The 69,301-nt window shown below is 40.7% G+C and overlaps 8 protein-coding genes, 1 long non-coding RNA gene, 5 other non-coding genes and 1 pseudogene across 17 annotated transcripts in view; 1 reads left to right on the top strand and 14 right to left on the bottom strand.

The window, feature by feature from the left end:
- The window catches only part of LOC104424144 (senescence-induced receptor-like serine/threonine-protein kinase), an 8,816-nt gene extending 1,586 nt beyond the window's left edge, over positions 1–7,230 (bottom strand). Inside the window, exons 1-6 of the mRNA XM_039303041.1 lie at positions 6,800–7,230; positions 3,862–3,966; positions 3,486–3,769; positions 1,476–1,572; positions 1,319–1,399; positions 992–1,152 (exon numbers count right to left, since the gene is read on the bottom strand). Of these exons, the coding sequence (XP_039158975.1) occupies positions 992–1,152; positions 1,319–1,399; positions 1,476–1,572; positions 3,486–3,769; positions 3,862–3,966; positions 6,800–7,230 (1,159 nt within the window). The remainder of the gene's footprint in view (positions 1–991; positions 1,153–1,318; positions 1,400–1,475; positions 1,573–3,485; positions 3,770–3,861; positions 3,967–6,799) is intronic.
- Positions 7,231–15,631: 8,401 nt separating this feature from the next.
- Positions 15,632–17,462, bottom strand: LOC108955706. The gene is made up of 2 exons (XR_001981806.2): positions 16,781–17,462; positions 15,632–16,696 (listed from the first exon to the last, which is right to left on the bottom strand). It is a non-coding gene; the product is annotated as an uncharacterized LOC108955706 (long non-coding RNA).
- A 22-nt stretch (positions 17,463–17,484) lies between these two features.
- LOC104423044 lies at positions 17,485–21,105 on the bottom strand (annotated as a pseudogene).
- A 1,196-nt stretch (positions 21,106–22,301) lies between these two features.
- On the top strand, positions 22,302–25,539 carry LOC104423043 (glycosyltransferase BC10). The gene is made up of 2 exons (XM_010035501.3): positions 22,302–23,624; positions 24,744–25,539. The coding sequence occupies exons 1-2, from the start codon at positions 23,109–23,111 to the stop codon at positions 25,380–25,382; spliced, it is 1,155 nt and encodes a 384-aa protein (XP_010033803.2). The 5' UTR covers positions 22,302–23,108; the 3' UTR covers positions 25,383–25,539.
- A 568-nt stretch (positions 25,540–26,107) lies between these two features.
- On the bottom strand, positions 26,108–28,391 carry LOC104423041 (ESCRT-related protein CHMP1B). Its single transcript, XM_010035500.2, has 2 exons — positions 27,916–28,391; positions 26,108–26,611 (listed from the first exon to the last, which is right to left on the bottom strand). Exons 1-2 carry the CDS (start codon positions 28,238–28,240, stop codon positions 26,325–26,327), a joined length of 612 nt encoding a protein of 203 aa, XP_010033802.1. The 5' UTR covers positions 28,241–28,391; the 3' UTR covers positions 26,108–26,324.
- A 9,006-nt stretch (positions 28,392–37,397) lies between these two features.
- Positions 37,398–38,227, bottom strand: LOC108955632 (hypothetical protein). Its single transcript, XM_018863711.2, has one exon. It carries the CDS (start codon positions 38,100–38,102, stop codon positions 37,764–37,766), a length of 339 nt encoding a protein of 112 aa, XP_018719256.1. The 5' UTR covers positions 38,103–38,227; the 3' UTR covers positions 37,398–37,763.
- Positions 38,228–39,634: 1,407 nt separating this feature from the next.
- LOC104423040 (60S ribosomal protein L28-2) lies at positions 39,635–42,246 on the bottom strand. Of its 2 annotated transcripts, none has more exons than XM_010035498.3 (4): positions 42,145–42,246; positions 41,880–42,050; positions 41,252–41,415; positions 39,635–39,947 (listed from the first exon to the last, which is right to left on the bottom strand). In XM_010035498.3, exons 2-4 carry the CDS (start codon positions 42,025–42,027, stop codon positions 39,807–39,809), a joined length of 453 nt encoding a protein of 150 aa, XP_010033800.1. In that variant the 5' UTR covers positions 42,028–42,050; positions 42,145–42,246; the 3' UTR covers positions 39,635–39,806. The 2 variants fall into 2 exon arrangements, with proteins under 2 accessions (XP_010033800.1, XP_010033801.1); XM_010035499.3 differs by having other exon boundaries at positions 41,880–42,044; positions 42,145–42,226.
- Positions 40,184–40,271, bottom strand: LOC120289304. Its single transcript, XR_005547228.1, has one exon. It is a non-coding gene; the product is annotated as a small nucleolar RNA R24 (small nucleolar RNA).
- Positions 40,340–40,426, bottom strand: LOC120289250. The gene has a single exon (XR_005547174.1). It is a non-coding gene; the product is annotated as a small nucleolar RNA R24 (small nucleolar RNA).
- On the bottom strand, positions 40,495–40,581 carry LOC120289303. Its single transcript, XR_005547227.1, has one exon. It is a non-coding gene; the product is annotated as a small nucleolar RNA R24 (small nucleolar RNA).
- LOC120289305 lies at positions 40,650–40,736 on the bottom strand. Its single transcript, XR_005547229.1, has one exon. It is a non-coding gene; the product is annotated as a small nucleolar RNA R24 (small nucleolar RNA).
- Positions 40,978–41,069, bottom strand: LOC120289302. Its single transcript, XR_005547226.1, has one exon. It is a non-coding gene; the product is annotated as a small nucleolar RNA R24 (small nucleolar RNA).
- Positions 42,247–43,323: 1,077 nt separating the features above from the next.
- On the bottom strand, positions 43,324–51,451 carry LOC104423039 (NADP-specific glutamate dehydrogenase). Of its 3 annotated transcripts, none has more exons than XM_010035496.3 (16): positions 51,107–51,451; positions 49,682–50,299; positions 48,507–48,636; positions 48,197–48,398; positions 47,770–47,856; positions 47,622–47,681; positions 47,468–47,554; positions 47,254–47,325; positions 46,985–47,040; positions 46,459–46,544; positions 46,246–46,336; positions 46,002–46,159; positions 45,825–45,916; positions 44,770–44,850; positions 44,021–44,094; positions 43,324–43,887 (listed from the first exon to the last, which is right to left on the bottom strand). In XM_010035496.3, the coding sequence occupies exons 2-16, from the start codon at positions 50,241–50,243 to the stop codon at positions 43,812–43,814; spliced, it is 1,914 nt and encodes a 637-aa protein (XP_010033798.1). In that variant the 5' UTR covers positions 50,244–50,299; positions 51,107–51,451; the 3' UTR covers positions 43,324–43,811. The 3 variants fall into 3 exon arrangements, with proteins under 3 accessions (XP_010033798.1, XP_039159479.1, XP_039159481.1); XM_039303545.1 differs by having other exon boundaries at positions 49,682–50,300; positions 51,112–51,451; XM_039303547.1 differs by having other exon boundaries at positions 49,682–50,295; positions 51,112–51,451.
- A 2,418-nt stretch (positions 51,452–53,869) lies between these two features.
- Positions 53,870–62,350, bottom strand: LOC104424143 (dentin sialophosphoprotein). The gene is made up of 12 exons (XM_010036519.3): positions 62,065–62,350; positions 60,820–61,046; positions 59,772–59,839; positions 59,241–59,315; positions 58,725–59,086; positions 58,442–58,510; positions 58,276–58,364; positions 55,745–57,874; positions 55,530–55,607; positions 55,324–55,435; positions 54,678–54,728; positions 53,870–54,550 (listed from the first exon to the last, which is right to left on the bottom strand). Exons 1-12 carry the CDS (start codon positions 62,173–62,175, stop codon positions 54,500–54,502), a joined length of 3,423 nt encoding a protein of 1,140 aa, XP_010034821.2. The 5' UTR covers positions 62,176–62,350; the 3' UTR covers positions 53,870–54,499.
- Positions 62,351–66,596: 4,246 nt separating this feature from the next.
- LOC104423038 (dof zinc finger protein DOF3.1) lies at positions 66,597–68,852 on the bottom strand. The gene has a single exon (XM_010035495.3). The coding sequence runs from the start codon at positions 67,985–67,987 to the stop codon at positions 67,250–67,252; it is 738 nt and encodes a 245-aa protein (XP_010033797.2). The 5' UTR covers positions 67,988–68,852; the 3' UTR covers positions 66,597–67,249.
- Positions 68,853–69,301: the final 449 nt, after the last annotated feature.

The raw sequence follows: 69,301 nt of genomic DNA, 5'->3' as shown, positions 1-69,301 counted from the left end.
CTTTAAGGGAGACTTGGAATATTAAGGACGAGGTTGTACTCTCGAGTCGTTATAAGTCCTTCCGTGCATAGCACTGTTACTTTTGAAAAGACAAATCATAAAATTTATTAAGTTAAGCCGAATTGTGCACAATTTCTTTGTGATGCAGATGCGACCGTACTGTGGTGATCCCTGTCCCTCTTTGCTCTCTATTTTCTTTTGACCACTGTGTAACTCATATTACTAGCATTGGGAAATTTGGGTTAATGCTAACTTTCCTTTATTCCCGAGGCAGATGAGATTGTAAAATGATACTCAGCAACCCTCACTGGACATTGTGAACCCTTGCCCGGCTGTGTGCGAGGGCCGCGACCCTTGCCAACTGCCGGTGAGGGTTTCACAACCCTTTTCCGCAACTGGCAAGCACTTGCAAGCCCTCACCCAGTGGCAGTGAGGGTCACTCGAGAAATCTGTGAGCTGCCAACAATATGCTAACAAATAGATTCTTTGCTCAATACATATAGATAAGTTTGAGATGGTACAACCAAACTTTCTTTTAGGGAGCATTGAAATGTTGAGGACAAAGTTGTACCCTTAAGTTGTTACAAGTCCCTCCCGTGCATTGCATGGCTAGTTTTGAATTAAAAAAAATCAGAAATTTATTGTCAATAAGTTAAGTTGAATAATGCATGTTCTCTTTTTTATGCAAATTCGACCATGCTGTGGTAATTATTGTCTCTCTCCATTCCATTTTCTTGTGATCACAAAGTAACTCAGATTACTAGCATTTGGAAATTTTGACTGAAGCTACCTTTATTCCTGATTGCGATGTCAATGAGATTGTAAACTAATACTCTTAGGGTGGGTGAGAAAATATAGCAAGCAGAGTTGTATATACTCAATTAAATTATCCTATAAAAGACGTTGCAAATAGAACCGTGGCAAAGGAAAAGCAAAGATTGCTGTCAAATGCAATGCAGATCAAGTGAACAGGACAAGTAAGAAAACTTACCAGGTATTCTTTTTCGTTTAATTAACCAAACGATAGCCAAAGCACCAAAGAGAACTACAAAGAAGCTTGAAACTGATGTAACAACTGGAACAAGGATGTTTTTTTGTTTCTTCTTCCGGGGGCAATGATCAGCTTGGCAAAGATTCACGTTTCCTATCAAACTGCATCAAATAATGAAGGAGCTGAACTTGAATTCCTGTGAACATTGCCATGTGGTGATGACAAGTTGGCCTTCTTATTTGTTTTAAATCACATTGAAAAAAAAAAAAAAATTGTTGATAGTCTTTCCACCCTATAGAAGTTGCATACGAGAAAGAGAGAGAGAACCTCATGTTTAAAGTATTGTCCATAACCTTTTTCTTGAGAGCTTCAGGAACCGACCCACTCAGGTTGTTTCCACTTAGATTTCTGCAAATATAGCCATATTATTAGAGGTTTGTCCACTTCAAATCTTTTGCTGCTTCACTTTGCCACACTAACTTACAGATATCTAAGATCTTGTAATTCGGCCAGAGTTTCTGGTATTGCTCCTGTAAGCTGATTGTTGGACAAATCTCTGGAAAAGACCATGTTTAGAACACCTAATATCAAGTAAACCAACTCCATAGCCAAAAGCAGGATGTTTCCACACATTAGGGCAATATTTCAACAGGCTGTGTCTCCCAAAACACAACCTTAGTCATTCAACCATGAGTTGACTACCTGGGGTTACTTAATCAAGGGAGATGTGCAGACACAACTAAATCAACCATGGTAATACTTACAAATATTCCATTGTCGATAGACGTGAAAGTGATGAGACTATTTCGCCCGTCAAATTGCCAGAGCTCAATATCCTGACCATCATAGATCAAAAGAGAGAACCTGTCATTGCCATCTTCATAAAGACAGCCTGTTTTGGTACAATAAAGGAAAGTTTGTGCAATCAATTCTTCAGAATGAAAGTACTTTAAGTCCTCCTAATGTCAATGTTTTAGGTACAAGAGACCATTCATAATCGTCAATTTCATTCCTTGCATGAATCTCACTAATTCCTTGTTCCACAATTTATGGTTATTATTGGACCTAGAGTACATAAAAATTATCTTTGGAAGACCTAATACTTGCTCATACACAATGCAATTCGGAAAACTTGCGTCAAAACTAGGCTATTAGTAACAAAAAGTTGCACGAGCAAGATAACTATACATTGGAGAAGAAGAAAGCATCTTTTGTCATTCAGAGAGTATATAACTTGCATGACCCACCCAGTCTATATGGAACAATCCCCCAAAGAAATACTTAAGATGGTAACTATCTGGGGTGGTGTCAACTTAGGAGTCAGTTTGAGCTCTCTCCAATAGCATGTGAGGCTCAGGGTGCCAAAAACTCCCCCTTCTAAAACACCGAAGTTCCATCATGCCCCCATAGCCTAGCAGCACTCTCGCCCCTTTCAGTGTGTGAATTGATCCATTCCTGGCCCCTTCTCATTCTTAGAAGCCCCACAAATGCCTTAGCAATCAATCTCCGCCATCGTCAAATCAAGGTGCAGTAGATCCTATTTTGTACCAAAATTGGCACACAAGATGAGTACTCTATCACCAGTTTGTAATATTCTAAAATGGTAATAACGTCTCGTAACATCCTGGCCAAATACATCTGGACGAAACCCAAAATGGCTACTCAAGATTGTGACTTTAGTGGGTAGGTGTCAAATTTTGAGTTACTTCATGTGCTCTGTCCCACCCTGTGTGGGAATTTGGGGTAACATAACTGCAATCAAACAGACTCTTAAGAACTTTACGAAGGCATAACAATATTCTCAGTCCATATGAGAATTCACGTCGAAATGTTGCATTCACCCTAAATGTTCTTTCTCCTTGCTAAATAGAACTTCCAGTTTTCATGACAAATGAGGAAGGTTTCACTTAGAAAACCAGTATTACGTAAAAAAACAATGTTAGGGGACTCACAGCGATGTAATCCTTGGAGGGTTTCCGTAGCTACAATTTAAACCATCCCATGTGTCGTTCATTGGTACACATGGATCACCTTGCCAGCTTTCTCTCTTAATTTGATATGTATCTTTGATGCCGTTGATAGCTTTCACTGTGATTTAAATCACAAAAACGATCTATTATTTAAAGCGAAGGACAGAGATGCAAAATGTGGTTGCATTCACATGGGAGTTATACAGACTTTCAGATTTCAAAAGACTCGTAACATTTCAGTGCTTCAGCTTGAAGAGACATTTCAGCAATTACCAAATAAAAAGTAGCCATTGCAATGAACTAAGCAGATAGCAGAGTAATAGTTAGCCACACCCATTGATCCCAACAAAATCGGAGTTCACGAATGGCATAAAGACCCACAGTGGAGACCAGTATACTTAGGATTCCTTAAATCTTACTTATTGACAATTGAACATCTATCTAATTATTACGGATGTCAATTGTAGCACAACTGTACAGAGTGTATGTAGACAATAAAAACATGTAGAACACTAAAAGCTTACCATCATCTTGTGCTGTGGGTACATTTGGAAGATCACTGACGGCATAGATCTCCACAGCATTGAGAAATGGTGGATATCTAGACTTATCCGTCGATTCAATTGAGATGGTGAGGAGCGACCCATTCATTGGAGTGGAAACTACAACCACTGGCTTTAAGTACTCGAGGGTCACCGTCTTCACGAATTGACTATCATTCATGGAAATCCTCAACTCCCTCTGCAAGCCATTAGTCAATCTCTCGATCTCCACAAAATGAAAGTACACGACCCATTTCGTTGCGGAGCTTGAAGTGTCCCACCATAAATGCATGGAAAAGCTGGCATTCTCTGCTGTTTGAGCGGTCTGAAGAACTTCCCGGGAATCTTAAACTTATACGCATCGTTGTTGTCGAATAAATCAATGGCAGATGTGGTGTTTAGTGTGAGAAAGGCATCATCGTTTAGAGGTTCCCAGATCCGATCGTAAACATCATCAGGGTGCCTGTGAGAAGCATTTCCACAAACAATTTAAGAGCAAACAATCAAGCAATTGACTGAGTGACTAGCAAATGCCAATTCATATGGATATGCTACTGAAACATTGAAGCTACTAAATATTCAACACATTACTAGTGAAAAACCGATGCGTTGGTTGGGTATCCAAAATCAAAACATCTCACTTGTGGTTCAATGCAAAACTTAAAATTTACAATATGATTCGCAGTCAATAATATTCGTTGAGAGAAGTTAAATTGCCACGGACTTGCAACACGTTGTCTGTAGATACAATACATCAGTTTCATATGGTTCCACTTACGTAATTGAACAAAAATTTTCATTGTTTTTTAAGCATTTCCTAGAATGATTGTTTTAAGACCAAAAAGGCTTTGGATTGGGTTAGGACTAATCTAATTCGCTACTGGAATATTTCCAAGATCTAGATGGACTGTAAGAACTTCGTAATAACAATAAATATTAATCATGTATTTCATGTCAAATGAGGATTACCAACTAATCTCATATCAATATATGTTGTTAACAGGTGTCCTAGAGGCATTAGTTAAAACCAATAAAATTACTAAAAACACTTACTGATATGTTTTGAAAATGAAAAATTAACATATTTCAAGAAGGTAAGATACTTTAAATTGAGATGTTCATATTTTCAAACTATAGTTAACAACCATTAACAAGTGTCCTGGGAGCACTCTTTAATATATGTGTGTAGGTATGCGCGTGAGCTCATGTGTGAAGTTCCCTCATCATGAGCAGACATCGAGTTCTATTATATATATGACATAATTTGCACTTTGCAGGGATTTTTATACATATTTATAATAAAACCATATATACACATTTAAGCAAAAAGGAATTATCACATTAACATATTAATTATATGAGATTCTAATGTTGACATAACGATAATCATTTCGAGCAACTTATTATATGAATTAGTCAACGCGATATTTTGACCTATTGTAATTCGTTTGTTCAAACTATGTCTCAAGTACACGTAACTTATGTAACTTTATCTAATAAACGTACTTGTATACTAATAAAATTGTGTCAACATTAGGTAGAAAACTTCTTTCATGCAAAAGAGGCATAATTAGAATAAAGAAATAACGAAGAGAGTGGAAGGGAGAGAGACAAGAGTAATAAATAAGCAGAAAAATGAGTGAAAAGTGCATATATATATGACTTTCTTTGATACAATTGAGATCTACTCCAAATGGTTTAGTAGTATCTCCTACTAAAATAGCACTCTTACAGACCCAAAATAGATTCCTAAGTCATTATATCAATTTAGATACCCTAATTTCCATAGAAAGATCAATCTCTTTTACTGATTAATTCCCGAATGAGATTAAAAACAAAACTCAGTTACAAAGATTCTTACGTATTCTCAATTATATTCTAGATTTCTTTCGTAATATAAAGATTCTCTGCAAACCTTTACACCAAAGGTTACAAAAAAAATCCTTCGCCATGGACATCAGTCCATACAAACATTATCAAACAAATAAAGACCCATATTAAGGAAATACCATACTTACACCTAGTTGATCCATCTACTTTCAAAATAGTTGAAACAGATGTTTCAAAAATAGGATATGGTGGTATTCTTAAACAGGTATCCCTTCATGATCAATCCCTTACAAATTAGAATCTTATATGTCAACCGTAAGGGCAATGTTATCTTATATTTAGTAGGAAAAGTGCACACGCATTACATGTATTTAAAGCAATTAAACGCATAAAAATGGAACGAAAGAAGTATTCCAGCATTTGAATTTTTTATAAGGTTGTTCATAAAATAGAAAGGATTTAAATTTTAAATTCAAAGTACGAAGAGATAACATAATTTTTTTATTTATAGTATATTTCCAAAATCATGGAGAAGAAAATAAGGATTGTGATTTCTTAATGTGGGGAGTCTTCTTCTATATATCTATATATATATATATTAATTTATTTATTTATTTATTTATTTATTAGATGTTTGCTGATTGAAGGACGCTAAAAAAAATACAAAAATTAGTAGCTGCTAAACCCCATGCTATGCAAATACTACACAGGAAAAAATTATTTTGACTTTAGTAGATAATACATGTACAACCATTACACTAAATTGAATATGTACCATTATGAAAATATCACTTTATTAGATTAGTATGTGACTAAGAAAAAATTAAAATCATGCATGCCTGGTAGTACGAAGGTAGGGAATATAATTACATTTGTTGACATGACAATCTACCAATAATAAGTGAATTTCCTCATATTGCAAAATTTTCAATTTTATTATTGCTGTAAATTTTGAATTAAAATTTATCTATCAATGCTGCCTGAATAATTGTTCCTCAACCACATCATATGACGGCAAGTTTTATTGAAAAACAATATTCAACTCTAAGCTTGATTTGGATTATAATTGGAAGATTTCAAATGATTTTAATTTATTTTATGCTTGGAACAAATGGCTTTTCTATTTCTCTTCTCGAATTTTGTAAACATTTAATGACTTTTTTTTTGTAATCTTTGACATCTAATATCATTGTTTTCAATTATCTTTATTGATTATCTTGAATTTTGTTCTGTTTTGTAATTTGTCGATTTTTCATGGCCTTTTCTTTTGTTTGCTCAATTTTGTCTTCTTGTGTACATGTTATATATCTCCTAACCTGATGGCCTTTTTGGTCTTTCCCCTTTTGACTTTGACGTGAACTCGATCCGTGTGCAATATTGCAAAATTCGATTGAAAAACCAAAAAGAAATGGAATCCTCTCTTTGCTGTGATTAATACATTTGTATCTCAAAAATTAATTGATCACCTGATGGAAGAGTTCGAGCTTCGTCCGATGTCTTGCCGCCGTAGGAGTCGCAATAATCCAGATCCCACTCCATAGAAGTCATCGTCCAAAGTTCTTAGTTCCAATGCCGAAATGAAGGGCACTCCATTGCCGGTATTCACGAGGCACACTTGTATATAATCTGCCTTGGACAAGTACAAGATTTCTTCATGAAAATAATCCGAAGAGCTCACCGTGGCCCAATAATTAACGTCGATGTATAGGTCGAATGAAGGCATTTGATTCTCCCTATCATAGTTCCCATACCAAAAAGTTGCTCTAATCAGATAGGTGATGTTCTTGCCTCGGTCTGGTCTCAAAGTGTAACAGTTCCTCTTTCCGTCCGGAAAACTCCTTAAATTCCTCGCATACTGGAACTTATAGTCATATATTCTCTTCGTGGATACCTGCATGCTCTTTCCGGAGTCTATGAACCCTTCATCCGTTGAATATATTGCTTGACATTATCGTCAGGGTATTCATTAGGTGCTCCACAATCGATGCTGATAAAACCTTGTAAGTTTGATGAAAAGAAAGAAAAACTTGATGAAATGGACCAATGATGTTTTTTGTCGGATTATTGGAAAATTTAAATCTCGATCGTTCACTTGACGCCAGATCAAATGAGGATGAACATAAATGATAGACCATTTTGTTTCGTTAAAAGGTCATATCTGATGGATGGCCATAGATAGTAAAATGGCTGACATTTCTTGACGGCACAGGAATTGTCCAAAAGTCCTAAACCTTGCACTTTTACCAATTTAGTCATAAATCTTTCAATTTTGCTAATTAAGTCCTAAATATTTTCACTTTTTGCCAATGAAGTCAATCCCACTAATTTTGACCGAAAATCGCTGATGTGGAAGCCAACGGTACCACGTAGAACTGTCGGTGTTAACGTGAATAATTTTTAATAATATTTTAATATTTTTTGATTTTTTTTCTTTTCTTTTTTTTTATTTCTTTTCTTTTGCTTCTTCTTCCTTTTTCCGGTGACGGCCACCGAAGCCCGGCTACTAGCCATGTCGAGCCAACTAGCCTCACGTGCTATAGGCGAGGTGTGGCCGGATGAGGGCGAGCCCTAGCGAGGCTCACCCTTGCCTAGGTGAGACCTAGCAAGGTCGGCCTCGCCCAAGCCAGATCTAGCAAGGATGGCCCTCACTCAAGCCAAGGCGGCCTCGCCAGGTGTCGACTGGGCGAAGGCAACGCCAAGCAAGGCTACCCTATCCAAGGCAAGGACCATCCTCGCCCGATTTGGCCTAGGCAAGGCCGAACCCTCGCCGGGCCTCACCTGGGGAGGGCAAGTCCTGACGAGGGCTCCATCGCCCAGGCCAAATCCAGCGAGGCCGCCCCTCTTAATGAGGCCATGCTAGCCTAGGCGAGGCTAACCCTTACCAGCCTCACCTAGGCGAGGACTCCCCTTGCCAAGGGTTGCCGGCCAAGCCTCATCTATGGTAGGCGAGGCTAGTCGGCCCAAAATGAGGCTTTGTCGGCCCGGTATGGTTGGTGGCCAGCCACCAGCGAAAGGAAGAAGAAGAAGCAAAAACGAAAGAGAGAAAAAAAAATCAAAAATATTAAAATATTATTAAAAATTATTTACATCAACACCAGAAAGTCCTATGTGGCACCGCCGGCTTCCACGTTAGCGATTTCCAGTTAAAATTGGCCAAATGTACTCAATTGGTAAGAAATGAAAAGATTTATGACTAAATTAGCAAAATTGAAAGTTTTAGGACTAAATTAGCAAAAGTGCAATAGGTTTAGAACTTTTTGGACAATTTTTCCGATGCCATGGATGGGGACAACAACATTGTACGAAATTTAAATCACAAGACAAAAAATTATCATGCTGTGTTGGGGAGAAAGGGGAGAAGAAGTTTGCGGGAGAGTGAGAGAGAGAGAGGTACCTGGAATTTGTTGGGCTTGAACCGAAAGAACTAGTGCTGAAGCTAAAGAAGCAAGCAACGCAAACGAGAAAGCTGGAATCGATCTTGCCATTGTCATCGAGCTGTGGAGATTTTGGAAGAGAGAAGTGTGAGGAAGATATGCATGAACGCCTTATATTTATAGCGTGAGCTCTCCATACAACGATTTTACTTCATCTTAATAGCTATAGTACATTTAGTTGGAAAAAGTTATCTTGTATCCTGATATTCCTTTTGTGCATTTTCTATTGTCATAAGATTGTGTAAGAATATTTAAATATTAGATTCACATTCATGTAATGATTTAAATTTTTAGAGTAATTTACCGTAATTCCACAAAATTTTAGATAATATTAGAATAAGAGATCCTAAATTCAAATTTTTCGATGTCTCTTAGTTACCTCTCGAATCATATATTTTTGTGTTTAACAAATGATAATTGTAGAAAATTAGTTTCTTCTTTTATTGAAAACTCTAAGAGGAAAAATAACACGCGATCCCATGTGTTGCTTGGTCGTCCGCACATTAGTCTCATCTTGAATTTCCTTCGGCTTACAATTGTAGACTGAGTCTACGGCACAAGAAGACCAAGACTTGCTGCTGGGTCTTCGTCCGCATATGTATCCAGGTCTGAAGTCAATAGACAGCTTTTGATTGATGGACCATAGGTCAATTCGAAAGGACATATCATGTCACGCTATTTTCTTTTACACATATCATTATCACAATACACCATGAAATTCTATTTTATTTTTCAGCATATGGCATGGCCAGAAATAATTGATTACGACGATGTTTCCAGGGTTACCGAGAATTTCTAGCTCCGAAATTATTACCCGTCATCATCTCCAACAACCACAGAATGAGCCGTTGATAATAATGAGCATTATATTGGTTGGTCCACCTTTGCTTGCCATTAGTCATCACCGTGTTACATGTGCTAGTCAATATCATTCCCCCCCACAAAAAAATAAAAGCTTAAGAAAATTGGATAATCGGCAAAACGTAAGTCGTACGGTGCTTTCAATAAAAATAAAAGGGAAAATCATCAAAAAAAAGTCATAAATCTATTACAATCATACCGATTCAGTTATAAATTTATTTTTTTGGTCAATTGAGTCATAAATCTTTTGTAATTACGCCAATTCAATCCCTTTGATCAAATTTGGTTAGCAAGCTCTGATGTGGATGCCGGCCGATGCTAGTGGACAATTTTTTCATATTATTTTTCCAATTTTTTAATATTTTCTTTTTCTTTTTCTTTTTATCTCTCTCTTTTATTTTCCTCTCCTCCCTCCTTCTTCAAGTGACCGGATAGAGGGGAGGGCCAGTCACCAAACTGAGGGCTCTCCCTGTCATCTAGTGAAGGCTGCTGAGCCACCGATAAGGCAAGCCCTCTCCGAATCTAGCAAGGACAAGCCCCCTTGCTGAATCCACTGATGAGGGATTGGCGAGCTCGCCCTCACCCAAATCTAATGAGGGTTCGCCTCACCATCGCTAGGCGAGGTTGAGCTCACCCACACCCAATGACGGCAAGGCCCTCACCTAGCGACAGTGAGGCGAACCCTCGTCAAATCTGGGCAAGGGCAAGCTTGTCTCGCCAGTGGCTAGGCGAGCTCGCCCTCACCCAAATTCAGTGAGGGCCCTCCCAATAATGGTGAGGGCTCGCCTCAATAGTGGCTAGGCGAGCTCGCCCTCACCCAGATTTGGCAAGGGCCCGCCCAGCGATGGCAAGGGCTCGCCTCGCTAGTGGCTAGGTGGCAGGGCGAACGACCTAGCCAACCACCACAATCCGATGACCAACTCTCCCCTATGGCCGATAGTTGGAAGAGAGAGAGAGTATTAAAAATTCAAAAATAAATTAATGTTAAAAAATTGTCCGTTGGCGTTGGCTGGAGTCCATATCAATGCCGACCAACTAAATTTATTTGGATGGATTGAATTAACACAATTGTAAAAGGTTTAGGACTCAATTGGCCAAAAAAATAAGTTTATGACTGAATCGATATAATTGCAATAGGTTTAGGACTTTTTGTTAAGTTTCTCAAAAATAAAATTTCAAAAGAAACCCATAAGAAATATGAGATAAGTCTATTGGAAATCTTAAAATTTGTTATGAAAATATAATTGAGTCCTTAAACTTAAGAAAAGTGTAATGAAATCCTAAAACTTATCAAATTGGTGCAATCGATTTCTTTCATTAATTTCGTTCAATTTGGTTAACAGAAAATGCTGATAATGGTTTTTGTTATTATTTTTTCTCTTTTACGTGGCAATGACAGGGCTAAAATATGAAGCATAAGGCTAGAACGAACATTAGGTGCAAATCTAATTTTCAATCCAAATTTTGTATAAATTAATTTAAATGATTAGCTAAATTTTATAAATAAATAAATAAGTTATTAACAAGCCCTCGCTACCTCACCATTGCCAGCCCTTCTCGGCGATGGTAGGGCGGCGAAAACCGTCACCTAATTTTTTCCCTTTCTTTTAAGTTAACTTATTTTTAAATATAATCTAAATAAAAATTCTATTAAAAGATCAAATTAGAGTCGATGTCGTCGTTTTAGACACATCGTCGTCACAGAAGATAGAGAAAGAATAAATAAATAAATAAAAACCACATCACCATTTTTCATTAGTCAAATTGGACGTAGTTAACGGAAAGACTTAATTGCATTAATTTGACAAATGTTAGGACTTGATATTAATTTTTGTGAGTTGAGAGACTCAATTACACATTTCATAACAAAATTATTATCAAAAAAAGAAAAAAGGACCTTCTATAAGTGACGTGTGGGCAAATTCACTCCACCTTAATAATTGAAAGTGAAAAAGCCTGCCTATCCTTGATAGCCATTCCCCCGCGGCTTGATTTTTCCCACGTAATTGCCGTAAATGAAACGCTGCCCCGACGAGGTATCTCTTGGTCTTGGTCGGCAGAGGTCTTGAGGAAGTAACACTTCTTCTACCTTCGGGGAAGTTTCTCAGTCGTGGCGACGTTTCAAGTACGAAAACTACGATAGAGAAAATTCCAGCCGCGGGAATGACAATCAACGAGAGCGAGGTCTTTTTTCTTTTTTTTTTGTCAAAACGTAGATTTTATTTATTTCATAAGCGGAGAACTGCAAAAGCCCACTACCGGGGCATCAACACATAAGAGAGCCCAAAGGCCTGAGGGAGGGGAAGCCCGCCAATTCGGAGGAATGGTCTTCGTACGCTGGTGACGTGCGGCCCAATCTGCCACTGAGTTGGCTGAACGTGGGCAGTGAACCAAGCCCACTCGCGGCAACTGCTGTAGAAGTAAACGACACTCCATCAACACCCCACGTGCGTTCTACTCTGTCTGTTGTTCGTGCTTCAAGCTGGCAACCAAGACTTTGTTGTCAATCTCCACAACTGCTTCCCCAAGTTCTTTCTCCTTCAGAAACTTTAGGGCTTCGAGAACCCCTAGGGTTTCAACCTGTAAAATTGATTCTGCCCATACTATCTTCGTGAATCCATCTAAGAGGGTGCCGGAGGAGTCCTGGACGATGTAGGCCACTGCTCCCTCCGTCGACCCTTCCCCCAACGACCCATCGACTTTCAGCTTGAGGCAGCCGATTTTCGAAGCTCACCAAGTAGGTGGGTTCTACGGTTCTTCAACTTTTTCGGCTGGTGCATATCCGCATCCCCATTTTTGGTAGCTGTTTTGCTGAAATCTTGCTAGATCTATTACTTTGCAGACCTCTGGTTTTGTTCCTCAAAAGATAAAATTGTTGCGCTCCTTCCATACTGCCATAGAAGATTACCGATTGTTTCTAGAGAGGGGAGGTGCGACTTTTTGCTTGTAAATTTTACCAACCATTCATCTATTCATTTAACTTCATGTGCATCTACTTGCAGGTTGATTCCGGGTGAATCCATACCCCAGCAGCCCATGGACAGAGGAGAAGGGTGTGTTCGGCCGTTTCCACCTTGGCTTTACAGAGATCACACATTGGGTCAAGTGAGATCTTTCTTTTCCATAGTTTCTCCTTGGTTGGTATAGCGTTTTGACAAGCATGTCATACAAATAACTTCACTTTTGGGCTGGTTTTCATATGCCAAATTGCATTCCATAATGCTGTTGGAGTTTGATATGAGGAAGAAGGGTGTTCAATTGCTCTGTTTTCTGTGGTGGTGTCTCTTAGCAAGTTATAGCCGTTCTTGACTGTAAAAGACCCATTTTTTGTGCCCATCCATATTAATTCATCACTGAAAAAAGGACCATTTATTGGTATTGCAAGGCTTTCCTGAGTAGTCTGATCATCAAAAAGATTTCTTAGCAGTAGTTCATTCCACTATTGTGTCTCCGATAGTATTAGCTCCAAAACTTTCTAGGGATCATTTCTATTTGCCGGCCCTCCTATTAATCCTCTTTTCAGCCATTTGTCTGTTCTAATATAAACAGTTTCTCCACTTCCTATCGACCATCTGACTAAATCCGCAATAGCCTCTCTTCCAATAAGCAAACTTTTCCATCCCCGTGAAGGATTACAACCTGTATCAACATGCTAGAGATCTGAACGACAAAAATACAGCCCTTTCAATAATTTACTCCATAACGCATTCGGATTTTTTACCATCCTCCAAGCTTGTTTCCCCAATAAGGCTTTATTAACAGTGAGTAAATCTCTGAAACCCATTCCTCCTCTATCTTTCCTCATCTTCATGATTTCCCATCGTTTCCAATGCAAACCAGCCTTTGAATCACTGTTTTTCCACCAGAAATTAGCTATTTTTTTCTCTATAGCCTTACAAATTGATACTGGAATTTTAAAAACTAACATGGCATATTGTGGTACTGCCTACACCACTAATTTCAGGAGAATTTCTTTACCAGCTTTTGATATGAGTTGTTCCTTCCAGCCCTCCAACTTCATATTGATTCAATTCATAATCCACCCAAACATTTGCCTCTTCGATGCTCCCCAATCAGATGGGATTCCCAAATACTTTCATGTTCGTTCTAGCTCTGGTACCCTTAGTTCTCTCTTCATATTGTCCTTTAATAAAGGTGGACAGTCTTTACTAAAGAAAATTCTAGATTTATTTAAGTTGACAGCTTGTCCTGAAGCATAACAATATTGATTAATGACAGTTGCAACATTTTGGCATTCCTAGAGAGAACCATCTAAGAAAAAAACCGAATCATCTGCAAATAACAAATGAGTTAAAGTAGGGCAGAATCTATTCAACTTAATTCCCTTGATATTTCCTTCTTATAGCGCCTTTCCCATCAAAGTTGATAAACTATTTGCTACCAAAATAAATAGATAGGGTGAGAGAGGATCTCCTTGTCGAATGCTTATGGTGGGAGCGAAAGCAGGAAGAGGTTCCCTGTTAGGCTTAATATTAAATGTAACCGTGGTGACACACTGCATTATCCAATGAACCCATTGAGCACAGAACCCCATTTTCAGCAAGCAACTTTCTAAAAAATCCCATTCAATCCTCTCATAAGCCTTCTTCATGTCAAGTTTCATCACCGCTTGGAAGTGCTTTTTCTTTTTCCTCTTTCTCAATTGATGCAACACCTCTTGTACAATATAAATATTGTCTTGAATCTGTCTTCTACTAACAAAAGCACTTTGCTCTCCTGAAATCAGCATAGGCAGCCATCTTTTCAGTCTATTTGCCAAGATTTTGGCTATAATCTTATAGGCCAAATCGCATAGGCTGATAGGGCGATATTGATCAAGTCTCTCCGGGTGGGGAACCTTTGGGATTAAAGTAATATGCATTCTGTTAAGGGCTGGATCCAAAACCCCCGAGAGAAAAAAACCTTGAACTTCCTTTAAGACGTTGGGACTGATTATATCCCAGTGATGCTGATAAAAAAGTCCATTTAAACCATCTGGAATAGGGGCTTTCTGAGCTCCTATTTGGAAAATAGCAGCATGAATTTCTTTCATAGTTACTTCCGCCACTAAACAATCATTTATATCATTTCCGATTAGCGTAGGACATTGATCCAGTATAGGGTTGTAGTTGCGAGGCCCTACCGAGGTATATAGCTCAGTATTATGAGAAAAAAAAGCCGTAACATCCCACAAAATTGATTACCTGATTGATACTTGGCTTGAACAAGAGCTGCAAAAAGACAAAAGCACACTATGCAACCCATAAAGGAAAATGCTTGGTCTTCGCCCAGACGTTTGGCCTACGGAGTTGACGGGTGAAGGTCCATTACTTGCATTTTACCCCCAAAACATTAGCGCCTACCGGCTCTCTTCATTTGTTGGTATGAATGATATATTTTCTGCACTCTATTTCCCATCTTTTATCATCTTATTGTTTTTAGTGATCTCTCATTCTCATTCTAGTATCAAATTGGAAATATAAGAATGGCATGCGCGATCCGCACAATGGAAAGGCTGCCATATGGCTTTCTGTTCATTCCATTCAATGAAAGATGAAGATGAGAAGTGTATAGAGGAAGCATATGCCTTTGAATGTAATTTGTTAAGCCTTTGGTGTTTCCTCAGGAGACGCGACCGTACATCTCTCTGATTATATTGACCAAATCCGGATGGTGATCCATATGTTTAGGGAAAGTTTCGGATTTTGCGTTGCAAAAAATGCTACATACTCTGAGAACTCTCACTATACTTTTTTTTACAGGGTGAATTGACTAGCCTTGCTCAGGTCTTTATCTAAATCCACAACCTTAAATATAGATGTCATGTCGGGATGGTTCCAGGCTGAAACTGGCATTTAGCAGTGAAAGAAGATACTCCATTAGCCCCTTTTTTATGACCGCATCATTTTGTTTCGGGTATTCATGTCGACTCGATCTAGCTGGGAGTACATTAACATATGCTGTAAAAGAGATGAGTTAAGGCATGAACTTCCAAGACTCTCGTGGAAACTCACAACTTGACTGTCAAATTGTTGCTATCTCATCAACTGAAATCCGAAGCTGACAATGTATCTGAAATACAAGCCAATGTGATCATCCTTCCAAAAAACGATAATGAACACTAACTTCTGGACACCATTTCGAAACTGTCTGCACAGATTGTACGCATCAGGGAGATCTATTCTATGGCTTAGCTGCCATTTACTACTTCAAACACTGAGCTGAAAACCAGGATCACCGTAAGAGAAATTGACTCCATATTGAGAAATCTTACCCATGATCTGCAAATCATAGCATTCAGGGTTCATCACCATCCATACAGCATTATCGGCTTCTCTGTTCACCAAATTGGCATCAGCATAATGAAGGTTGTGGAAACAAAACGATTTCCCGAATCCTTCATAACGAAAGTGGTCGCTCCCCATTTGCGTTGCCATATGATGACCATCAGTTTCCATGTTGACTATCTCTCCGCCCCAAGTAACCCCATTAGCACTTTTGCTTAGAGAAGTAAAGATTTCTTTGCGCCAATATCCTATGTCAACATTCACCAATCGACACCACCAAATGTCCAGTGACTGAATCTTGGGACATTTTGTAAGAAGACAAATAAACTCATTACATACAAGTTTGCATCACCCATAGTTAAATGATGCCTTTTAATTCTTATAACTGACAGCATCATACAATCTATTATGACAAGAAAACTAGATTGAGAACACAAAAGAGGCAATCACTAGGGGTTGCCCAAGTGGCCACTCTTTCCATTTGGGAAGGGTTCTCGGGAGGCTAGGGTGGGAACGCATGAGTGAGAAAATAAGATTTCGCAACATGCGTACAGCACATAACACACACAGTGGCTTGTAAAATAGATATAGGATAAGCTATCATTTCCATAAATGGACAATTTCCGTTACCAGGGTTATAGACATAGTATTGATTCCTGTTGCAGCTGGACACAGGTTGCACCGGAAATCCAAAAGTAATTTTGCGGTCCACTTGTACCAATCCTAGGCAGCCAAGATTAAAGCAACCGGTCTTTTAGCAATTATCACCCTGAAAATAATCCTGAATAAGCATGTCAATTGTCAGTCATTTGATCCTGACTCTCATGAGAATCTCAGACATAATAGAAGACACAGGAGAACTCACGGTCCAGAATATGAATGACTTAGTCTGCTTGCCGAAATTATCCGAGTTCCTGACTTGAAACCAAAAAGAGAGAACCTTTATTTTTCTCTGGGCACTTCTAGAACGCAAATAATGCAGATACAGCTTTTATTATGTACTCAGCATCTATCCAACCTCCATAGTATTCAGATTCTCGTTGTGCTCCGCCACAACCCACATTTGAGAGAAACTACCTTCGTTGTCCAATCCTCTGGGATTCCACACGTTGCCATACGCATGTGCGCCAAGGTAGGGCTCTTGGGCGAACTGTTCCATATAATTTTACATCATATACATTAGGTAGTCTGCTTTAATATAATCAGAGCATCTCTGTGGTAAAAATGAACTCAAAGGTGATGGTCTTAAGAACATCTCTTTTCTCCAGATTGAACATACTTCATGACCAGCAGCTTGGATCGGGTCAAGTTGGCTTTGACTTCTTCATTGGTTGATCAAACAGATTGGCTCGTTTTCTTTATCGCTCTTTTGCTGGCTTTAATGGGGACCACTCCCTTCGGGGCACTCTTCATATTTCCACCAACCCTGACAGTTCGGATAATTCTGCCTCATTTCACTTCTGGCTTGAGTTGGGTTCCACCGTAAATTTCAGCTTTCGTTAGATCATCAGAGAAAAGAATACTGGAAAGTACTTACATGTCTAACCCTGAAACAATGGACAAATATCTGTACCTTCTGGCAAGTGTCAGACCAATGGTGCCTGTTCACAGAATAGGTCTAGCACAATTTCTGAGCCATCTCCTCTAAGACCCGCACACTCCTCAATAAGTTTATGGAGAAACTCAGCCTGAAGTGCACCAGGTCTTAGAAATTTTCAAAGAGAATAAAAAAAAAAACACTAGGATTTTTTACAAGATAATGGAAGCTATGAGGAGTTAGCAATCCACTGATCTGATCATGTGTTGATACCTGCCAAGTATTTGTCTGAAAAAAGGAATTGGCGGAAATTTGAAAAGTAAGCCCTCTCAATGTCTCTGTGATGGTAGATTTCCCATGCAAAGTGTATTCCTCCTCTCCAGCAGATGTATTACCCACCGAAGTATTCACATTATTAACAACACTTACCTGCCATTTACAAGTATAAACTAACTCGTATAAATTATCTTAAATAAATTATAAAAAAATTGCAATCACAAAAACTTGGCGCCAGAGGAAGGGCCACTGAGTGCTGTTCTAGCCTAATATTTATAATGAAAAAGAAAGAATGCAGAAGATAGTTGACTCTTGCTTGCAATAGACTATTATGCCACTAACTCAGTTGAGCATCTACTTAAGTATTTTAAAAAACGTGAATTATTTGATCTCTTTGAACTTCTTACATAAGTGAAAATGAAAATCCAAACCATTCAAAGAAAAGAAATCCCGATGACAGAAATATGCAGAACCATTATCACTGGATATATATTTTTTATTCGATCAAGACTGACCACCTGATACTCTTTAATGGAGACATTTATCCAGTGTGTTGGCCATGGTTTTTAGCAAACTGGATACTCTAAACATAATTCACCTGTGTTGGAAAGTTCCTCTACTCAACCTAATAAAAAAACGAAATGCTCATTAAATTAGCATAGAAGAGTTGGCCAACAAACCACTTCAGGGAAAGATGCAAATTTCTCTACTAAGGGTTTCAGCAACTCGGGCTTGTAAGATGATGTCACGAAATTAACCATGACCTCCGGCTGACCAGTCTCAATGTCCTTGAACATATATGAACACTAATAAAGATAGGGAAGCCAAAACAAATTACCATACAGATGTAAGGATTTTAACACAGCAAAACTGTTGAAAATTTTTTTGATACATATAATTCAGACAAATTCACTGAATTCCAGTTGCATTTCTGTGGAAACTAGAACCAACTTTTGCGCTTAAGGGGATTTCCATGGCATGCAGCTATCTAAATAACTAGATAATGGAAGAAAAACTATTGTCCATACCCACTTATAGACAGAAAAGAGAAACTTAATAAGAATTCATTGCATTAATTGATTGTGTCGATTAATATAAGAAGAAAAATTGGGAAAAGGAATGTAAAATTAGGGTTGCAAGCAAACTGATTGCACCGCTCCTCTATCTTCCCAAAGGAAAAACATCTCTAAGATCTGTTCCTTGGATGCGAAAGAGAGCACTTGATCTCTCACTATTGAAAAAGCATACCATGCCTGAATCTAACTGTGGTTGCAAGTGAAGCCTGGACAGTGTGTGATCTACCGATTCCTTTATTGGCAATCTCATTATTCATTGTCAATCAACCGTAAAACATTTATCTTTAAAAACTAACTATGTCATGCTTAGATCCTGGTCACAAACTATTACAAGTGGAAAAGCTTTTACACTACAGCCCCTACCTCCCAGTTCTAAGCATTAGATGCTTAAGAAATCCAGCATGAGAGTGGACATCATAAGGAGACAAACCTAGTTGGGGATCTCTCCAGCAGTCTTGTATAGCTGCAAGAACCTACAAGCAGAAATGCAAAAAGGAAAGAAGTCTTTGAGCATTATATAAGGAGTCCTTAATTTTGTCTGTTTAATCAGCAAAACAAATCTCAACAGTTCAAAGCAAATAACCACATGAAGAGCAATTATTTTAGGAGGAGCTCAATCACAAAAGGGATGCAGCAACTGTAAACTTATATCTGGCAGTTACTTGAAAAAGAAAACATGCCCCCAGACAAGCATAGAAGGAAGATAAATTGCAAGGTCCACATGGATGTAAATGTCTCATTACGTGTAGAGCTGACGACTCCCTTCTGGCTAGAGTCATAAGTGGATTTAATTTGCCCCTTCTATGTTAGGCTGTGGCTTCTTTTTACTTTATATTTGATTCAACAGTAACGATTAATCATATAAAAAGAATCCATTTCAAAGTTCAACCATCTTCGTAGCATACCTTGTTAGCAGGGTCACTTTGTAGTAAGCACTTGTTGACATTCAGGACCTTATCAAAGAAGCCTGGTGCATGCAGTCCCAAAGCATGGTTCTCAGTATCATCGCGATCTTCTTCAAACAACTCACGTGGCAACCATCTTTGAGAGCCAAATGAAAATTCCATCTGTGAAAGCACAAAGTAATAGCGCCGTCAGAAGATCGTGCCAAGAACAAAGATTCACTCAGAGATGGAAAAAGGTTTGTCACAGTCCTATGTGATCAAGATAATGATATTGCGCACATGGCGCAGTAACCTCATGCCAAAACTTGGACCCTATAAACTTCATAATTAGAAAAGAATAACCGTATCGTCCAATGACATTGTTTTGGTTTGAAAATTACACACACATCAACAGAGCATGGCATGGTGATCCTCGAAGTCGAATTAAAGGTTGCATCCGCAGAACACAGCTCCCAATAGATGGGAAAATTAGGACAAGTCACAAGCAAGGAATCCCGATTTCATGAAAGTTACAGCTCAAGAAACAATATCTGATCATTTAGCTGACCCTGCTTAGTGGGAAGGGCTTACACAATTTCTGATTAGTTAAACACTGATTAGAATTCAGATGCCAACGAGACAAAAAAAACCAGGTCAGCATAACAACAAGGGACAAGAAGGTGCAACATCCGCCGCCAACCTTGTTCCGATAGTGGAACTGGATATCGCAGGGAACGATGGGCTTCATCATCGCGGGAAACTCCGGATCATCATCGGGAAATTTCCCGACGTGAATGATGAGCTCGTGGACCTGCTGCTCCTTGGCCCTGACCTGAGCCTCGTACAGCAAGTTCTGCGTCTTACAGCCTCCGCAGTACGATGCATACTCGCAGGGGGCATCCACGACGTCCCGGTGCGGAGATATCGTCCTCAACTTAGTCAGCTGCGCATTTCATGACACGCCTTGCGGAGTTAAAACTTCACGAAACTTTCCGAGTTGAATCGAGCGAGGTAGAAAGGGAGGAAAAACAAAACCTCGGCGTAGTTGCCCTTCCGGCGGGTGACGCGGCCGACGAAGCGCTCGCCGGGGAGGGCGCGGTCGCAGAGGACGACGAAGCCGGTGCCGGAGACCTTGCAGACGCCCTTGCCCTTGTAGGCCAGGCTCTCGCACTCCAACTCGAGGGTCTGGTTCTTCTTAGGGAAGTAGGAGGCGGAGCGAGCTTCCTGTTGCGGAGGAGGAGGAGGGGCGTCTTCGAAGGAGGGGACGGAGGCGGCGGCGGCGGTGGTGGCGAGGCGGAGGCGGCGGAGGAGGGGGCGAGGGAAGAGAGCGGTCGGGATGAGTTTGAAGGAGTGAGCGGGGATGGCGGCGGCGGCGGCGGTCGCCGGCATTGTGGGGAATGTGGTGGTGGGAGAGACTGCGAAATGTTCGTTTTGGGGAGGGACGACGAATCGAGGAGGGAGGAACGAGAAGGATAGAGGGCATTTTCGGTAGTTCGCATGCCAGTTAAATGGGCGGGCTCGAGCCCGGGCCGGTGAAAATGCGAAGCCCGTTTAGGAGAAGCCCACTGGGCATCTCTAGTTAGTCTAATTAGTGCGTCTATTTCGCGAAGAATGAACGATTTAGAAAATGATTTATTAAATGATTGCTTATAAAAATAAACGATTGAAAAATATCTCACAAAAATATTTAAACATGAATTCTTATCAATAAAAATATATATATTTCATTAATTAATTATAAGCGACATAAATGATTATTTTTAGGAAATTATTTATCCAAACCATTCATTTTCTGTGAACTAGATGGAGCCTAGAAGATGTTAACAGAAGTTTCTCAAGTAATAGCAGAATAAAAAGTGCACAGAGAATTTCTAGAGATTAAGCATCGTTATGCATGAATATCTTATCTTAACGAAGAAACTTGCTATGAGTAATTTTTCTTTTGGAAAATTAAAAACCTAACAAGAAAATAATGCATATTGAGATTATCACAAATTTATAGATTAAGATTGCACGATCAAAGTTAACAATCATTTAGCATTAAATAGTCATTAAAATTTAATTCAATGTTCAATTTAATCCTTGGATTTTTTTTTCTGCATATGCAATTTTAACCATTTTTTTATGCAATTTTAATCATTGAAATGCATAAAAATATTCAATATTGATCCTGAATTTGAATTAATAAAATAACAATATTAAATATTTTTATACAATTCAAGAACTAAATTGAACACGTAATACAAGTTTATGAATTACATTAAACAAAAAAAAAAAAAATCAATGACGACATTACACATTAAACTAAAGGTTTGAGATCATATTAAATAAATTTAAAGGTTATGAATTATATCATATATTGGGTAAAAATTAGTGGACCGTTTTTGTATAAAAACAGAAATGGAAAATTCTAGGAAAGAGGATTTGAAAAAAAAAAAAAAAAAAAACCCTTTTGGGACAGGAACAAAATATCAAGCTCCCTGCGCATTCATGACTCGACTTGTCCCCACCGCGGACCAATCTAGGCAAAGCACCGCAAACCAGACGGCCAGCCCACTGGTGATTCAACCAATGGAGGGAGGGAAGAAGCCCAGGAATTTTCCTGAGAGGAGAGAGAGAGAGGAGTGGAGAGAGAGAGAGAGAGAGGAGTATCTGACAAGCAGCGAGAAAAGAGTAAAGAAGTACCTGACAAGCAACGAGAAGCGATCTAGGACAGGCTGTCTCTCTCCTCTCTCTCTCTCTCTCCCTCTCCCTTTCTCTCTCTCTTCAGCTTCGTTTGACTTGACCCTTTAGCGCAACGTCCCTAGAAGTTCAAACTTAACCTCCTCGCTAGACGTCACGACCCGAACGGCACGCTTGCCAGGATCCACAGGTCACGGCCTTCCTCCGGTCAACTCAGCTGCTCGAGAACCGAAGCTGATCTTGGCTTTTCTTCCACGGCCGCCGGTCCAAATCTTGATGATGCTCTGAAGATAAACACCCCGCTTGGTGACACGACCCGTGCCTCTTCCGCTTCCTCTTCTTGACCGTCTTCGCTACGCAAGATCGACCCAGAAGCTCGGATGATCAGATTTGAACGTTTCTGCGCGGCGGGCTTCTGATTTAGCCCAGACGGTTGTTGGGTTTTTCTTTTTTCCTCGTGGGAGAGTTAAAGTAGTCGTCTTTCTAATAGATTGTTTTTTGTTGTCTTGGAGCTCATGCTCGATTGCCCTTTTGTACAAATAGACATGATCCGTTGAAAGGTCTCGGTACAATAGATAGAACTAACCCAGAGAAACCAAAGATAGTTTGCAGGTATTGATTGATTGGAGATTGCTGCTTTTAGGAGCAAAAACTTGAACTTTTAGAGAAGGGATATATATATTTTCACAGGTGTTTTATGATCTCTTGGTTGAATTTTGACTGGAAATCAAGTCGAAAATGTACCAAAGGATAGCGCCTGTAGAGGAAGGAAAAGACCCTTCATCTATATTCAGGAATTACCAGCCTAGGGCATGTCCATGGAGGCTCCTCCACTATTTCTTGTTGTTTGTGCTAGTGGGTCTTGGATTGTTGATTTTAAGCATGAATATGATACGATACTTCGGAGTCCAAGATCAACCCGTACGTAAGAGTAGCCCTTTCCTCTGCCTTGAAGAGCAATCTAGTATGGAGAGCAGGTTTAGCACCCCATCAAGTTTGTTACATGCCATGAGCGATGAGGAGCTCTTTTGGAGGGCATCTTTCGTTCCTCTGATGAAGACGTTTCCATTTAAGAGAGTTCCCAAGATTGCCTTCATGTTCTTGGTGAAGGGTCCATTGCCGTTTGCCCCTCTTTGGGAGAGGTTTTTCAAGGGGCATGAAGGGCTGTTCTCAATCTACATGCACTCGCTACCTTCGTATGATGCTGAATTCCCACCTTCATCAGTATTCTATGAGCGACAAATCCCGAGCCAGGTATTGCAATTTTACTGTCTTCTGCCTTTGCTCGATGATAAACTGCAAATTTAAGCAACTTGACATCTGTTATATGCTTCATGCTGTTATCACCTTTTATTGAAATGCACTGATAGTTCTGTTTGCTTCTCCAGAATGTCTAATTCTCATGTTTCTCTTTAATTTGCTGGCATTTCATGAATCCTGCTTTATTTGCATTAGTGCTTTATCCCACTTTGTGAAAGCATTTGCATAGGTTGCTTGATCTAATTGCTGATTTTTTCATTTCAAAAAGCGTCTCTGTAGAATAGGCCTAGCTATAAAATCCCTTTGGCTTGTGTGGTAAGTTTCGGTCAACTCCATTTTGTTCAAGGGAAGATTGTATATTGAAAAAATGGGCTGGGTAGAATAAAACTGGGCATTATACTTAGCAATGCGACTTATCTGAACTTTCTTGATGACCATAGGTCATTAATGATTGGACCAGCTATTAAGTCCTGGAGGACACCTTTTAGTTTTTCTGAGGCGGCACATAGGTACATGCTGTGATCTTTGCAATTTTGTCGTATGGTCACTATAGATCATGCAGAAGAGTGAAATTCTACAGATTGCAGTGTTGTGTGAAAACTCAGTGCTTGTTTCATTGAAATATTCAGATCCGTTTCGCTTAGTTCTGTGTTATTATTTTTTTTTTGGCCAGTAGTTCTGTGTTATTGGAATAAGTGATCTTATGAGGGAAACAACGTCAACTAATCAAATACAGAAATTAGACATAAGCATGCTGTGATAGGAATTTGAGAGGGGTCAGCTCAGATAGACTTTGCTGCCTCTTCTCACTGAGAAGGCTATGCACCATTTATCTGATGAAAAATGGTGAGTAAGTAGGTAATCAGAACAAAGAGAACGATGAAAAAGCACACGCTGCTGGGTGACGTGATTCTTCGAGTCAATGCTCTGCGTATGCTTCTTTTAATACCTGTCTTAAAAATTGCATGTCAAATCTTATTTTAGGTTCCAGTCAATGTCATTCTTCCAGATACTTTATAATCTTCTTATTTCAACTACTTACTCTATCTAAAAGTAGTTTCTGTAAGTCAAGCAATAAAGCACTTTTGGTGTTCTCTGTTTTGTGCTGATCAGGTGGTGGAGTGGGGGTTGATGAGCATGTGTGATGCAGAAAGGAGACTCTTGGCCAATGCCCTGCTTGACATGTCCAACGAATGGTTCATCCTGGTCTCTGAATCGTGCATCCCGATCCAGAACCTCACCACTGTCTATAGTTACTTATCACGATCCAGGTACAGCTTCATTGGATCATTTGATGAAGACAGCTCCTATGGCAGAGGACGCTACAACAAGAAGATGGCACCAGAGATCAACCTCACTGAGTGGCGTAAAGGTTCTCAGTGGTTTGAAGTGAATCGTAAACTCGCCATAGACATAATTGAAGATTCAACCTACTACCCTAAGTTCAAGAAGTTCTGCAGACCGACATGTTATGTGGATGAACACTACTTCCCTACAATGCTAAGCATCCAATCTCCGGATCTCCTGGCGAATAGAAGCCTCACTTGGGTGGACTGGTCGAGAGGCGGTCCTCACCCTGCTACTTTTGGCGAGGCCGATATCACAAAGGAATTTTTCAAAAAAATCCTAGAAAACTCCTCATGCAGTTACAACGATCAGCCCTATTCACTTTGTTTCCTCTTTGCTAGAAAGTTTGCCCCTAGTGCTTTAGTTTCTCTGTCGGATTTAGCATCGGACGTATTTGGGTATTGACAAAAGTTTCGGGAAGGACATTTGCCAAGTTCTTCTGAGTTTTTGCCTCAAATTTTTGGCCTTTGGTAGGGATAATTGAAATGTAATGTTACAGATCATTTTTAGACGACAAGAGAGGTAGCGATCTAATCCCTAAAGCAATTGCAAGTCCTCCAAATAACAGGTGATATGTTACATGGTGATGAAGCAAGAGGACAAGCACTAGTATATCCTGATCACAGATGGTCGTCACGTAGGACCTGAAGAATATGCATCCGTATTTATTCAATGATCTCCAATTGAAGGAGGAAAGAACATTAGCTGTTTTAAACATTGCACGAAGAACTAAAAACACATTCCTCCTGGGATGGTACGATTCGAGGCAAAAGTTGCAGGTCTATTCAGCAACTATATGAAGTGACATTTCCCTCTTATAATATTTTTTTATTTTCTTTTTTCACACAAAGTTTTCCCTGTCCTTGGCAGACGGCAGTTTCCTCAAAATCTGCCTCCTATACAGAGTCTCTAGATGTATCCACTGCCTAGACCTACATTCCCGCAGGCTATGAAGATAGTTGAGAGATATGGTAACGATCTGTGTTCTCCTGGGAGAACCATACCATGAAAATCATAACAATACTGGATCAACCGTATTAAGTCCAACCCAAAGCTGGAAAAACCTCAAATCTGCCTAAGTAAAATTGTTGAAAGTAGAAACAGGACAGATGCATATGCAACCAACTTACTGTAGAGCCGAACACAGAAACTCAAAGAGTAGATAAAACTTGGGTCTTAACATTACAAGCGTAGATACTAGATACCACAAGGTTCATAGGAACCCGGGTTCGAATCCAGGCACATTTACATAGGAATAATAAGTTTCTCAAGACATCCAACAGGATTTCCCCATACCAACATATGTTTCACATAAATGACATCTCATTCTGATAGAACTCAGAAATCTCAACCTCTGGCCTTGAGCTCTGCAAGACGTCTTGAAAGATCATCTTCATCAACCTTCTCTGATGATTTAGTTGGAACTGCATGTGCAGCTGGTTGTGGCAAGCCAACAGAGACTTCCAGTCCATAATCATCTGCTACTTGCTGCATCAAGCTGTTTACTTCTCCTTCTGGAGTGGAAAGTGAAGTTGACCCAGCCATTGCACTCTCCATGAACTCTGCCTGCACCTCCATGTTCACAAACTGCTTTTCAAATGAATCCATTGTCTCTGACATCTTTTGCAAATTACCTGCACAAAACAAGCATTTCAATTATACAGCGCAGATTCAAGCTAGTCAATACTGCAGTTTCTTTACCCAAGGGAATTTCTAAAACTCACCTAGTGTTAGGACTTATAAAAGAAAACTTAGCGGCGAACAGACATAAAAATGTAAATGGCCAACTTGTTATGGACATTGATGAGAAAATGTGACATCCAATTTAACAGGCAAAGATTCTCAAGATGGATTACACATGAAATGAGCATCCCTCACATCTTAAAACCCCAGTCATCTCATCTGTTCCACTGTCTGTGAAGACTCACCAGCTTCCATCTCTCATTCTAACAGAATAACCACCCAATGCAAGAATCGTGGGAGAAAAAAAAGAGAGGATTGGAAAGAAAGCCTCCAGCACTCTTGTCCATTCCACATAAGTTGGAGACAAACTGGGGATGGTTATAACACGCTCATCCCGATAAAAGTTCATCATATATGCATCAGAGACATTCTTTTTAGCCATCACTTGCAAAGCACCAATGGATCCCAGATTGTTTTTAGTTCCCACTTTCAAACCCACAATAATATTGGTGGCACAAAGTCATCTATGTTTTGGACTTCAAAACTGTGTCTCACACTCACTAACCTTATTGCTACTCTGTATGCAGAAGGACAGCTGCAAGTTAGTGATTCAAAAGGGGAGAAAAGTACCATAGAGGCATATTGGCAAAGGCGACAAGAAGACTCGAAGGATTTGCTATTCTCCTAATATTCATTGCAATAATCATCTCTGCTAATGATTTATTTCCCGATGAGAAATCCCTCCTGCTGCAGTCATTACTCTAGTCAATGATGACAAATATCTCCCTTTGCCAACATATAGGTACTTGCTGTCATTCTAAAGGTTCTCAGAGAGCAAGACGTTTTAGTCTCCAGCTAATTCCAATACAAACAAGCAATTCCATCTTATCTAGAATTACACAAGAAACACCTTCAATTGGACTAGGCCACCACAATCGGTGATCACCAATTCTTTAAACCTGCCGATACCAAATAACCCAACAAGTGTATCTTGGTTTATTTTTCACACGGGAAGCAACTGCTGCTCAACATTACATAAGCAAGATCAAACCTTTCTAGTATGGTCACATGATCAGATAGAGAATTAAAACGAACGGAAAAGAATTAATCTCACTCCAGCTTAATTGATGACACAAACTCATCGCAACAGCCAAAAAAAAAAGCAGGCAGGCAAAACACGGGGCCAAAGTAAACAACACGCGACGACGACAGAACGATCGAGTGAATGGGAAAGCGGGGATTTGTTTGGTTATACCGGTGGCGAGGGTGGACTCGAGGGACTTGACGATGTTGGCCATGGACTTGTTGATGGTGGTCATCTTGGCCTGGGTGTCGAGGCGGGCGACGACGGCGTCGAGGCGGGAGGCGAGGCGGAGGTAGTTCATCTGCTCGGTGCGCTTGCGGATGGCGTTCTCGGCGTAGATGCGGGCGCCGTCCATGTTGCCCTTCTCGATCGCCTTCTTCACCTTGAGCTTCTCCGCCTTCTCCTCCTTCTCGCACTTGCGCGACTGCCGCTGCAGCGACTTGGAGGTGAACTTGAGGTCCATGATCTGGTTCAGCAGCTTCTCCGTGTTCCCCATGCCTCCGGATCGACTGGATCGGATCGATCTAGGGTTTGCGCAGAGAGATTTGAGGAGAGAGAAAGAGGGAGAGATTGGATGTGAATTTGGGGATTTTTTTCGAAAGTGAGGATGGCTTCGGAGGAAAAGCCAGGATCCTTCCTACACGTTCACGCGCATACGCTCCGTGCGGAGGTTCCTCTTGTGATAAAGACCATTATGCCCCTGTGGAAAAGAATGCAACTCCCTTTTTATTTATAAGGGTTAATACTCTGAAAAACTCCAAATTAGTACACTTGTGATAAATTTACCTCAAACTATGTTTTTGACCATGAAAAACCCCAAACTGAAATGTCGGTGACAAATTTACCCCGACCGACTATAAAAACCCTAAACCTGGATATTTATGACAAATTTACCCAAAACTAATTTTTTTTTTTTTTTTTTTTTTGTGAAGGTAATAATAATAATGAGAAAGGACAATAGTACAAAAGATCGGATCCAAACAAGCACTCTTAACAAAGGAGCAAGAGTGACAGGGATCCGATAAAAAGCCCGAGGGCGCCAGCAAGAAACACAAAAGCTATGAAGCCAACAAATAAAACGTAACAACAGGAACCCCTATCCTCCCCAAACCTCTAGCCCTCAAAGCTAAAGGCAAAGAACGGAGATGGAAGAAACCCGCAACTACAAGAACAAGAGCAAACTGAAACAACAAAGCAAACTAAGGAGAATCGTTACAGAGGAAAAGATCATGGGGTGGAATCCCCACCCCTTTGCGCTTCACTGTTCCTCGGAGAAGGAGGAACTTCCGTGAATGTGAGCGCTTTGTCCTAACCACCTTGATAAGGTGATTTTTGGCGAGGACCACCAAGGATTCACCCCTGAAGATAATCGCATTCATCTTCTTCCAAATGAGATGGCACAAAGCACCGAAAGAGAATCGGACTATCCTGTGGTAAAAATCCTTCCCTATAAGGAATTTCCTGGCCCAAGTGAGCACCTCTCTCCAACATCTATTCCTCCATGGCAAGTTACATCTAGCAGCCCAAAGCGAGGCCGAGATGCGACACCGGAAGAATAGGCGTTCAATTGAGTTCGGTACTTCGCTACAAAAAAGGCACATGGATTAAAATCAATTCGACCCGATTTAACAACATCACCCGAGTGGGAAGACGGTTTTTAGATATAAGCCACAGAATAAATTGATGGCGATGGACTATATCGATATCCCAAATCAAAGAAGCCCAGTCCACCCGATCTCTCTTGGCTCTAATGGCATTCCATGCGGATGCGACCGAGAAGGAGGCTGATGGATTGCCACACCAAATAAACTTGTCATTATAAGACTCCAGGGTCGGTAAAGCTACGCCCCACCTGATTAATATCCGAGAGAATGAGTTGCCTAACGGGGTGTATAAGTCAGCAACTACTGCATCATCAGGGAGCCGCATATTGTCCTTAAATGAGGGCGGGATGAATCCATCAAGAGGGCCACATGGAAGCCAGTAATCATGCCATAAAGATACCGACAGCCCATTTCCAATTTTCCACCTAAACGAAGTTCAAGTGCTTTCTAAGCTGGAGGATTTTTTTTTCCACGCCAGGAACAAGTCCCGAGGTTGAGATGAAATCCAAAAATTCTTCTTTGTCAAGAAAATGGAATGAATCCACGGCACCACATCGATTCCTTATCCGAGAAGAGGATCCATATGAATTTGAGCATAGAGGCTTTGTTGCAATCTCTCACATTCCTAATGCCAAGACCCCCTTCAAGTTTCGGAAGACATACATCCTCCCACGCTACTTTTGCTCCTCCACGGCCAAGAGCCGTTCCCTTCCATAAAAATTGCCTCATAATTCGCTCGATGTCCGACAAAACCGAAGCGGGAAGCGTAAAGACACTTGCCCAGAATGATTGAATCGAATGAAGAACTGACCGAATTAGCTGCAATCTCCCTACAAAAGACAGGAAACGATGCACCCAAGATTGAATCCTAGCCGTAATACGCTCCGTCAATGCAATACAATCCCCCTTATTCAATTTGGAAGATATGATAGGTACCCCAAGGTAACGAACAGGGAGTTTCCCTTCCTTAAAGCCAAATGCCCACCGTATTTTGTTTCGAATAGAAGGGTCACCACCTGCAATAAAAATCTCGCTCTTGATTTTGTTAGGAACCAGTCCACTCAGGATGAGAATATATCTAAGCCTCTTTTTAGCATGGATACCGACGGCCAGTTAGCTTGACAGAATAGGAAAACATCATCAACAAAGAATATATGCGTTAGTTGGACCGGCTTACACCTCCAATAATACATGAATTCATGATTTGAAGTTCGAGACACCAATAAACCGGAAAACACTTCCATAACTAGAGTGAAGAGGTAAGGTGACATAGGGTCCCCCTGCCTCAAGCCACGTCCTCCCGAAAAAAAAACCATGGAGATCGCCATTTATAGAAATTGAGTATTTAAGAGTCCGAACACACGCCATCACTAACTTAATGAAATTCTCCAGGAAGTGGAAGGCTACAAGAACAAGTTCAAGGAACTCCCAATCTACCGTGTCATATGCCTTATGGAAATCATCCTTAACCGCACATTTAGGCAAGTATGGATGGAGATGAAACCCCACAAACAATTCCTGAGCCAAGAGAATGTTATCCCTAATTCTCCTTCCTTTAACAAACGGATTCTGAGACGGACTTATCAAATCATTTAAAACCGCCGCTATACGATTGGCCAAGATCTTGGTAATCACCTTATATATAGTATTACAACAAGCAATCGGCCTAAAATCCGAAACAACACTGGCATTAGGGACTTTAGGGACGAGAGCAAGGATGGTTGCATTTACCTCTCTCAGCAGCCGGCCGGTGTGGAAGAAGTCGTGAACCGCCTCCAATACCAATGGACCAACGATCTCCCAGTTGGACTTGAAGAATTTAGCCGAGAATCCGTCAGGTCCAGGGGCCTTACCTTTGGCTAAGGAGAACAGTGTAGACTTGATCTCCGCATCAGAAACCGGATTAGAGAGAAGGCACATCAGATCAGCAGCTAGAGGTTGACGAATAACCCGCTCCACCTCTTGGACGAACGGCCTGATTAACGTATCACGGGGAGAGTACAACGAAGAGAAATAGCTAATGAACACCTGCGGAACCAACTCCGGTCGCATGCCGAACCGGTGGGATCCTTCACCGAAAGGATTCATTAATTAGGTTTGTCTTCTCTTCACATTGGTGGAAGAAATTCGTATTACGGTCACCCGCTTTAGCCATCTAATTACGGACTTCGCCTATAATAAGATTCCTCTTGATTCCCCAATTCAACAAACAGCCGGCGTTGGCTCCTTTCTTGATCAGCAAGAGCAAGGCTGGACGGGTTTGATTGAAGTTAAACTTGAGTGACGTTGAGAGCTTCTCTTGCCTCAGCAGTTCTAGTCGAAGTGTTAGAAAAAGCATCACGGTTGAGGGTCTTGAGCTGAGTTTTCAAAATCTTCAATCTAGAAACCAACTTAAACATAGGGACGCCTCTAACCGGAGTATTCCATACACGTTGCACGATCGCCTTAAACTCTGGATGTTCTGTCCAAAAATCAAAGTATTTGAAAGGTTTCCTCCTCGGGGCCGGATGGACAACTCTTGCAACCATCGGCGTGTGGTCAGATATGCCAGGGCTCAAAAAAGACGCCTCCGAATATGAGAAATCAAGTTTCCACTTGTTGTTAACCAATACACGATCTATCTTTCTCATATTCCTCCCGGTTGTAGAAGAAGTGGACCAAGTGTAACGGAGCCCGACAAATCTGAGGTCCGTAAGATCCGTTTGTTCCAAGCACTGGCGGAATTCATCAAAATATGGAATCCAATTGGTGGCGCCCCCAACTCGGTCCGATGGATCCCTAATAGCATTGAAATCACCAGCAACTAGCCATGGTGAATCGAGGAAGAGTTCACTGTAGAGCTGAAGATTATCCCATAACGGTCTACGACGGGCAAACGTATGTTCACCGTAAACGGCCGATATACAGAAACTCCTTCCAGACAGATTACATTTTAAAATACCATGCAACACTTGGTCGTTAATAGAGATAGTAGAAAAGGCAACGAAATCCGGGTTCCATCCAACCCAAATCCTCCCACGCGGAGCATAATCATAGTTAGCACACCAATTCCACCCCTAATGAGGGTGGCCGAAATAGAATCAAAAAGCTCTAGAGGAACTTTAGTTTCAAGCAAGCCAATAAGACAAAACTTATTTACCGCTGCAAAACGTCTTATTTCGGCACGCCTAAGAGGATTTAAGATACCTCTAATATTCCAAAAACCAACTTTCATCAAAAAACAAGGAGCAAAATTACCTCTTTTTAGAGGTCCTCGAAGTAGCAACTTCCTTCTTCAAATCTTCTGGACCATCAGATAGGAGCATTCGAAGCTTTTCCTGGAAGTTTGCCATTAACGGCGTGGTGAGCCTTTTGGGTTCATGAATATCCCCATTTTGAAAATCTTCTCCAATCGGATCCTCTTGGACACTAGAATTACTGATTTCGTCAGAGCTATCGATTAAAGCCAGGGGATCATCCTGAGCAGGAGGGTCCGCTACAGAAGGAGGAACCGATCTTGCCGGGGTATGAATCAGTAGATCAAGAGATTTTGCAGGGTCGTTTGGTTTCAGCATAGACATATCTGCATCTTCCGCTTGAAGAATATCAGTAGCTTCTACAACATTTACAGCAGCAGCAGCCTTCCTTGCTGCCTGCTTCATCTTCTTTTTCTTATTTTTCCGATTAACTTGCTTCCACCCTACCTCCTCAGCAATTGATTGCGGGTTAGTTAGAGCATCCGATCCTTGAGGAGCCGCCTTTCCCGAGCTTGATTCACCGACATAGGAAGGCCTACTAACAGCCATACCAGATGTGGGTTCTACTGCATCCACTTTAGTACGATAGGTGACTTGAATATCAACATCTTCTGTAGAAGGTTGCTGCATGGCCACCTCCTTCCCCTTAGAGGAGCGAACCTCAACTACTGGATTAACCTGCTGGATACTTCTTGTAGCTCCCTCAGATCAGGATTAACATTTTTACAGGTGTGACCAAACACTTCACATTTTGAACAAATCATTGGTTTCCATTCGTACTCGACTTCCACCACGACCTTTGATCCATTGGTAGTTAAATCAAGGTTTTCATACCGAGGCTGCTGAGTTGTCATTTCTACACATACACGGGCAAATGTCAACATGGACATCTGCTCAGTTTTCTGATCAACATAAAGTGGCTTACCCAAGGCACTAGCCACCTTCCCTATAGCCTGAGTAGACCAGAAGGCAAACGGAAGGTTCCTTAGTCTTACCCAAACCGGAACAGATCTGTGAGTATCTTTGTTCAGCTCGACACCCGGTTTCCATTGTTGAAGGATCAGAGGAATTCTTGCAACAATAATGGGACAGCCCTCAAGGATGCTCCTTCTAAACTCGCGATCTACAATGCGCAGAAGAAACACGCCACGCCCATTGGACATTACTTCTACCAAATTCGGTCCCCAAGCTCTCCTCAGGGACTCCTCAACCAGCTTAAACGGAAGGTTCCTCCCAATGAAGTGTCCCACAAGGCAATCATACAACTTAGGGTCCGAAGCGTCAATATCAGAATCGTCCATTTGGATAACTGGCTTGTTATTCACAATTATCGGGGGGTAAACTCAAGGTCATATCCCTTATTCGCGCCACTTGCGACAGCAGCCCATGAACGGGTCTCAGGCTTCTTCGATCGACTCCTAGCCTGAGGTCATTTCGATTTAGAACGCTCTCTGTTAACAGGACGACTTCTTATAGCTGTCGTTGGGGGGTTCAAAGCCCCGACTCCAGCAGAAGGGGGGTTCATTCGGTTACCCCCATTCAACACAGAAGCATTCGTCAAAGGACGATCATTCCTAAGGGAGAAGGGGCTAGACGAGCACAATCCCTCATCATTCAGGCGAGATTGAATAGAATCGGGCTCCATCTCAAAATAAGATCACAGATCTCAGAACCCTAATCCATCGGAGGCAAAAAACAATCCGAAGAAGAGATGCATCCAAGCTTACCTTTAGGGGTTTGAGTGCTGATGGAAGACGCCTCTTAACGCTCAAAACCGGCTCACCAGAGCGGACCCCCTCGCCGCCGCTCAGCCTTGCCTCTGCGCCCGCCCGCAATCCAATCCCCGAGTCGTCGACGAAGTGACTCCACCCTCTTCGATCCAGCCAAACAGCACCTTCGCCGGCTCAACCGTGACGGGTACTCCGGCGAGAGCCCTTGAAAATGGCTCAACCGTGACGGGTTCTCCGGCGACCGAGAGAGAAGCTCTGTAGCTGTTTCTAATGGAACTCTTGATTCCCCAAAACTAATTTATTTGACTGCAAAAACCCCCAAAATGGTAAAATTATAACGAATATATCCTATGCTAAATTGGATTAATACCACAAAAAAACCATAAATTGTAAACGGTGACAAACGGAGCGTAAAATCTTAAATTGGTATATTAACTTAATAATTTGAGAATAAAATTTAATGAAAACTAATAGAGGGTAAATTTGTCACAAGTGTATCAGTTTGGGGTAAATTTGTCAAAGGTATACTAGTTTGGGATTTTTTATGGTCAAAAAAATAGTTTTAGGTAAATTTGTCACAAGTGTATCGGTTTAGAGTTTTTCAGGGTATTAACCCTATTTATAATGAAGTGCATATTTAGGATTCTCCCGGTAACCTTCCTTGCCTGGAGAACAGTTTCTTTTCAAAAATAATTTTTTTTATTTTTACTCTGGGGAATAATTTCTGAATAAAATAAGATGTTTAGTAACTACACAAAATGTATATTCTTGAAATAGAAAAAGAATAAAAATACGCTTGGTACAATTTTTTATTTTTTGTATTTATTTATTTTTATTCTTGCTCACGGACCACCAACCACCAATCGTGACGGCGGTCGAGTAGTAGCAACGACGGCAGTCAGCAATCTTGTGGCGGCAGCTAGCAGTCGACAGTGGCCGGCGGTTGATACCCACAACAACAGTCGATGGCAGTCATCAACGATCGAGGGTGGTCAATGGGCTGTGGGTGGTAGCAACGACAATCAAATGGCGGCGGCGCGACGATGGTCACCTCTAGTAAGGCGACGGTCGACCAACAATGGCCACGGCCAGCCGTAGGTGGCCGGCAGTTGGCAGGCAGCCACCCAAGGCCGCAGCAAGCAAGAAAAACAAAAGAAAAAAAAAAAAAGCTGGCTTATTTTTAGAAATTATTCCCGAGAACAAGAAATTACTTTTTTTTATTTCTTGTTTCCGTTTCAAATCTGTTCTCAGAAAAAAAGTTTTACCAAACGAATTTCTATTCTTTTTTTATTCCGTGAAATAAATGAACAAAAATTTGTAGAAACAGAAACATTACCATGTAGGCCTTTAGATTCCAAAAAACAAAAAAGAAAAAAAAAAGAAACCAATGTATGAATAATGTGAAAATGGAATATCGTCCTTCCACTAATTCAAGTTGAGGAAAAATATTGAAGGACTAAGTTGGACATGTACTAAAAATTCAGATATCACATTAACCACATTACATATTACACTACAATTTGATAATTATATTTCGCATTGGATCATTAGTGTCATTGTCCCAAAAATATATATATGATATTAATAGAATTGAGGTATGTCACTTTATTTTATTTTTTTGCCAAAAAATTAAACATATTTAGATCGCTTGATTAAAAGTGTATGAACAAGTGGTAACCATAATTGAATGCAGTCGATATCTTATTCATGACATGTAAGGAATTTTCGAGTTGTTGACACACAAGGCCAAAACATGTTTGACCTTAATATTGAAATGTTCAATTTAGGACTTCATGGGATGAAAAGTGCCTTGAAGAAGGATGACATTAGAACGGGTTGGAGAGGGTCGTGTCTTATGATTCAAGTACATACTCTTTCGTGATCGATTTGATTTGTAACGTCAAATGTAAACAATGAGACATTCAAGTCTTATCATCCCATCCCAAGCTAATTTTTCTTTCAAGGAAGATGTCAAAAGGCATCTCACATTTTAACTTTATATCAATTCGCACGTTGAACTTTAGAAACCTACTATTAACAGCCAAACTACATCTAACATATGGTCCTATTTATGAACTTGCCATTTTCCCGTTTTTGCCCTTTGCATTATATCCACCCACAACGAAAACCACTTGCCCACCACTTGCCCAAAACCGCAACCCATCCATCCGCTCGTGGCTTAGCACTCCCCACCCCCATCCTCGGGTCGCCATTAAAACGTATGCACAAATGATATTCGCAATCTAATGCAGTCGATATCTTTATCTGCGGCATGTCAGGAATTTCAAGTCCTTGACACGCAAGGCTGAAACATTTTTGATCTTATTCATGGATGGAAAGTACAATTTAGGACTTCATGGAGGCGAAAAATGCCTTCAAAATGTATAACATTGGAACCGGTCAGAGAGCGTCCTCCCTATAATTCGAATATAAGCTTTCATAATAGATCGGAATCACAACATCAAATGTAAATGATGTGGATTCAAATCTTATTATACCAATTTAATTTGTCTTTCAGGGAAAATATAAAAAAGCATACTCACATTATATCAATTCACACGTTAAATTTCAGAAACATCCCAAGTTGCATCTAACATATGGTCCTATTTATGAACTTGCCATTTTGCCATTTTTGCCCTTCCCTTCATTTCAAATCCACCCACAGTGGAAACCCACTCCAAGCCACGACCCATCGCGTATTGCCGGCATTGAGCTGAACTCATATTTATCAAGGTTGACTCAAATTCGTCGAAATTGACATAACTTGGTCGAACTCGATTCATTGCCAACGGATTCTAAGTGTCTAAATTCCAAACGTTTCGGATTTTAAACCATGTGCTAACTTATGCACTTTATGAAAATTCCAAGTGTTTCGAATGTGTAAGCCACCACATGTTGATAAAGCAAAAAATTGAAAAATGAAAATCAATCCATACATACCCAAGCTGAATAAAACCGAACATTCATAGACTTTAACCAGAATAGGATCTGTCCTGGCCAATTCTAGAATGGCGGCCCTCCCCAGTTCTTCCTAGATTTAGACCGACCAACCTGATCCGTCATTTTGCTTCGAAAGGTTCAAGGATGGTAAAAAAATGCATTCAACCCCTTGTCTTTGACCAAAAATCACAATAGATGTTCGAGCCCTCTTGCATATGACATTGCCATGCTATTCTACAAATTACTAGAAACCAAACAACAACATAAATAAACATCAATCATTTTCTCTTTAAAGAATCAAACTTTCCATAACCTCAATGCTTTACATCTTTATTTGTTGTCAAACTATGTACATAAAAACCCGTCGCAATGGCTCAAACTCTCCTCGACCGATCGCTTTCCTCCTCTTCAATTATCTTTGAGGTAACATACACAATTAGCCAGAGTCCGCTAATCTCTGTCTCTCCATTGATGAAAAACAATAACTTGGGATCTCCAATTACATAGAATCAGCCACCACCATTGGAACTCGACCTCGCGAAGCGGTCACTCACCTGGCGAGCGTACTTAACGACGGCCTTGGCCCACCGCTTGATCTCAGCCTTCAACTTGTTCGAGTCGACGTCCTTCAGCGACGTCGAGCCCGCCGGCTTTTCAATGTTTATCTCCGAGAATGAGAAGCACTTGTCTGTGCGCCTCTTCTTCAGAGCAACGGCACCATTACTAGAATCCATGGCTTCCGGGGACGACGTTCGGTTGTTGGAGTTGAGAGAGAGGGCTTTCCTCGCAGGTATGGCGGATTTGCGGGCCTTCTCTCCGTTTACGGAGAGAATCTTCTTCACGGACATGGCGACGGAGGCTCTTATCTTCTTGCTTTTCTTTCTTGTCTTCTCGGCTTCTGGGTTTTGTTGAATGTTTGAGAGAAGAAGAAAAGAAGATGATATCGATGGAAGTAGATACGAAGAGACGAAGCAATGGCCAGTATTGGAGATGGGATGATTTTATATTGGTTCCAAGTAACATCAACAACGCGTGCACACAAGGTATTATTCCCATTGACTTGACTTTTCAAAGTTGCACCCCTTGGGGGTTAATGTTTTAGACGAAATCCTTGAACTAATCTATGTACACGTGTGATTATATAATATCTTTTAATCCCAAGATTACCCACTAAGAGGGATGCATGACTTTTACAGCTGAAGAAACTTGAGATCTCAAGGTTAAATCGATGTTCTCGTCGACTTATTAAGACCAAATCTATTCAAAAGCTTCGTCTTCTTAATATTTGCGAATCATTACCCCTTTAAAGTTCAGAAATCTCTGCCAGAACAGCTGGTAAGGAGATTAAAGGTGGACGTTGATTTTTGACTTTTCCAACCAAAAAAAAAAAAAAAAAAAACCACGAGTTGTCGGATCGATTCCACGTTCTATATGTCTAATATTAGCCGAAGACCTCCCAACTCGAACTACTTGGGCCCCAAGCCATCAATAAATTTTCCCAACATATTCTGGAATCTCTTTATCGGTAGATCTTTGAATATTCGATTGTATAGCTGGTGATAGACAGGACCTTGTGAAATATGATGGCGTCGAATTTATAATTTCTTCCTAACCGGCAATTTCTAGGATATTACCCATGTGCTAAAAATATTGCAACATTCTCAGCCCGACGTCACGTCGCACAAAATGACCGGTCAGCCAAGACTTTATATGTATGCTTTAGAAGAAAAGTGGTCGAATGTCATCTAGATAAAACAAAGGAAAAGAGAGAAGAACGTGTCCACATTCGATGCTCGTGATTTAGCCTTCATCGCTAAGTTTTGCTTAAGAAGGATTCCCTTGCAAGTAGAGAAGTTAAACGCATAGGATCAAGTTATTGAGGTTAAGCTATTGATATGAGTTGCGTGACCCCCTTCTTCTCCCCCAGCCGCTGCGATGACAAAAGCAAATTCTCTCCCAATTTGATTTTCCAATTGTTTAGTGCAAACAGAAGGGTCACCTCGGTCCGCACGGGTTTTAGTGGCAACACAAAAGCAGCCTAAAGGAGGCAAAACATGCGTTGATTCTACGCCTTCAAGGAAGACAAAGATTACACACGAGTCAAACCATCCAGAGTTCGAACAAAGACGTGTACGGCACACGTTACATCGAAAAAAGTAGCTAAAAGAAAGCTTATGAAGTCCCCCCTCCTCTAATTGAAGGATAAGTTTGTCGATAACCACGTGACTCGACAAGGTGCATGCAAAACGTGCAGGTAATTAGTTTTCCTTAGACAGCCCAGCCGAAGCCAAGCGACGAGCATTTGAAGCAGTTGTGAAATCTCAGATAACGACGCACGAAACCTCAGAACACGAATCAGTGATCGTGGGGAGGGAAAATATAGGAAAAGCACTTGATCCAAAAATTCTAAGTTCCTCTTTAGCTAAACTGTGTCGATGACATCTCAAAAAATACATTCTCATAAAAAGTTCAAGAAAAAATAAGACAGCAAATGAAACCATTTCTTGAAAGACTCCGAACTGGAAAAGAAGGGACTAATTTCCCGTTCAAACTCATTTCCTGCCACGGACCTTAACAGCCTGCCTGTTTTTCTTCTTGACACCAGATTTCGCAACCTTGAGGCTTCTATGCACCACGCTCAACCTTGCGAGTGCCGCATCCTTCAGATCAGGGCGGTAGTAGTTATCTCCCACCTGCCACAGGCAAAAATACTAACGTGCTCAGCAGGCAACAAACCAACACTCGTAAATTGAAAGAAACGTTTAAAGGCCTAACAACATCCAACACAAGCACATAAGCAACCAATCCACATACAATTGTCTTCTAAGTGTTTTCCCTTTCAGGAGTCAAAACCTAAGTACATCATGTTGAGATCATCTGAATAAAATTTAAAGGAAATGAAACTATGCAACAAGCAAGTTCAAGCATTTGAGCTCAGAAGCCAAGCGTACAAGTATATGTCCTCGAAGAAACCAAATGAAGGTTCTCCTAACACATTAATGCTTCATCACTGCTGGAATTACCAACATGACTAATAACATAGTTAGAATATTACAAAACAATTTAAAAAGAAGTCAAAAGTATTTGAGCTCAGAAGCCAAGCGTATAATTATATTTCCTCGAAGAAACCAACAAAGGTTCTCCTAACACATTACTGCTTCATCACTGCTGGAATTACCAACATGACTAATAACATAGTTAGAATATTACAAAACAATTTAAAAAGAAGTCAAAAGTATTTGAGCTCAGAAGCCAAGCGTACAATTATATTTCCTTGAAGAAACCAACAAAGGTTCTCCTAACACATTACTGCTTCATCACTGCTGGAATTACCAACATGACTAATAACATAGTTAGAATATTACAAAACAATTTAAAAAGAAGTCAAAAGTATTTGAGCTCAGAAGCCAAGCGTACAATTATATTTCCTCGAAGAAACCAACAAAGGTTCTCCTAACACATTACTGCTTCATCACTGCTGGAATCACCAACTTGACTAATAACATAGCGAGAATATTACAAAACATTCGAAAGAGAATTCACTAAAGACAAAAAAGGTTATCAGAGAAAATTCTCCAAGCCCACTTTAAGAATCCCAACATCGATAACAGCCACCAATACAAATCATTTGTCTTGTATAATGGCACATTTTATCATGTTAAGATCGACTGTGTTCTAAAAGATATGAAACTTTACATGCTAATCATGCAAAGCTCATGCATTCAAACTCAGAAGCCAAGCGTATCAAGTACATTTCATAGAAGAAACCAAGTAATAAAGGTTCTTCTTACAGGTCAATGCTTCATCACAGCTAGAACAACTAACACGACTTGGGACAGTGAGAAAAAGAAAAGGGCAAAAAATTTGGCATTTTATTAGAGTGTAAAAACCTCTACACCAATCAAGTATGCTAACCCTCCATGAACAATCTGTCATGCGAATATTAAATAGACTTCCAAGTCCATTACTCTGCAACAAGCAAATAATATTGGATTACCTGGTTGGCAACAGCCTTGGCCATTCTCTTGAACTCCTTCTTCATGACAGACTTGTGAACCAATGCTGCTGGTTTATTCTGCTTATTGGTCTTGGTAGTGCCAAGCAACACACATGGCTCCTTACCGGCTTGTTGAACAGTGACTGTCTTCTTGTTGGCCAACCCTAAATTTTCCAACGAAGACAAGTTTGCATTTAATTTGATTATTACGATATTTCGAGCAACACAATGTCAACATTCCCTACATTTCAAAGCATTTGGAAACTTCACAAAAGATGGCCAACTACACAAAACTTCATCTGTAAGTCTTTTTTGCCGGAAAACCAAAAGACATTGCCTCAATCCACACTACTCTCCAAAAGAAATCCTTGCAGACCAAATCAGCAAAGCACATCTCAGGCGCAAAACAAGTAAAAGACAGCCACAAGTGCACCATCTTTAATCCACCTGTCCGAAAAACACTAGTAACCTCAAAATCCCTAATCGTAACCGAAACCTCGCAAAGTAGTTCCTCACATCCACCACAAAGCATTCGACTTTCCGCGATCTCACCGACATCGGACACCACACTCAACCCTAGCAACTCTCCCGCAACCTCTAACGAATCCAATCTATTCGAGACGCGTACCGGAGTGCTTGTAGGAGTTGAGGTTGTAGAGGTTGTTGGGCTCCTTGCTGAACTGGACGCTGGCGCTCCCCCGCCCGAACTCCTTCACCAGGAACGAGTTGTTCTTCTTCACTATCTCCCATATCAGCTGCCCCGGCACCGTCGCCATCTCTCTCTCCCTTAGCTCTGCAACTACACAAAGACCGAAAATCAGTTGGAAAGAAGCTAATAGAGGAGGACGCTCATGGCGGCGTCGGGGCGATCGGCGCTAGGGCAAATGGATTACCTGCCGGCGCGAGTGCTTCGGAGAAACTGGAGAGCTCGAATCTGCGCTGCGAGGAGAAAGCGAAGGAAGGAGACTGGTATTTATAGTGAAACCCTAATGAGATCTTTCCGCGAAGACCTCCAAGCCCACGTGGTTTCGCGTTATTTACGCGCGTGCCCTTCATCGGTCGATGTTCCTAAACTGCCCCTGGTTGCGGCCTTTACTCCTGAACTTTCCATATAGGAAAACCTACTAATTTCTCCGATTAGCAAGTAACTTTTGACGTAAATAAAGACCATAAAAATAACTTTTACGCTATAAGTAGTAAATTCTTGATAGAGATAAATAACAGTAAAAATGATCCATAACTTTGGTTCGATATGCAGTGTTGCTCCTTAATTTTTATTTTGTGCAATATAATTCTTGAACTTTAATTCAACATACGATGTTATCTCAGGATTTTTAATTTATTTAATATGACCTTTCAATTATTGGAAAATTTTCAACGTATTCCTTAGATTTCATAAAAATATTTTAAGATCCATGAATTACATTGAACATTGAACCAAAATTCATGCATCAAATATAACAAAATAAAAGTTTAGAAATCAAACGGCCAAAAACCAAAAGTCAACAATAGGAGAGGAAATTTCAAGTAGAGGTTGAGATGATCAATCACATCCATCACGAACACTTTATTTCACTTGTTGGATACTACAATTGTAGAGCTCGAAGGATTCTAGTATACAAGTTTGTCCGCAATAGCACCTTAGAACATCAGGCCTAAGTGTACAATGGCAATAGTAATGTCGTAGTTATTGGAGTAGGAATATAAGTGTGTTAAGTATTGACAATGATATGAGATCGATTGATTGCCATCGATTATTTAGCTTAACAAATCATAAGAGAGCATGCTCTTAACCTTACCAATACTTCATCGATTCTCTTTATTTTCTAAGTTTGGTTTTGCTTTGCAGAATTCTGGGTTTTGCTCTGCTTCGATTTGCTTTCCTTACGTAAGTCTTTGTACTTCTGTATTTTTATGAGCAATGAATATAATTTTCTTTAGACTAAAAATCAACTAATCGTCAGTAAGCCTAGCCACTGACTTAAACCGGTTTCAATGGCGCGGCATGCTAAGAATCCGCGCCAGATGTAAAGCCGAGTTAGCCAGAAAGAAACACATTGAAAACAGTACAGTAAGCGCCAATAAAGGACGTTTGATTATGGTTCCTGCAAGTAGCTAATCCTTACTATTTTCGCTTTGATTTTCAGCATGTTACATGACTAAACAGGATGACCCCCACAAGCTTCGCCCAGTGCCCACATCTTTAGGAGCAAACAACGAGAACCTGAGCAATTGATCGGGAGGTTTTCTTATATCGCGACTAAAACTATTCATGTAAGCATGTCTTCTTCTTGTCCCCAGTCAAATATGGACAAAAATTCTATTTTCCATGTCTCCGGTGGTATAAGACTACACTTATGTTACAAAGAGATCTACCGACTTCCACTGATCCCCCGCCTCCTCCGACGCAGCTACGATCGATACTCTTTCGGGAATGGCCGAGATGTCCATCAGCTTCGTGCCCACTGAACCGATGTCGTCCAGAGTATTAGCAGGTCCAGTCTAGGTACAAATATTGCCGAGGAGAAAGATGAACTCCAAACGTTATTTGTTGTCTCCACTATACACATCCTTGATCGGTCATAGCTTGGGCAATCATCAGAAAAGCGGAGATTACAGCTCCATGTACCAATGCCCTATCAAGGATGGTGAAAACATGTCAGGAAATGAACAGCAATGGTGTAAAAGATGATTCTGATTTCAAATTGCAACAGATTTTCCAGGGAAGACGGAAATGGCACAACAGGATTCTTCTTGAAGAGCACATACTCTGGATTGTCCTTTTGATAACCGAAATCAGTTGCTGCTTTGAGGGCTCTTTGATATATCTGTTTCATTGCTTCCTGCCAACGAAGATGAAAGAATGGTGAACTTCCCACATCCTTACAAGTTACAAGAGTACTTATTTTACAGGGACGAGCCCATGAAAATTAGTAGGTGTCATGATTATTCAGTGTTTAGCTATGAAAATAAGCAATTAAGAGTCATTTAAAAACTATGTTAACATTAGCACGTCATTGGAAAACACTTATAAATGATTTAAGAATGGACGGATCAATGCTTTTGCTCAAAAATTCAAATCATCAAGCACCCACAAGTTTTGCCAGTATATTATCAGTGTTTGTTCCCTCAAGCACAGATAAGAGATAGGCATATATGGAGAGAGAGAGAGAGAGCCTTCCTACTTATACTAATTCTGGAATAAAATCTAACCTCAACACCAGTCAGTGTATGCTGTCTGATTGATTAAGATAATGCAAAGTGTAAAGATTATTAACTTCTAGTAAATCATAGCCCTCCCGTCTTAGATCTATAGAATATTATAAAATCAGTCTATCCTTAGCATATACTTACTTCTAAGTAAGTAAAACCTATTTATAGGATACATGCATATGATAGGTATAAGCACATATATTTTGTTCTGGAGGAAAGAAAGCAAAACACATTTGATGCATCTACTGGCCAAAATTTCAACTTCTCAGAAAAGCTTCCCCTTTAAAGAAGCAGCAAAGTCTAACCTGCAATTTAGATTCGAAGTCTTCAGGGGACCACTGCAGCAGATTACACTCATGATTCAGTTCAAGTTCTCCAGCAACAACCTGCCAGCAGGTTGAAAAATTGATCACATAAATGGTCTAGGAACAAGCATTGGAAACATTTATAAAGGCAAGCGCAAATAAGATCATAGTTCCAGCTTTGTCCTCCTCTATCTACCCTGACAGATAGGCATAAGTTTACAGCAGTAGATTTACCAACAGAGTAGCTGAATTATGATAATCCTATTAAGAATAGATTGATAATGGTGATAATATGGCAATCAGTACATGATCTACATAAAATCCAGGCAAAACTGTTAAAATATGGAAGCAATTCAAGATAATATATTCACGATTACAGCCATTCATGCATCGTCTACACTTTCTCTAACCTGGTCATAAAACTCTCGCACATACTGGTCAGACATTACAACAACGACCAAGTCTTATCTCACTACAAGCAACGACTATATGGACTATTTAATGCCATTGCATCTGTTATGTAGTATTCCCAAAGATGTCAGTACTTCATATCTTTCCTTCTGCCCTTAGACAATGATTGTTTCTGAAAAACACATCACAAAACATTCTGCCTGGTAAATTTGTTTCTTGAATAGATTTTATTGAGGAAATGTGTAAATTAATTCTGGGGCATTCTTCTGACACTTTCAGTTCTATACTTTTCTCGATATGAGATCATCATCCGGCACCATCCATCACGGAAACGATACAACAAAAACATATTTGAGAAAGTACACAAAACAGAAAGAACAACAGAGAATAACAAAGAGTAAAATGTGTTGTTATACTCATGATCAAGCAGATGAAATCAACTCCCCAGTTATGGCCTCTACACAAATTATAATCATCGCCTTCCATAAAATTAGCGGGACATTGAGTCAGTTTGCCAGATATTAAAACCATATAGCATAAAAGTCGAAGCATATCGCTAATTGGACTCCAATTTCCACACACAAGTTGCATGCATAAAATAAAGTGTACAGGTCATGCACAAGTCAGAGGCAATAAAGTCTAACCCCTCCAGCACCAGCAGCCATTGCAGGAGCGATGAGAACATTAGCTTTTCTCAGCACATCCACAGCTTCGGGTGTACAAGGCATGTTAGAACCTAGCAGCAGCAAAAGAAATATAATCATCTGCAAAGGTTAATTGGAACATTAAAAAGACAAAACTGGTTGAGTCACAATAATTACCTTCCACTAATATACGGCAACCTGAATTCACCAAACTAAAGGCATCAGACTGCTCAATTTCATTTTGAGAAGCACAAGGGAATGCAATATCACACCTTTCATTCCAAGGTTTTGCTTCATCATAGTATTTGGATCTCGCATACGTCTTCGAATAATCTCTGCAGATGACAGTTGCTGAGGAGTGATTTCGAGCATTCACACTTGGTTAAAAAGAAAGAAAGAAAAGAAAAAAGAAAACGCACACCTCAGACTTCTCTGTTGAGCTTTGATATCTCTTAAAAATGATATTTTCATATAGTCGAATCCATCCTCATCCACCAAATACCCCTTTGAATCTGTGTGAAGTCTTCCGTTAGCGAATGTTGTGACTCACAAAAATCACTACCACAGGGCTCACTTTTCCACAAAAGTAAAGTACAAAGTAATAGATACACAAATAGTCAGGCAAGAAAATCACCAGATACAGTTATAGGAACAGCACCATAAGCTATAAGCTTCTCCAGTACATGCATTGCAATCTTTCCAGAACCACTTACTGCACATCTGGATGGAAAATGATGTCAGATAATTGATTTCTGGAGGATGGAACATGAAAATTGAGTTGAACAAAAAGTATCGTCATGGAACTGAATCCTGATCATCTCGCATAACCTCAATCTAAAGGTATAAAGTGTGAAGCGATTTCTCAATGGAATGCATTAACAATACTACCAGACTAAACTGATTAAATGGCAACAGACAATGCTCCCAAGTAACTTAACTCATTTTTTCTTGTCATATAGGTATCCCCTAGTGGAAATGTTCATGTAAAAGTATGAGTAGACTAGTGCACACCATCAAAAGCCTCATGAGATACAACATATGAACGTGTAAAAGTGGAAAAAAAAAATATGCACTTCTCTCTGAGAAAAGCATCGTATAAACTAGTTTGCTTGGATAATCAGTACAGCTATTAAAAAAAAATATAAAGTCAGGTGTAAAACCTCAGTCCTTTCAGCTCTTTATTCATGTCAGCCAGCACGAGCTGTGCAAAGAAAACCTGCAGAAGCATGCAAACATCAACTCCACCATTTACAGAACCAAACAAAGCATAGTCGTAAAATGCTATACCAGTAGAGGAAATAGCAGGCAAAAAAAATTTAAGAACAGCAGAATATTATTGCACAAGCATGCACAATTCCATGCATCCAGTGACTCTATCAATCCACAGTCAAGACAAAGAATGATGGAGAGATAATGAATGGTTCTTTACCAGGCCATAGCCAGTAGCTTCAGTTCGGAGGCTAGAGCCAGACCAGAAAATCCTGGGCCCTGTAAAACTCCCCTGCATAAGTAAGATACATAAATAAAAACGAGAATGGACAGTTCTTGTAATCACCACTAACAACGGAGAAGGAAGTAAAGAAGAAGAGGCAAAAGGAGTTCTTAAGTCTCAGCTCTTTCTAATTGAGGATATTGAGAGGTACCTGAAAATGGCCAGCAATGCGTCGATACTGTCCAAAGAGGAATCCCATTTCCCGAGTTCCCACACCCATTTCCTCTGATGGGAGGTCCTGGAATTTCTTTAAATTACTTGAAGAAACAAAAAGAAATCACAAGAAATTTGGGACATGATTGTACCTTATCTGGACCCAAATACCGATAAACCTCACTCATAAAACTCTGGCAAAAGCTCATGATCTGCCATCACTGATACAATTAGGTGCACTTCCTGAAATCCTGTCATATTTAATATGCACATACCATCATGATAGACCGGCATCTTTACCTCATTATCACTTTTTCCTTTCGGATCAAAATCACTACCACCAGCTGCACCTCCAAGTTTGTATGGTGATAAGGCATTTTTCAAAGTCTGTACACAAATAGAGTGACATTGAGAGATGCATGAGGTCTCAATATAGTGATGAGACTTTTCTAAAACCCTCTCCGCCAAAATTAGAACTTTACGTAAAAACTAAGAACTAAATATTTCCAAGATTCGGATATTTTCTTGCAATCAATTCCTTAGATTTTATCCAGTAAGATTCACAATAACATATACATTCTTCTCCATGCAGTCTTGGCCATACTGAAATTTTTGGACTCCTTGGGAATACGCAATGCAACTAACAGGAGAAAACACACGTAAAAAGTTTTTTCATCTGAAAAGTAAGCATAAATGGCCAGAGACATATAATTGGAGCAAAAAGTACCTGCTCAAAACCAAGGAACTTGCATATACCCAAGTTCATCGATGGATGGAAACGGATACCACCCCTACAGGGACCTAGCGCCTGGTTAAATTGTACCCTGTAACCTCGATTGACATGTGTCTCGCCCCTATCATCTGTCCATGGAACTCGAAATATAATTGTTCTCTCAGGTTCTAGCAGGCGCTCCATGATGTTGACATAGCTGAAAGATAAAGTAAGAAATTCATCAGATCTGCAATAAACCTTAACAGTGCATGGGCTTGCTGCAAATGCTGGAGAAAGGATGTACTTCATCCTCAGGACAACTTACTGAGCATTTTTCGCGATGACTCTCTCCAAGGCATGCACCGCCTCTTGAACCGATTGTATGAATTCAAGCTCATGTGGATCTCTTTTTAATGCAGCTTCAACAATTGATCCAGCGGTTTTTGACATGAGGGCTTCCATTTCCAAGAATAACCAGTTACATACGAAATGAAGGATAAGAAAAAGCTCTGACCAAGCGATGTAATCGTAAGAAAGAGAAAGCTATACGAAAGCACAAATCCCCGAGTAATGCAACAAAGCAAAATAAAATGACAAAATGCTAAATACAACAGTTTTCCACAATACAGTTGTAACAAATGACATTAAAACTCTAAAACTAGGCAATAGGCACATTAAGATCCATGGCTGCATAATGTCACACCAGATGTCCTACTTGCTGTCAAATGCAAACAGTAACAGAACAAGATAACATTTTTGTTAAGACCGAAGAGTGATTATGGTATGAAAACTAGGTCAAAAGTGAACAGGAAGATGTAAAAAATCTGCGGAAGGAGACAATAAGGGAAGATTTGGAATCAAAACCGAATGAAATGACGATAATCAACCCACTTATTAGGATAAGGCTTAGTTGTCACCATTGTTGCTGTTCTTGTTGTTATTTTAGCATCCTAACATGAGATTATCTTAATTAGAATGAGCATAGCAAAATAGCGCAGCCATATTAGCCGCAGCTAATGAGAGCATCCACTTTCAGATGAAATTAGCTAATCACGACAACCTGGCTTATCTTTTCATCTAGCCAATCCATATGTAACAACTGTACCAGATTAATTTGAATTCTTAGACTTGGAACTACCGTTAATGTTTCAAATATCTGAGAAAACCTCTCTCGATGGTTCTTCACAAAATGTAAATCCAAACATAAGTGTAAATCAAAATGATGTTGATATTCCAAACGAAGGATTTTTCACCCTATACACAGCAGTATCTGACATGTTTTAAAATTAACAATTCAAAGGCTTACACAGACAATAATACCCAACTAGTCAGGTATCTGAAGAACCCCAGACACCCATTGTTACTGCAGGAGGAAAATATGCAACATCTGACACAAAAAGATACATAATAAACCATAGTTTGACCCTCCATATCCTGTGAAATCCCTAGGCTGAACAAACAAAAGCAACCAAAAAAGTTACTTCAAAATATGAGACCAACCTTTCACATAAACAGGTTTATCAGCAGCTATCTTATCCTTTGAGGCCATCTGCAGCCGAAGAGCCTCCTTGTGTAGTAGACTGTTATTATGTTCTTCAAGCGCACTCATTTGCATATTTCGACTACCTTCATTCCCATAAGGATTCCGTCTATGCTTCCGACCATACTCTCTACAGACAGAGCAAAATATCCTAGCTGTCCCCTCCTTTACGTCAACATATGCCCACTTGTATGTATCAGCCCATTCCTCTCTCCACCTTTTCACAACCTTCTTCTTCCTTTTCGCAGGCTGTGTCCTCGACATATCCTGATCATCACTAGGAATTTGAGAAACCATCACCATCTGCTTAGTGTCATCAGGCTCCTCTGAAGAAGGTTCTCGTGGCGGGCCGCCGATTAGAGTGGAGTTACCAAATGACGGGTCGTCGTCCCCGGGCCCAATTTCCAGATCAATCTCTTCACCGAGCTGTCTAACCACCAGGCGATGCCTCTGTGCCTGCTGAATTAAGTTGATGTCATCCATCGTGGAATTCATCCCTGCTCCACCGAATGGAAGCAACATTCAGCATGCCGTCTTTCAACAATCCCGATTATTTCGCGGCTGGTCCAATTAACTATCTGTACCAAAAGCCAAAGTCAATAGTTTAGAAGATGAATTTGATAAAAACATCATAACATCAACAGCTAAGAGCTCACACATCAGCACAGAAAAGCACAAAATGTGATCTCATCGTGTTTCTCTCCAATCCACCATAATATCCTCACTCATCGACTGAGATGATGATACACCAGTAGGTGAGGCCCTGAGGTGCATTACTTTGTACAGCACCCCTATGCATTTTCCTTTGCTCATCACACTTCTTCGATACTCAAATGTACTGCGTTTTACTCCCAACAAAGTGCCATTACCTATTGAGAAAGAAAAAAAAAACTACAGAAACTACTCAAAGACATGTGCCCCCTAAACAAGCCAGCACCTTGAAATGGAAATAACAAATCGAATAAATGCACATTCAAAAAGGAAACATATCCCTCCTCAGCTCTAAATCCCCAGAACCTGCCACTGCCATCTCCTCGAGCCTTACCCAAGTCCACTTTTAGGTCCACCAATCAACCCCCGAACACCGAATCAGCTACGAACCTACTCTACGCAGCGCGAACGGCTTAAATTCCCCGCCTTTTGCAGGTCACAGAAACACAGACCCATCCACGGCAGCAGTTAAGACAGTGAAAAATTCCACAGCACCAAGTTCAAGAATTCATCACCAAGAACCGGGCTCCCCTAAAAACCCAGAATTCCAAGCCGATTCCCACGCCCTCCGAGCCTCGAAAACGTCGCGAAAACAAACAAATCGCCACTCCCCGCGAGCAAGCGACGAAAGGAAGGAAGAAAAAGAAAGAACGCGGCGCACTTCGAAACATCGCCTCACCCAAAATTCTCGCGCGCCCGCGAGCAGAGCAAGAAGCGCTACAGGGGAACCCCCCACGAGTCCCGACCCAATCGGGCCGCCTCGGGACCCACCGCGCGCCGCAGCCGCCGACGGCAGCGAGTGAGAGGTCGAGAATTCCGCCCGCTCCGTCCCGTCCCTTTGCTTCAGTCGTCGTGGAGGGTGGGGAGGGAATTGCCTCCGTACAAACTTAGAGAGAGAGAGATCGTTCTCCACCTAGAGAGAGAAAGAGAGAGAGAGAGTGGCGATTGGATTCTGGGGCTGACTCTCCGGTGGGCAATTATGGAAGCGGAAGCAGAACCAGAAGAAGAAGCTAGCGGAAGAGAGAGAAAGAACACACACAGAGCGAAAATAGAGAGAGAAAGGGTGCTCTCTCTCTCTCCTCCTCCTCTTCTTTTTTTTTTTCTTTTTTTTTTTTGGGGGGGATTCCTGTGTCCTTTTACTCATGCAAATTAGGACGAGACAGGAGGGGGCAGTTTTACTTATGGATCACTCGACTATGATTGGGGATTGGAAATTTTAGCTAAAACAACAGTAGAGGTGATCAATGCGCGCGGACCCATCTAGGGCCGGGGGCTTAATCGGTATATGATTTTCACTTTGTGAATTTTGGTTCGGGTAAGTAGGCTATCGATGGGCGGGCCTAATCTAGGGTCGAGGGCTTAATCGGTGTATGATTTTCACTTCGTGAATTTTTTGGTTTGGGCAAGTTTCACCTACCTGAACTGAAATGGGATTAAACAAGGCTTCGAATAGTAACTCGATTGAGATTTTTAGATTTATAGTCTGTCCGTTTGAAATGAAATTATTCTTTTGATGTTTCGATATTTTGATGATAGAAAACTAATTTGTCTCTCTAATTTATTCTTGCTGTTTTGTGATTCATGAAAAAGGTTTTCCTTATAGACGGATTATTTTTCTGTCTTCCAAAATACTGAATAGGTGAAAACAATTTTAAAAAAAAAAATTGACACTGGATTTTTTTTTCAATAGGTCTGTCTAAATTAGTTTGCACAGCATTTGGCTCGGACAAGCCGCAAGATACATGATCCTAACTATAACTCCATTTTTTTTTCTTTTAATAGGATGTATTTTACTTTTGCAGAAAAAAAAAAAGCTTATTGCCATTTTGGTACAGTTAGTTTGCAATTTGCACGGGTATTGTCTGCTCATTTTTAGGTGTCATGCAACACGTAAGTGAATTAACTTAGATGAAAGAGCAGTGCCCGGTCGTTCCTTCCCTGTGCCTTTCTTTACCTGTCTAAGAAAATTCAAGAAATAGATAACACTAGGAATTTGAGGTGAAGCACCGATGACGAGCAGATTAAATTTCTATCGATATAACATATGATATAGGAAATATATTTCAGGGGGCAAAAGTATATGTTTCCAATTGCCTTGGATAAAAGTAAAAAAAAAATTGACTTTTTTGCAATTTATTACAAAAAAACCCCAATGTCACAAATTAAACACAAAAAGCCCCCCAAACAAGTACATTTATGACAAATTTAGCATTCATCAATTGAACTCATACCACAAAAAATCACATATTGACACACATGTGACAATTGAATGGTAAAATTCCAAGCTAATAAATGTGTTAATTGTTACATATCATCCAATTCAGTAATTTGATAGTTAAATTTAAAATGAAGTATTTGAGGATAAATTTATCGTAAATGTATTAATTTATGATTTTTTGTATTTAAAAATATAATTTGATGTAAATTTATTATAAATATATTAATTGAAGATTTTTTATGATATTAGTGCAAAAGGAGCATGGGCCTACTCGACGGCGCTTAATATGCATGTCCTGAAAAGGACGTTGACCAATTAATGCATATCGGAACTTTTGCAAGCTGACCAAATTAAAAGCATGAAGAAATCCAACAGTGCTGACCCCAGAAAGCATTATCTAAGCTGGAAAATATCACGAAACCCAATATAATATAAGCATGCGATGAGGACCATCGCCATTATGATTGCTCAGATTTTGCCTACAGTCGAAGCACTACTGGTAATCAGACAACAACTTGATCAAATTTCATCACACTGAAAATGCCAAATTACAGGGTCACTTGGTGCACGAGAGAGAATAGAGCAAAATAGAATTTGAGAAGTAGTCTGCAGCAATAAAGCCGAAACAGCTAAAAGACCCATTGAGTTGGTTTGGCTCTCATGACGGAATAACTCTTGGACTAATGTTCCTTTAGCTTGTTTTACAAGAATGACAACCCAAACCTATTCCTCAAACGCCCGGCGGGTCATTGGCCTACACTAGTGACGGCATTCGAAAGATGACGCCACTATTCTTTGGCCCATTTTGTTTGAGCAAAGTTGAGATAAAATATCTATTCCTCAAACGCCCGGCAGGTGATAAAATGGCCTACATTTAGGCATTCGAAAGATGGAAGAGAAATCGATATGTTTGGCCCGTGATAAAATATCTACTTCTTTTTATTTATTTATGTGGGGAGGTTTGGCTGAGAAATCAAAGTTCTAGACCCGCATGATAAAATATCTACTTCTTTATTTATCTATTCCCTGAAACAGGTTTGGAAGAAAGATCTGTTTGATGATGCAATTTAATTTTTAAGATTTCTATTCCAGAAATAGATTTAAAGAAGAAATCATAAGCTAAAATTTTTAATTTCTCAATTTCTGAAATAAAACCGGAAATTTTATCATGTGCACCCCAAATAACGCCAAATAACGGCATAAAAAGCAAAGGACAACATACAACGACCTCACGATTCATTGAGAAGAAATCTCAGGACAATTGGACCTTTTCAATCTCCTACTCGTATCTTGAGTAGCCTAGCAAGATCGCAGAGAAAATTGGAACTGAAAATCATTTTACATGTATAAATATTACAAAAAAATTAATTACAATTCCATTCTGCCCTTACCTATCTCAGGGAAAACAAAGAAAAGGCGAAAACAACTGCCTAACAAAATTGGTGATACAATAAATTTAAGAACCTAGTTTATGCACAATAATGGGAGAACCAACTACGGAGCTTTGGCCAAAGAGGGGGGTTGGAGCAGATTCAACCTGTACATGTGTGTGCGGGCAAATTCCAGCTATAGCCTTCCGAGTCAACCATGCCACTTGAAGTGCCGAATGCAAAATAGTGAAGTCGATCCACCTCCTATCTCCCCCAGAGAGAATTAGCATTGGGAGAAGGTTCTTCCCAGCCAAAGAAAATTCCCTTGAGATGCAAGACAGATGGATCTCGACATCAGGTACACACAGGAGACACTGACGTCACAAATCTTTCACCGAATGCACATAATTCGATGGCCAACGGAGTGTGTCGAGAAAGGAGTCTGTCAAAGAGAAGGCAACAGGCATAATCTAACGTCCTCATTCTTTAGAATACGCGCTTGCGAAATCTTTAATCATCTCCTTAAGGTGCTGCAAGATTCCAAAGAAAAGAGTAACCAACCTAACCCATTTCACAATGACAAAACGAATGTGTGTGACTAAAGAGGGTTTTCACTAGTGTCATGAACTTAAGTTTCTCGTGTTATGAAAATATTACCTTCAGTTCTTCATGAAGCACAATAAATATTTTCTTTAGCCGCTTGTGTCGCTGCAAGTGAAGACGATGCAAGTTAAAAATTATTAAACCACAGAAACAATGTAATTAGTGGAGAAATAGTATATTTTCTTCTAAGCTCCAACAAACAATCAATTTCCCATACAATATTAAGAAGTCATCTCCCATACAATATTAAGAAGTCATCTTACAAACTTTGGCACATGCATGAGGAGATTAGCTAAAAAATAGAAAGAGAAGAGAAAGTACCAAGTAAATCATAACTCAAACATGAAGAGGACAGCTGCCACAATGCCAAAACAGCATTCATAGACCAGCAATCCCAGAATTCAGCAATTACATGCCGTTCTATATGTATGATGATGCCCCTAGTCACGTAATGAAGTTGGATGTTGGAAGCTCAGGCACTAGCATTATTTTAATTTCAAAGGCGATACAAGACATAATGACATTATTCAACTACCAAGAAAATGTTTACCAAGTCAAAGTGAAGCACAATCACATAACAAACAAATTAAGTCGGTTACAATGGAAGGAGTAAATCATAGCAAAGAGAAGACAGTTTCTTGGCAATATAGACAAAAAAATCAAGTGCCAAAATCAACATGAAAGCTAGATCAGATCATACCTCTCCACATCGCCTGTAGGATTCCTTCAACTGTGCCAATATGTTATTGTATCTCTCCATATCCTTCCCTCTTGCAAACTCGAGGTCCTTTTCCATTTTCTGGAATTCATTCCTACATGAAACAGGTATTAAGTTCTCTTATAAGGTAAGCGAGCAAAAGAAATCACAAAACAGTACACAAGTATGGACAGGATTTATCAAAACACCTGTAGTTCTCCAGTAACTTGTTTAATGAACAATAACTATCATATTTGTCACGAAACTCCTGCACATATTCTTTGTACCTAACATAACATAACAACTTGAGTTAGACACCAAATAGTAAGCCCATATGTTTTATGGGAGGTCACAAAAAATCAACATTTGGCAAAAAGACAAGGGGAAAAAAAAGACTCATCAAAGTACTTAAACAGCAACTCACTGGGCGTAATCTTTTATCTGTCCCTTGAGCTCCGGTTCATCCTTCTCATACTTTGAGTAAGAACAACTACTTTCATCAGAAGACGATTCTCTCCTTTTCTGGCCACCATTAGGAGCTGAAATGACATCCTTCTGTCCATTCATCATGCTTCCTGCTGTACTGGATGCTTGTATTTTAGTTTCCCTTGAAAGGTGAGAAACTTGCCCCCTTTTTTTATGAGGCTGTCGTGACCCATTAGCCGATGCTACTTTTTGACTTTTTCCAAATTCTTCTGAAGCAGTACCTTGGCTTTCTCCCATTTCGTTCTTTCTGGATTTACTAACATCCAAGGTTTTAATCAATGGTCCAGCAATTTCTGCATGATCTATCCTCGAGGACTGTTGCAACTGAGATTGTGAACCTTGTGGGATGGATGTTGCCAATTCATCATCTCGGGACCTTTTTCTGGAGAAGCCCTCAGAACTTTTTGTCATTCTAACACTTGAATTGGACGGAGACAGCTTTCCTGAGTCTGCAGATGGCATTCCAGGAGGTTTTCCTCTACCTAAGTCTGTTTTCCAGCTATCTGAATTGGTTGATTTGGTTTCAGGCTGCTTAAATGAACCTTTCCTCTCAAATTGCTTCTTCACAGGTGCCTCCTCTGGCACTGGTTCACGTAATTCACCCAACTCCAAGTCTGAAAGCTCCCTTTGGAGCATGGCACCTCTTACATTAGCTGGAGAGGATCTGTCGCTAAAACTCCTGGCATAATCCTTTGGCAAGGATCCTGTGTGCAAATTTAAACTCTGTTCAATGTCCTTTGGCTTTCCAATTGTCTCACTATGTAAAGAGCCAGCGGACAAAGAATGTTTGCCTCCACTTAGACCATCCTTCATACCTTTTGACACCTTCTCGGGAGTGAAACCTTCAGAATAAGCATCTTTACCAGATTTATCTTTTTGAGATGTAAGCCCTTCTTGCACAGTGGAACTCTTATCCGAGAACCTTTGATCATGGTCCAAGCTCTCAGAACGTTTGTTGGGTCTTCTTGGAGTATTTTGGGTCAATCCACGAACACCTTGATCAGATGACCTGCGTCCTGTTTGCTGTGAATGCAACGTGGATTTTCCAGGAAATGTCTGGCTTGGTGCCTTTTGAAAGCCAGGATTGGCTATCACATCCCTGTCAGTTCCATCAATGGGGACAGGGCTTTTGAAGGGATCGTCCGTTGGCCTACCAGGAGATAAAATTGGAGGGCTCATATGCTGAGGAAAGTTGCCCCCAGGACTTGAAGGTTGAGCCAACCGTTGAACTTTTGACCTTTTGACTCGATCCCGTTTGACATCGGAGTGCTGCAGATCATATCCCCTTCTCGATCTATGGGCAATTCTGTCAGAGCTGTCTGACTGTTCGCGTCTAAAGCTGTCCTCAAAAATCTCTCTTCTTTCATCAAACAAACTTCCAATAATACTCTGTTTTTCTAGAAGCTCCTCCTGATTAGGTGAAATGCGATTTACATCTCCCATGAGTTCTTCATTCACATCTGTTTCAATGTCCTGGCCATCATTAGGCAAGTCTTTCTGTCTGTAAAGTACATTAGAATTATGTTCCTCCTGTTTGTCACCAAATTCATCCTGCACAGCCCTATCTTCGTGAGGTAAAGAGGATAGCACGGGTTCCAACACTTGAAAGTTGTGCTTGGGTTCTTTGTCATCATCACTTGTCATGATGTCCACATCCTCATCGGACCCTTCCTTACTGTTGGAGGAAGCATCACTCTCACTATCACTGCTACTCCCACTCCCACTACCAACAGGGCTTCTACTCCTGCTCCTGCTGCCGCTAGGACTTCCACTACCACTCCTACTATCACTGCTACCGCTTTCACTGTCACTGTCACTCCCGCTGTCACTAGAACTGCCAGCCCGCCCTTCACTATGGTCAGAATTCTTCTGATCACCAAAAATGTCCGGTGAATTCTGCTCAATATCTACCGTTTCTGAATCAATTAGTCCATCTTCCACTGCAGAATTCGATCTTTCAAGTACTTGACCTTGTTGTGCATTCTCAATAAGAGTAGGCCCCGGTACAGATGTTTGATCCAGATCTTCTTCAGCAGCTGATCTCTGGTTGTAATTGTCCTCGGGAGAGCTGGCAAACCATGATGTGCATTACAGATATAATTACTTGAATGTTATGTAAAAGGACTTAACACTATATATAACACATCCAAGTCAATTCCCTTGCCTTTGAAATTTCAGATTCCTTCATTTTCTTTAACTAAAGATTTACTCTTGGCAATAGTATAGTTTGTACATGTAAATTTTAGATCTGAAAAATCGAGCCCTTTTATTTCCTCAACTAATCGACGGATCGGTAGCTGACAACGAAACAAACAAACTTTACACAATGGTCCCTGAATTCCGGAAACATTTTTACTGTAGAGAATCTTCCCGGGATCAGGAGAAAACATTCCACTCTAGATGAAGCAAAAGTGAAACTTATCAAGTCTCCCAATGAAATATTGTTTTATATCGACAGCTACTCTATACCTTCCATTTCCAGGTGAAGGCCCCTTGAAGCTGTCTACGTCAACTCCAGGCTTCAGCAAGTATCGCCCTGGAGCTTGAAAAGTTGCAATCTGAGGGTCAAAAGAGGAAGAGGAGATTAGATTGCCACTTGTGCCAGACAAGATTATCCAAGGGTCTAGGCACATACTTTCTTCATGATAGCGTCTATTTTCTTTCCAGAGTTTGGAATTGTGTCTCCAACCGCCTTCTCCAAGGCCTGCAAGATACAGGTTACACTGTAATGAGAAGGAATCTTGGAAACTATGCGCATAAACTAAGATGTCTCGAAACGTGCAATTTGAAATAAGTTAATCCAAGCTATGGAGGTCTTATAACTTCTTATCGACCCACAAATCAGAATACTTTCAAGCTCATCCCCTTAGGATTCTCCTTGATTAAATAGAATCAACAGGTTTTCGCAGTACACTTACTTTCAGGCTCATCCCCTTAGGATTCTTTTTGAGTAAACTGATTAACATGCTCTGCAAATCCATAGACCTATCACCGAAGTTAGAACTACGAGCTGGTCTTTCCTCCACTGCCCTGGCAACTTTGCTTGGGTTCCTCTCACATGTGTCGATGCTATCTCTTTTCATCAATTCAGCGTCCACAGTATCTCCCAAGCCCACATTTTTCTTAGAATTGCTTGCAGCTCCAGACGGAGGTGTCGAAGCACCAGATTGGTCAGGTGGGGATGGTAGAGGTGAGGATGAACTTCTACCCTTTGCAGCAGTTTTTGAAGGCATAGAAGGAGTTGATTTAAAGGCAGATTTAGGAGGGCCGCCAACAGGAACTGGGGCAATAGTTAAATAGATGTGGGTTAAATGTCCTAATAATCGTGAAAAGGAGATGCTAAAGAAAAAGGCTAATAATGGATATGAAATAAATCCATGTATATCAGGTTTGAGATTGTTGACTGAAAGAACCATTCTCATAACCGCACTCACCACTTGATGGACCAACTTTCTGCTTCTTGAATGGCAGCTCTTTCTTTTGCATAAAAGGCATCCTTCGTGGGTTAACTGGAAGCAGAGCACGTGGAATATTATCATGCTTAATTGTAGTACATAATATGCACAGAAAAATACAATCAGCGTTCAGTCAAATCTGAGGAAGCTACATTTAGAAGACTCAGGCAAAATATTGCAAAACAAATTACCAGCTTCCTTATACCATACTAAAACCCAATAAGTGTCGGTAAAATAAGATGACATCTCAACAGCATCATATCTTAAGTTCTATTCTCTCTGACAACCCTTAATTGCTAAGTACATGCAAGTTCCACTACAAAAGTTCAAGCAGCTCTTGTCCTTAAAACTCTCCTGAATATTGACAAGTGTGCACCATTGAAAGTGAAAGAGATCTCACTTCATTATGTATGAAGTAAACGATGAGCAAAATCAATAGTCTAGAAGCTTTAGCCTAGCAATAAGAAAAACTACACAAAAGTAATATGTTGTCTTAGTGCAAAAGCTTACCCTCAACAGCAGCTAATTGCTTTATTTGGCTCTTCATAGACGGGTTTCCGGGTTCGAGGATAATAGCCCTGTCACCAGTAGAAGAGTCAATAGAGAATTAGCCTTTCTTTAATTACGGATGTATCGCTAAACATGAATAACAGCAAAACTGATGACAAGGAAAAGAAGCATACTTCTTGATGTACGATTTTAATTTTATAACATGTAAAATGCCTCAGAATGCATTAATGCAAATACAGGGGACCATTGGATGAAAATGTGTATTCAACCAAAAGATAATGCCATCAGAAGTGGCAATGCCATAATCAAATACGTTTTTCATGGATGACTGGAAAGAGAATCATTGAAACTGCCAAGATAACGCCCAACTTGCAAAAGCTCATGGTTATAAACAAAGCACAGGAGCTGCTATCGTTCACCCAGCCGGATGTCAATCTGACGGATGGATAGGCGTAGCAGAAAAGAAAAGATAGGGTCAATTACGAGAGGAAGGCGGAGGAAAGAAGACGAGAGAGCAAGCCCCAGGAAAGTATAGGTTGGCTTGCAGCTACCACGGCCGTAAGAACGACTCGAAAGACAGGCCCCCACCCGATAGTAGCGATAAAATCTTTCGGAATCCAAATTATATAGTGGTAGCCTACAATGGTTGCTTTCCTATACCGTTCCATTCATACAAAGCCAAGCCAATCTGATTTAGGCCTAGGACCCAATCTTAACATAGAAACTAGCAATCACAAATCACGCTAATTATGTTCTACAAGAAAAGTGAGGACAGTAGCATGGAAACATGGACAGCAATCATCATGCTCGTTGTTCTCTTCATTTGCCATGCACCAATCAAAAGTATTGTGTTTAAAAGGATTTGAGCCATAGTTGAAAGCAGGCCCATGTCCTTCCTCCCTGTACAACCAATTTCACCACTACTAAATATGGTGAAATCACAAATTAAGAGGTGAATATGTCCATTGATGCATGTTTACATGTTGGTGCAAGTGAACACTGAAACAATGTCAACAATCTAAAGACGTATTCACACTCATGGACATACTTTCGTGCGTTAAGCTTCCGTTCAGCTTCTTCGTACCGCATTTTCACATGGTTCTTAGTTGACTCATCCAAGACCCGCTGCACATTCAACTTGCGCCAGGCAGAACCAGATTCAACAAGCTGACCATTTCCATCCTCACCACTCTGCCTTTCTTCATATATGTCACAAAGGTCACCAAACTCGCGTGACCATGTAAATCTGAACTCCTTACCTCCCACATCAATGACCTGATGACATATGAAACTTTAGAGAGCATAACCGAATAAAAAAATCAGTTAGAAACATAAAAGGATGGACAATAATAGATGTAAAAGTCCCAGACAAGCAGAGAAGTATCATGAGCCCAACCATCTCATTTTCTAGACAGATGACGCTGGCTTATCTTGTTATGGGCAAAGAATTGAAGCATCTTCGGCATGAATAAGAATATGCCTCGAATTCTCATAGTCTCAAGTCAAGGAATAGAACTGACTATAAAGCTGATCACCTGATCTATTTGGAATGTTTTGGGAAAAAGGCTAATCATTATGAAATAAGAGTGGGCCCCTCTACTCTGTAAGAAATTCAAAACTACACTATGAAACTAAAATGGGCCATTCCATACTCAGTATTGTTTCTAAGCGCCGATTGTGTACATGGGTAAATGGTATTACAAGGCATGCAGCCACGGATTAAAGCTATCCAATTCTTGTTGCAACATGGGGTTATCACTCATATCATTCGAGTGAGATTCGAGTGATGGACAAAATGACACTAAAATCTGCGGACCTATTTAAAAACAAACAAGGCGTGGAGACGGAAACCTTTAAAAAATCAGTTGTCATCCTCCATTCATTCAGGCATGTTTCCTCCACTAGCTAATTGACCTTTACGCAGATTACAGACTGCGAGGGACAAAATGTGCTCCTCAAATCAAATCACCTACCGCACGACTATCAAAAACACGTTAAGAACGCAAAAACAGGAAGCAAGTCTGCCAGGAGCCTCATCAGACACCGCTCAACACGATTATTGGCCATGCGCAATTAATTGCCAAACACGGATTTACCAACATAAACCACAAATCGACCGCAATCACAGCCATCCATAGAATGCCTCCAAATTCAGAACAACAAGCTACGCCTCAATCAGAACGCCGACAAGCACGTGATCCCTCAAGCCTAACGACAGTCTTCAAATTCAAAATAAGAAAAGCCAATTGCAAATCATAACTAAGCTATCACCAAATTCAACGGAGAAACTCACATTGCCCAATGGATTTTTCGGGTTGGCGTCGAACTTGATCCTCGCGTTACCGCCCTGAGCTTCCGCGCGCCTAATTTCCTCCACCAAATCGGGCGCGAGCCGGATGATCATCGCGAACGTGAGCGGGTTGTTCCCGGAGACGAGGCTGAACGTCTCCTCCACGGCGGCGGCCTGGCCCGAATTAGGGCCAGAAGAGCCAGAGCCGCGATTCCGCTGCCCAGCGGCGCCGGTAGGGATTGCCGGCCGCCACCGCCCGGGGCGCCGAGGGGCGGTGCGAGGGCTGCGGCGCGGGAACCGCTTCGCCCCGCCCGCGCCCCCGCCCCCGGCCCCGCCGCCGCCACGGCCGGCGCCGCCGCCGCCGCCGCCGCCGCCGACGCCGCGGCCGAGCTTGGGGGGCTCCGAACATTGCTTCGTCACTGGAGAGTTCGCGTGATTCGCCTCGTTAGCGGTGCTCAGCTACGCGGAGGAGCGCGCCGCGCATGCTTCCATGGAAGAATCGAGCTTGGACCGAAGAGAGAGAGAGAGAGATGCAGAGAAATCGGAGAGAGCCGCAAGGAGGGAGAGAGAAGGGGTCTCTCTCTGGTCTAAAGTTTTTCGATCTTTATATGACGGCCCCTGGAGAATCGAGATATTCCGTTTTTGGACTCTGAATTCGGCGAAATCTTCGTAAACGACTCCTCGTGCTTTTTCGAAGACTTAAAAAAAAATTGCAACCTTTTGAATTTCGAGGTATATATATATCTATAGAGGAAATTTATCAGCACTTTCAATTCCAAATTTGTACCAAAACGTTCGAGTGATATGCACATTGATATCTAACCATAAACAATAACCACGTATTTTTTAAATAATGGATCGAAAGATAAATTGAAATCGTTCAAACTATATTATTGTATAAGTCCTCTGGCGAATTTAACATTTTGGAATGAATCTTTAATGGTTTGGATATATTTTCTAAAATTAATTCATACTTTTATTTCTTCATTGTAGTATAATTCTCTATTGGATAGGTAGGGTGTCGAGGCTATTAAAAAAATGAGGTAATTTCCTCCATGAACTTGCATTAGATGTGTGACGTATGGTTTGTGAACTTTTAATGTAATCCCAAACATTGATTAAATATACAATGTGATTTCTAAACTTTTAATATGTTCAATGAGATCCCTAAATTTATGATACAAATTCAATTTAGTCATTAGATTATGAGCAAATATTCAATATTTAAAAATGCTTAATATTATTCTTGAATTTGAATATTTTCATAAAATCTAAAGACTAAATTAAATATTTATCAAAAGTTTAGAGGTCACGTTATAGCGATCACATTGCACGTCTAGCCATATAGTGGCCATGTGTTATTTTAAAAAAAATAAAAATCTAATCGAATATCAAGGAGAGAAGGGGAGGACCGAGCCCAAAATTTTAGAGAGTTTTAAAGCATGTTGGACTGGGCCTGTGATCAGCAGATTAGGCTCACACAAGAGGCTCAAGCAGATTGACGTCTAATTTTTGCTTCTTTTCTAGAAACAACAAACCTCTATTATTAACATGAGTTTAATCAACTCTTAAATAGGCATCCTAATTTGTGCCTCAGCCTTATCATGAATTTATAAAAAAATTCTATCATAAAATCTTTTACGACTTACTACAATATCACTCACTCCGTTATGTAAGCATATGGAAGAAACAAAAATCTATAAATAAATACGTGCAAATTATATCTTCTTTTTTAAAAAGAAAAATATTTTCACTATTTCATCTGGAGTAGTTAAGGAAAGTTTGAGAAAGTGAGACCGAACCCACTTTTTATATCGCATACTCGATGTTGGAATGTGACTCAATTTACAGTAGCAAGTCATCGGTAGCATATAACCCGATCGCCATGGAAGAAGAAGATACTTCTGTTCTCGAGTATTTACTTACTCGGCAAGCAATGATAAAATCATTTATAAAATAGAAATTACTGTTTTGATAGGGATGGAATGTAGTTGGAAAGGCCAAAAATTCGTTCGTGTCCACATCGAAACAGACCCCTCATTCGTTGGAGAAGGAAGTCAAGTCGCAGTTCCCTGCCGCTCCGAACAGTAGTCGTTCTCGACCAAGCAAAATCCCCTCGAAAGTCAAATGGTCCAAACTTGAATTGGAGCCATTGCTTGTAATCTCGCAGCCAACGTTATTCCCTCGATCTCTTCCACCTAAACCAGAGATAGACGTCTAACTTGGCTCGCCCGCTGGGATAAGATGCACGAAATTCAATCCGGATTTCTAAATCGGATTGGCCCTCCGATACTTAAGTCAGCAAGCGTGCGAGGAAATAGTAATAGAGCTAGATTGAATGGGTGACATAAAAGTGTACACGGAATCTTAATGCATAAGTATAGGCTGACTTACTTATACACGAAGGGAACTAGTAAATTTGCGGTCCTTGGGCGGTGCTTCCCCTATTGAGGTTGATTTCCGATGAGAGTTCTGTGAGGGCGATGCTTATGCCCCTCTATAATTAGGGAATAAGGACAGTTTCCTAGAGAGAGAAGGAGACCGGAGCTCTAGGGATTTTCGACATGTCAGGTTATCACAAGCAAGATATCTTGTTTGTCTCCTTTAAGGGGAAGACCGTTTAGAAAGTCCTAAAACTATTGTATTGTGGTCAATTCGATTTTCAACTTTTTAATTTAATCAACTTAGTCATAAACATTTTTGACCATTTGTCAATGTAGTTTTTTCCACCAATTTTAGCCAAAAAATTATCCACATGGACATTGATCATTCTACATGGCACAACTAATGATAATATGAACTATTTTTTAAAAGAACTCTGATTTTTTCCTTTTTTTTCTTTCCTCTTCTTCCCTTTTTCTTTTTCTTTTTTTCTTATTCCTATGAGAGGTGACCTCCATTGATCATTGCAAAGGCCACGGACCAACCGACAAAAAAAAATTGAAAAAAAATGAAAAAAGAGAAAAGAAATCGGAAAAATTTTAAAAAATTATAAAACGTATCCACACTAGCACCAATCATGCCATATAGAATAGCCGGTATTTACATTAGATATTTCCAACTAAAAATTAGTAAATCATTGAAAAGATTTAGGATTAAATTGATCGAATTGAAATGTTTATAACTTAATTAACCGTTGCACAATAAATTCAAGACTTCATAGGCAATTATTCCTTCCCTCAAGTGCTAGGCTAATGGACGGAGGATGTTTTGCCCGTTGACCAGTAGGACGGGCTACTCAGTATCATGCCCCTAGAGAATTTCCATCGGATTGTCCAAGGGGCTTTACCGTCGCGCCTTGATGGGACAAAGGATTGCCCATCGGGTTCTTCAGACAAGACAAGGTCTTGCATGAATCCTAAAAAAAACAAAGGTGTGGTCTGTTTTTTTCCTTCTTTTTTGGGTCGGTTAATGTGTCGTCTGTTGATTCGTTCGCTTAAAATTCGTATTAACAAAAGAAATGTACTTGATCATCACAAGAGATGATTCAAATCACAAGTGGTGCTTTCAACGGTACCGTCGCATCAAAGAGGAATGAGCCATGCAAAGGATTAACTTTACTTATGCCAATCAACTCAAAGCAGCCACTCCACAAACTCAAAGTTTTAAGAGTCTCACTTTTCCTATCCTTTTCCTTAAGGATTACTAAGCGATAAATCGAGTAAAGAAGATACTCTGTTATCAACTACAGAGAATCCGCCTTTCTTTTTGCATTGACGTGAGCAAAATTAAATTCGTTAGAGTCGCTAACTCTTCCTTCATTTTTCACGGAAAATTGTGTACAAATCCTAGTTAATTAGCTTGAAGTAAGATAGAACGCAATCACGCCAGAAATTAAAAAAGTCAAGCTGTATCTAGCCACCTCCTTCACCAGGCATGCTCAACTAATTTCCGGCCTTTCACGAATCGACCGTTCAATTTTCATTTCTTGCCGCGAGGACCACCATCCACTTCAGGAAGGTGGTCGCTTCAGATTAACGTACAAACTCCTCCTAATTCATTTAATTGTCAGAAGAGTGCAATGAAGTTATATTCAATGGAACACATTTTAAATCCTCAACAACTTGAAACCCAGTGGACAGTTTCTAAAATGTTACGCAACAAGTTACCACATCGATAGATTACTGAAGGGGCTCAAAGGTGAAATAGACGAACTTAAGTAAGCGATTTCCTTTTCAGCACCGGCTTGTTATTATCTTGGCTCGCCCAAGCCTACACGGGCCTTACCGATTAGGTATACCCGAATCGAGGAGTTCGTCATATATCTTATTAGTCGTTGGAGCTCACGGAAGATTAGTCATTAAATCCCTGTCCCTCCCACAGGTTTTTCAGGAGAAATTTCACATGAGCCAATGCTCTATATCGTCATATAGTGCAGAGGAAACGCTATCATCCAACAAGAAGAAGAGCCATGCCAGAGCACCTTCTTCTTCCATTGCTAAAAACCAAATTTGCATTTTGACTCGTTTTAGAAGGTGAAAGGGAGTGTTGGACGATTTCGCCACTACTTTACAGAAAATAAAAAAGAGGCGACAAAGATAGAAACTTCCGGCAATAAAATAATATCCAATGAGATCACAACCAGTTCTTTGTCCATGCTTTACAAGACAAACCGCAAAATCCATTCAACCAGAAACCAAGAGACTCCTGTTGCCCCCCCACTTCCCATATCTTTCACCCACTCCCAGTCCCACCTCATCATCTCAGTCAGAACATGCCCTCATCATCTCAAATCATCACCCCCCACATTGTAAGAATGACTTGCAGAACTCCCAAAGAAAAAGCACAGAAGCAAAATGCCAAAATGCTTGCATTCCTTCCTCTCTCTTGCGCAATGGATTCAACATCACTTCTTCTTCTTGGTAAAAAAGTCGAACACTACAAGTGCAAAGCACACCCTATATCACAAAGCCTACTGTAGTTTGTAAATTCAGTCACATAAGTAAGTCGTGGGGACAACATAGATCCAGCACAAGAGGGGCTACAACATAATCCAAGACCAAAAGCATACCTATGATCATATGTTTTAGCGGTATATACTAAGGTGTGTAATGTACCTTCTTCCGCTTTCTCATCTACATTCCGATGCCAGGAAACTCGTCACCGTGAAGATAAATGAGGGAAGAGATAGGAAAACGGAAGGAATAGACAATCGACCAAATTTTAGTAGTAATCTCTCTATCTCTCTCTATCGGTGAAAACTCGAACCCGGGGTATAGATGGCGAGGTCGGGCCATCCGCTCCCGCCTGTCCAGCAACCCGCATCCCCGTTCTGGATGTCCATGAAATTCTCGGCCCCGTCCGCCGCTGCGCCCGGCTCGCGAGCCGACCCCGGGACGTGGCCATGACCCGGTTTCACTTCGTCCCCGAGGCCCCCGAACCGCACCATGCTGCTCGCTCCCGAGGCGTTCAAATTCGGACCCTCCAAGATGCTCAAGAATGGCCCGCTCGTCCCCAGGAGGGAGCTGAAGGATCCGTTCACATCAAGCATCCTCCTTTCCAGGTCGGATGGCGAGCCGTAAAACCGGGCCGGATCCAGATCCAACGTCGGCCCGACGAAGCCTGGCGGCGGAGATTGCGACGCCTCTTCGGTGGTCCGGCTGTGGGCCTGGCTCGACCCAGGGGCTTGCGGGTGGTCCGCGCCCGCGTCTGAACCAGACCCGGCATTGTGGCGCTTGGACTTGGAGGAGGCCCGCTTGGCGGTCTTCCGGGTGCCGCCGCCGACGGGGATGTTGCGGAGGGCGCCGCCTTTGGTCCAGTAGCGGCGGCAGCTCTTGCAGAAGTGGCGCGGCTGGGAGAGGTTGTAGTTGTTGTAGTAGCAGAACTTGGTGTTGGTGGAATCGCAGCGCGGGCATTTCAGCTGCTCTTGCTCCGGGAATTGAGGCCTCGTCGTGGGCTGAAATAGCGATGACGGGTCCTGCTGCATTTTTCTCACCTCCTTCTCAAGCGAGGCTTATCCAAAAAAGGGTTCAAGTCACGAGAGCTCTGGGCACCGAAAATGGTCGAAATAGGCGGTTCTGAGGCCGAAAAGACTCGATTTTGAGAGTGAATCTGCGAGCTAGAGCTCAAAGGGTATGTGCGGAGCTGAATCTTGGCCCGGCTAGGTTCAGCTGAAGAGGAGAGGATTTGGGATTGGAGCGTATGAAGAGGGTTTTGGGAGGATTCGGCAAGAAAGCGGCGAGCTTCCCTCAAGTCGCGATGTGAAGCGGCGAAGTGTGTAAAGGGAGAAGGTGGCAAGAGGACAAGATGAAGATTAGATTTTTTTTCTTCTCCCGTTCAGACAGTGGATTCACATATGGACTTCCAAATGAAAGAGAAACGCCACAAATATCAGCAAGCAAAATCAAGAATCAAAGCTCCCCCAAGAACCGAAACCCGCAAGAACCTCAGGCCACCGACAGCACTTCAGAAGATGTTCAGCACCACGATCCTAACCAGACCATTCTTCAAGAACTTCACAAACCCAAAAAGGAAAAGCACAGAAGAAACAGCTACTGGTTTCTGGAAACGACAGACGTACGCTGCAGGAAAGAAGCAGCCCTTCTGAGAAGTCTCCGGCAGAGAGAGAGAGAAAGAGAGAGAGGAGGCGATCAAGCTTCCATGTCCGCGTGAGATAAAACCAGGACAGAGTGTGACTTGAAATAGAAGGCTGTCTGGAGAGAGAATAATGGAATTTATTATATTCCAAAAGATGGCCAAAAAGAAGAGAGCTTTCTCCCTTCCATCGTCGATCTAGACAGGGACCGCATATGCGCTAATCAAGAAAAGGGCGGAGGCCAGCCGACCTTAAAGCAATTATCGACCCAACAGCGGGTTTTAGAGAAAAAATCGATTCTTTAGACTTTAGATCCTCCAACATAGGCACGAAACGGGGCTTTTGTTCTCTTGCGCGCACTGACCATCCCCGCGCAATTATTCCCTCCCACCCGAACGAAAATGTCAAACTCGAATGATGGCATGTGTCTCGATTTAGCCTTAATCTATCATTTCATCTCCCCAATATTTTATTAGCCTCGCCATCTTATTAATTTTCTTTTGAATTCGGACAAGAAGGGATTATGGAACTCACTTCATGAGTGTGGACTGCATTTGACATCGGCTAATATTCTAATCATACTCAACAGAGCACACGACGCCCCATGAGAAAGGAAAGTTAGCCCATATACTAAGATTTCGAATGACGTCGGCGTCAAAATTTAAAGTACTTATTTTTAAGAGATTAAACGACATTCTTATATTT

The sequence above is a fragment of the Eucalyptus grandis genome, chromosome 10 (assembly GCF_016545825.1).
Source record: "Eucalyptus grandis isolate ANBG69807.140 chromosome 10, ASM1654582v1, whole genome shotgun sequence".
Classification (NCBI taxonomy): Eukaryota; Viridiplantae; Streptophyta; class Magnoliopsida; order Myrtales; family Myrtaceae; genus Eucalyptus; species Eucalyptus grandis.
This window is presented reverse-complemented; position numbering and strand designations above follow the sequence as displayed.

Bases quoted from the DNA above. Each gene is read 5' to 3' on its own strand.
- LOC104423043 (XM_010035501.3), top strand. From the start codon at position 23,109: ATGTACCAAAGGATAGCGCCTGTAGAGGAAGGAAAAGACCCTTCATCT. The intron at 23,625-24,743 runs GTATTGCAATTT...TGTGCTGATCAG, and splicing joins AGCGACAAATCCCGAGCCAG to GTGGTGGAGTGGGGGTTGAT.
- LOC104423041 (XM_010035500.2), bottom strand. From the start codon at position 28,240: ATGGGGAACACGGAGAAGCTGCTGAACCAGATCATGGACCTCAAGTTC. The intron at 26,612-27,915 runs GTATAACCAAAC...TGTTTTGTGCAG, and splicing joins CGAGTCCACCCTCGCCACCG to GTAATTTGCAAAAGATGTCA.
- LOC108955632 (XM_018863711.2), bottom strand. From the start codon at position 38,102: ATGTCCGTGAAGAAGATTCTCTCCGTAAACGGAGAGAAGGCCCGCAAA.
- LOC104423040 (XM_010035498.3), bottom strand. From the start codon at position 42,027: ATGGCGACGGTGCCGGGGCAGCTGATATGGGAGATAGTGAAGAAGAAC. The intron at 41,416-41,879 runs GTACGCGTCTCG...TGGAAAATTTAG, and splicing joins CAACTCCTACAAGCACTCCG to GGTTGGCCAACAAGAAGACA. The intron at 39,948-41,251 runs GTAATCCAATAT...TGCCTGTGGCAG, and splicing joins CCAAGGCTGTTGCCAACCAG to GTGGGAGATAACTACTACCG.
- LOC104423039 (XM_010035496.3), bottom strand. From the start codon at position 50,243: ATGTTGCTTCCATTCGGTGGAGCAGGGATGAATTCCACGATGGATGAC. The intron at 47,857-48,196 runs GTACTTTTTGCT...ATTTGTGTACAG, and splicing joins AGTTCCTTGGTTTTGAGCAG to ACTTTGAAAAATGCCTTATC. The intron at 47,041-47,253 runs GTAAAGAACCAT...ATGCTTCTGCAG, and splicing joins AAGCTACTGGCTATGGCCTG to GTTTTCTTTGCACAGCTCGT.
- LOC104424143 (XM_010036519.3), bottom strand. From the start codon at position 62,175: ATGATCATCCGGCTCGCGCCCGATTTGGTGGAGGAAATTAGGCGCGCG. The intron at 61,047-62,064 runs GTGAGTTTCTCC...ATATGTCATCAG, and splicing joins CGAAAAATCCATTGGGCAAT to GTCATTGATGTGGGAGGTAA. The intron at 58,365-58,441 runs GTATGTGCCTAG...TTTGACCCTCAG, and splicing joins TAGACGCTATCATGAAGAAA to ATTGCAACTTTTCAAGCTCC.
- LOC104423038 (XM_010035495.3), bottom strand. From the start codon at position 67,987: ATGCAGCAGGACCCGTCATCGCTATTTCAGCCCACGACGAGGCCTCAA.